At 41.0% G+C, this 72,089-nt stretch overlaps 1 long non-coding RNA gene across 1 annotated transcript; it reads left to right on the top strand.

The window, feature by feature from the left end:
• The first annotated feature begins 34,273 nt into the window (after positions 1 to 34,273).
• Positions 34,274 to 45,217, top strand: LOC122465543. Its single transcript, XR_006290470.1, has 4 exons — positions 34,274 to 34,409; positions 36,465 to 36,524; positions 42,956 to 43,081; positions 44,979 to 45,217. It is a non-coding gene; the product is annotated as an uncharacterized LOC122465543 (long non-coding RNA).
• The last annotated feature ends 26,872 nt before the right edge of the window (positions 45,218 to 72,089 follow it).

Below are 72,089 nucleotides of genomic sequence, written 5' to 3'. Positions count from 1 at the left end.
ACTATTCAGTTTTATCAAAAATCACTGTGCTACTGAAACATGTTTGTCATTTTACATCCTATATCTGAATGCTAAGTAGTAACACTGAGAATTGCCTCCTCTACTTCCCCTCATCACTAATACATGAATTCAATCATTTTTCTTTTTACCTTATTTGAGTCTGTACAAATTACTGGTTATCCAAGGGTCCTGAGGGACAGCAAAGGCATGAATGTCAAAAGGACACCTCACACCTCCTTAATTAACTGCTGAATGAGGGAAAGGGCCATTGCTATGTGAGAGAACTTCTGGCTCCCACAAAATAAGCTCTGCTACTGAGTAGCTATTTTAAGTTGGCTGAGTTGCTGGAACTTCTGACCCAATTCTTACACTTTCTTCTGCTATCACCCCTGTAAGTCTTGTCTAGATGAACTGTTGGTCTGGAAAATATGATAATATAGAAATAATCAATTTCACTGTCTAAGATTACTTGTTCACTGCCTGGGTACTAGGCAAGATGAGTGAGCTTCTCTTTAATAAAACTCTGCTTTATTATTGCATTATTGAAAGTTACCTTTTTACAAATAAGGAATCACATTTTCAAACATTTTTCAGATCAGCATGAGATGACAGGTCAGAATCTTACAAGAATTAGTCAGAGAACATCCTTATCTCTGCGGTTGCATTCCATTTAATCATTCCTTCACTATTCTGGGCAACTGCACATTGACCTCATAGACATCACTGGCTGTCAGCCACAGTACTGTGTAATATATGGGCTACTTTGCATGGAGCTTTACGAAGAAGAAATGCCACTAGCTGTGACAACATCCCTAATTAGATGTTGAAATACTACTGTAAGGATCTGTCACCAGTGATTACTCATCTCTTTAATAGTTCCTTCAAACAGAGCGGTGTTTCAGCTATTTAGAAAATAGCCAATATCATTATCATTCCCTGAGGGCTTTATCCAAGCACTCTGAGGGATTACTGTCCAATTTCACATTTAAGCACAGTTGCAAAAGTCATGAAACAGCCTGTCCCCAGGGGGGGAATAAAGCATCTTTACTACCAGAATTGTAGCTGAAAAAGGGATAGAGAGTTGGTGTTCACCTGGAGGCTATTTGAACAACAATTATAAGGCAAATGTCCTCCACAGGGCTGGGCCAGGGGGCGGGGGGACGGGGACAGACAAGGGAACAAGAGTGGGTGGTGGTGAAAGAAACAAGCACATCATGAGGGTGATGATAGGGAAGATTAAACAGACTGACTTGCTGAATTCCAAAGCTTTGCTGATAGAAGCATTTGCCAAAAATACCAAAACCACAGCAATACCCTGATCCACCTCCTAGAAGTGAAGCAAATGCCTTGCAGTGTTCCGGGTAACTAATGTGTTATAAAGGATAAACCAGGCTTTTAGTTGCATAAGATTTTCAGCTAGATCCAAAGAATTGTGGCAGTTACCAAGCTAGGATAAACCTTTAATAAAAAGTGCCATGAGAGCTTTAGTTTTATTTAAATTATTATTATACAATATGCCTATTACAGCTCTCAAGTGACCATAAAATAAAAACTGCAATATGTAAGTAAACGAAACAACATGACTCTGTCTCCAACCAAAGCACCCTACCCCACTACAACACCCACCTCAGAACCATGGATAAAAAGTCATGCCTTTGTTTACTCTCAAAGTCAACAAACTTAGGCTTTGTTGAACTAAAGAGAGAAAAATTCCAGAGTCTAAAACCTTCTTCTGAAGAAGGCCTTAGCTCCAGCAGCCAGGCATACAAATCTAGGGACTGTCAAACCAAGAGTAATAGATTTATCTCAGCTGCTGAAGTAATGTACAGAGAAGTGATCTTTAGGGTACAAATCCCACAGTAAAAGTGGCTTTTTAGATCTGTCAAGGTTCCTTCCCCACTCTGAACTCTAGGGTACAGATGTGGGGACCTGCATGAAAGACCCCCTTAGCTTATTCTTACCAGATAAGGTTAAAAACTTCCTCAAAGTACAAACTTTGCCTTGTCCTTGAACCCTATGCTGCCACCACCAAGCGTGTTAAACAAAGAACAGGGAAAGAGCCCACTTGGAGACGACTTCCCCCAAAATATGCCCCCAAGCCCTACACCCCCTTTCCTAGGGAAGGCTTGATAAAAATCCTCACCAGTTTGAATAGGTGAGCACAGATCCAAACCCTTGGATCTTAAGAACAAGGAAAAAGCAATCAGGTTCTTAAGAAAAGAATTTTAATTAAAGAAAAAGTAAAAGAATCACCTCTGTAAAATCAGGATGGTAAATACCTTACAGGGTAATCAGATTCAAAACATAGAGAATCCCTCTAGGCAAAACCTTAAGTTACAAAAAGACACAAAAATAGGAATATACGTTCCATTCAGCACAGCTATTTTACCAGCCATTTAACAAAAGGAAATCTAACACATTTCTAGCTAGATTACTTACTAACTTAACAGAAGTTCTGAAGAGCATTCCTGATCTGTTCCCGGCAAAAGCATCACACAGACAGACAGATCCTTTGTTTCCCCGCCCCGCCCCTCCAGCTTTGAAAGTATCTTGTCTTGTCATTGGTCATTTTGGTCAGGTGCCAGCAAGGTTATCTTAGCTTCTTAACCCTTTACAGGTGAAAGGGTTTTGCCTCTGGCCAGGAGGGATTTTATAGTTCTGTATACAGAAAGGTGGTTACCCTTCCCTTTATATTTATGACAAGATCAAATTCAGCAACTGAATTACATCCAAAATGAACTGAAATTCAGAGCAGGTTTTGACACATCGGGGTAACATACTTCCATCAAGAAGACCAGCTAAGTTAACAGGCTACAGTGTGAGCTCTCGTTCACATTTCCAAGTGGTGTTCAAATGTCAGTGCAGGTAGACTGAACTGTGATATTCTCATGTCTGGAAGTATGGATATACCCTAAAGGCAAGACAAAAGAAGGGAAATCTATTGTCTGCCTCAACAGAACAGGAGGTAACCCCACCCCAGAAGCCAAGAAGTTAATTTATACACACAATATAAACTTTCATTCAGTCACTAAGGAGTTGTGCTTACAAGTTGACAGATCCATATAATGGGCCAGACACAGGCCCACCCACTCCACTGCATCCCAGCCTGGGGCCCTAGCAGTGGCAGAAGACCCGCTGCTGTGTCAGTGGGGATCCTGGCCGCAACACACTGACATTGGCTTTGGCAGTGCTGCAGCCAGACAAGGGTCGGCTGCCCCTGGGCCACTTCTGGACTCCCCCCCATAGGGTACCTGGGTCAGGGTGGTGTCCTTGGAGGGTTCCAGCACCATGAATTCCTCTGGGTAGCTGGTGAGGGGTAGGCTTGGCAGCTCCTCTGGGTAGCGGGCGACAGGTAGGCTTGGCCACTCCTCCATGCACCAGTCAGCATTAGGCATTGGCCCGTCCAGCCGGTCCTAGGGTTGTCTGTGGATTGCTGGGGTCTCCCAAGCCGGAGCCAGGCCACAGGCATCTGGCCTCTCCAGCGGCTGCAGCCCAAGTGATCTCTGGGGTTGGGCTTTTATACTTTCTGTCCTGTGCCTTGACCTCTGGGGGGCGGGCACAGATCCACTGGCTCTGCCCACTTTGGTGTCTGGGGAGGTTCTTCCCTCTGCGGGGTGGTGGGGCACCATACCGCCTCGCTACAATGGGTTAACCTGCCTGTAGTAAAAGTTTATTCCCAAACCACATAATTGAAAAATTGGCGTAAGCCTGGAAGATTAAATCTCTTCCAATTTTGTTTAATCCTTATTGTAGCATCATGTTTGTAACACACAATGGAAATACTGCATTTCTCATGAAGTCAGCAATTTGTTTCAAAGTAATTTTATTATCTTAATGGATTTTTTTATTCAAAACAGCTTAGAAACCTGTGTCCCGATCCGCCAATGTCTTTTGTATATGCTCAACTTTCCACTGGGAGTACTCCAAGTAGACTTCCACAAAGCTGCTAACAGTGTATAAAATATATGTGCAAATGTTTGCATGATCAGGGCCCTAAACATTAAAAAATAGTTAAATCATTAGAAAATAATGTACTGAAGATAGTAATTATTATCTGACCAGTTAGTAAATCTGAATTTTTTCTGTCGTTTTGTTGCTTTGCAATTTAGGAAGACAAGGCTTTAACTTTTGTGAAGATTATGATTGAATATAGGCAATGTTAGTTATTTCTAGATCTGTAAAAAGAAAAGGAGTACTTGTGGCACCTTAGAGACTAACCAATTTATTTGAGCATAAGCTTTCGTGAGCTACAGCTCACTTCATCGGATGCAACAGAGATTCTCTCCCTGAGTATTGTATGTGGATCTGTGGTCAGAAAGATGCACAGGGAAACACCTAAAGACCACAGAAAACTATGTTTTTAAAGGAGTTTTAGTTGACCCCATATGGTTTTAAATTGTTGCATGCCATTCATTCCAAGCCAGCCAGATCACACGGTTCATTAATCCAGTCCTCTGTGCACAGAGACACTGAGGCTTTCTAGCTCTGTAGCATTTGTAATTTAGCCATTTGACAGGCAGGGAGAAGTGCTGCAGAATCAGGCTCTTTCTTCTCATAATGCTTTACAGCAAGTGATCAGGGATACGTTAGCATGAAAAGCAAGAAATTTTTAAAATGTCATATCACTCAGAGAGCACACGGAGAGCAGCTCATCTAATGACAACTACAACAAAAGAATAATCCTATAATGGATCTTTGACAGTTTATTTTCAGTGCCTATTACTTAGGCAGTACATAAAGTGTATTTTCTAAGCAGCTTAGCAGATGGGAGGTAAGTAGGATGACGATTACAATTCAATATAAAAATGCATTTAAATAAAGTTGGGGGTCTAACTTAAGCCCTCAAAAGCCAAAATGTACAACTTAAGTCTTCAACAACAGCCTTCCCTCAGTCACTCTGGGTAAGTGTATGGTGCAGCTAGGAGCCAGCCTCCCAGCCCAGATAGACAGAGTCGTGCTAGCTGCACTCGAACTGGTGCATTAAAAATACCTGTGTGGATTTTGCAACATTGGTGGCGGCTCAGGATAGCCACCTGAACTAAGATCCAGGGGGTTGGGTGGGCTTGGACTCGGGTCACTAGCCTGAGCTGCTGCCCATGCCATAGTGTCCACACTGCTAATTTTAGCACACTAATTTTAGCACACCAAGTGGTGCTAGCGTGAGCCTGTCAGCCCAGGCTGTTAAGTATACTCCCAGCTGCGGTGTAAACGTAGTCTCTGTTCTTGAGTTACTAAATTTGTCATGGTCTCTTGTCACAGATTGCCACAAAACCAGACAATGTGAAATTTGTGTCTGTGAGAGGAGACTCAGGGTCAGTATCTCCAGAAGTACAAGAAGAGTTTACATAGCAGCCAAATCTGATACAACTTTCAACAGGGTGCTCCGGTGTTCCTCACATATTATGTTTAACGTCCTGAGATAGTACAACATTTCTGCAATCAAAACATAAGTTTAGGCTTTGGGATGATTTAGTAATATCTATCTATGATACTTATATCATCCCATTGCAATAGTACCTGAGTGCATCACAATCTTTAACATGCTCACAACACTCCATTTTACGGATAGGGAAAAGAGATATTAAGTTACTTGTCCAAGGTCACATAGGAAGTCTGTGGAAGATTAGGAAACTGAACTCAGATCTCTGGAGACTGGAGTCCCACGTTAGCCCCCTTTTATATATATATATATAATTCAGAAACCATTCCCCCAGAAAAAAATTAAATATACGTGCCACAGAGGAGAGGGAGAAAAAGGACAAAATGTGACTTGTTTTCTATAAATGAAGTTGTGATCCACTTATTATTTCATTTATATTAACTTGTAAAAATGAGACATGAGAGTCCCTGAACAAATCAATACCATTGCAGCTATTGCAGAAAAGGAAAGAGGAGCTTCATGGTGGTCCTAAGTGACACTGATGGATGATGATGTGGGGACTGAGAATCTGCCACTGCAAATATTAATTTGCAATTAAAATGACTGAACAAATTGGAGCTACCACCTGCAAAGTGCTGCATGATACCTACTATTAAAATAGGAAAAGGGAAGGCAAAGCAGTTCATTAATGGATTTTTGAATTGGTTGTATATTGTTTGTCTAGTTCACTGAAAGGTAGACTGTGCCTTAAGACACAGCCCTCAATGATGGGGAGAGCAGAATTGCACCCTGGTGCATGCATAGGCTGTTCCAGGTTGATGTCCCAGGAGCGGTGCCTCTCCACCTCTCCCTTCCCCCCCAAAGGAAGATGTGTATTTGTGTGCAGGCACTGCATTTGTCACGGGTCTTTGCATTGGACACAGCACAGTAGGCAGGAGTTGTGCATTTTCTCCCTACCCTGTGCATCCAGGATAAAGCTGATCACATCCCTCCTTAAAATAGTTACTGTCACGCCAATAAATTAGCCATTGTACTTTATCATACCACTAATGCATCTGTTTTCTTGGCATCATAAGTGACACAGACATACAAACTAAAACTAAAACTATTTATGATTGTGCTACTTAGACTCTAAGCTCCTCAGGGAAGGGATTAGCTTTCTATTATGTGTTTGTTCAGTGCCTAGCACAATGGGGCTGGAACTGTTAGGAATAACTGCCATACAAATAAATTATTAATAAATAATAAATCAATGGACTGAGATAGATCTGTGGAGAGAGGTGAAGCTGGGTGGACTGATCCAACCACCTGTCAGTTAACTGAAACATTTTCCTTTGGGTCATTAGTATTTTCTCTACGCACAAAGTGCATCCACAGCAGTTAGTGATTTGTGTGCATGCTTTGATGCTTAGAAACACAGTCCCAGGAAGTCATATTGGGAAGTGGAAAGGTCAAATAAAGAAAAGGAAGCAGTGACAATACAGTCATTGATTTCAGGTTATTGAAAGAAGTGTCAGCTATTGAGATGGTCATCCCAGCTTGTTAAGCAACCAGGTGAGGTTTTGTAACACTAACAAAGCAAGGACCATCGTTACATCTTTTTTTTCTGACTGTCTTTTAAAATCCTAATGCCAAGTATCAGGTTTTAAACCACAACTTATTGCAAAGTCCTTAGAACTCAAGCCCATGTAAATTCTCACTCAGTCAGTCCCCCGAACACTTAAAATTGTGTCTTTACCTTTATTTTGCTGGTTACCGGGAGGTTTACACCTGTCTTAGTCCCAGGGTACGTTGCCCCTTCTGAGACACTTTTCTAGTCCCCCCAAGTAAACTCCTTTCAAGTAACAGGTCTGTGCCTCCATTTCTTTTGGGGATGGGGCACCACCATCTTCACCCCAACTTCACCCCCTTGATTTCCAAATGTGATACCTGGAAGACCCAAGAGCTCCCTTGGGAAGCTGTGGACAATAACAGTATGCAGCAACACAGAAGCAGCCTCTTCAAAACAAAGTATGATTTGTTTTGTCAAAAGATGCCTAGCACAGAGAGAAATGGACTTAAAGCAACAGAGAGACCTATATGTATACTGACTTACCTTGATTAGTACTCCCCTCTTTAGCTGCTAGGTAGACCTTAGCCTTGATGCATCCTTTTCTCTTGGGGACCAAGTTACAGCCTAGTTGCTGAAAACATTGGTTCTCAGTCAGTCTGTGTCAGCCTGCTGCAGCTCTCAGCTCCCCAGGGCTGATCTTTTAACAGATCAGTGTCTTTTGATCTCCCTCAAACAGACCTATCACCCTGATTGGGTCTCAGGAGCCACTTTTTCAAAGCTATAAACTTGACTATTATGTTTGAGTGTTTGGTGGAATGCTTCTTATCTAGGCCATTATTTTACCTTTCCTGACTGGTTTCTTTAACAACCACTTTTGATTTAACTCTTTGCATCCAGGCAGGGTAGTATCAAACAGATACACTGAGGTGTAGATAACAGTTATAAAAACAATACAAATATTTCCCAGTTCTTGACAGCATTGAATTAGTGAAAAATTGTATATAATAAAATCAAGGCTTTGTGAATTCTCTTTAGTGGCATTGTGACACTGACAGACTGGTCAACTGGTCTGTGACCCATAACAACTTAACAGTAGGCACTGAAGTGATAAACAGGGCCATTCCTTGTGGATAGTTTTCAAAGCCATGTTAAGTAAACTCTAATCTTTAACATGTTGGCCTGTATTGTTAGAGAATCAAAGGGTAGATGCTAAGTGTGTTTGTTTGTGTTTACCTATACCTTGTTAGAAGTTAACAATGTAACCAGATTAGCTTGTAGATGCTAATTCCCTTTCATGTCTTAATTGCATGTGGATGTTTCAGTTTAACTTAAGATCAAAGATATAAAATACTGTAGGAAATGATAACATTATTTACATTATCTTCAGCTTAATCGTCTATGCCAGGGGTTCCCAAACTTGTTCCGCCGCTTGTGCAGGGAAAGCCCCTGGCAGGCCGGGCCAGTTTGTTTACCTGCTGCGTCCACAGGTTTGGCCGATCGCGGCTCCCAGTGGCTGCGGTTCGCTGCTCCAGGCCAATGGGAGCTGCTGGAAGTGGCGGCCAGTACATCCCTCGGCCCGCGCCGCTTCCAGCAGCTCCCATAGGCCTGGAGCAGCGAATCACGGCCACTGGGAGCCACAATCAGCTGAACCTGCAGACACGGCAGGTAAACAAACCGGCCTGGCCCGCCAGGGGCTTTCCCTGCACAAGCGGTGGAACAAGTTTGGGAACCCCTGGTCTATGCCATAATGAACTGCCTTGATAGTCTGAATGGTTAATTGATTTGTGTGAGTGAATACAACTAGTTACCTGTGTATACGTAGGAAACAGGAGATTAGCTTCTAAGCAACAATATACATTACCTAGTCTTTTTCTGAGGAAGGCCTTGATCTGATGATTGCTGTAAAGATGCTATCAACCTGCTTAGAGAACTATAAAGAACACTTTTGGCCTGATTCTTTTAATCTCAGATCACTACAACTTTGACAGGGAAAGTCTAAGCCACAAGGTTGTGGTCTCCAGGTTTACTCTGGATTCACCCTGGAATTCACATGACAGAATTTGAACAAATTCTACACCTAGACTGCAACCTTCTAAATTGATTCCAGAAAGACTTTTACAAATCAGCAGCCTCACCATCTCTACTATGAAACTAACCTAAGAAATTTACACACATTTGTATGTTTATTGATCTCTTAACTATATATAACACTCTTTATATTTTTCTTTTTATTAATAAATCTTAGATTTAGTTAATAAGGATTGGCTGTGTGTATTTGGGTGAGATCTGAAATATTCATTGACCTGGTGAGCAATGTGTCTGGTCTTTTGGTATTGGTAGTACTTTAAGTATGGTTTGTAGTTAGATGTTTGGCTATGAGTGTTCCCTCTGTATGCCATACCAGCTCTGCACAGGTAGCTGGCACAGCAGACCTTGAGTAAACCGCCCAATGACCCAATATCCATTAAGGTACGAAGGTACCTTACCAGCTTTACTGTCGACAAAGCACGGCAATAGCACCTGTCAGACTCTACAAGGACACTAAGACGTGTGCCAGTGACAATGGACACAGCTCAGTGAATGGCAGGACCTTCAATTCCCCCCTCGGCTGGCCAAAGATACTCCCGCTGAAACTCCATTTTATACACCAATATAAACAAGTTAAGTATTGCCCCTCTGACATAGTTAGTTACTGCCCCCTGGTGGCAGGATGCTGGTGGAAAAGCACCTAATTAGCCCCTGCCCAGTCAGCTCCAATCGGGGAAACAGATTGGGGCTGATGGAAAAGGCCTGATGCTGGCCTGAGGATTGGCAACACCTTCTGGCCTGACAAGCCAAGGGCTATAAAGGTTGGGAGTGAGTGAGAAGTCAGTCAGGGAATTGGAGACCTCCTAGCTGAAGGCTGACTCTGCCTGTAAAACAGGTTGAATAATCCTGTAAAGCTTGTAAATAGATAAACACTGGTGGTGGGATAACTGCAGGTAAATAAAGACATGGGTGTTGCACAACCCTGAAGCCATTCTGAGCCTTATTGGGGGCAGCAAGCAGGCCCCAGGAAGAGGGGTGGGTCATGGACCCTGTTACACCCTGATGTGGGTTGTTACCACCCATTACCTTGTACATGGTGGTTTGATCAAAACATCTTTATCCATAACACTGTCATCTTGACCTTATCTTTAAAAGAGGTCAGTGTGTTCCTGTTATATATGGGGGTGTTTGTACCATACTTGGTATCCGGGTGTTTTGGTACAATCCTTCTGGAATGTGTTTGCATGAGTGTCCTGTGCCTACCCTTTCTTAGGAATGTTTGTGTTTTTGCAATACCAGCTGTCATAAATGTAAAGGGAAGGGTAAACCCCTTTAAAATCCCTCCTGGCCAGAGGAAAAATCCTCTCACCTGTAAAGGGTTAAGAAGCTAAAGGTAACCTTGCTGGCACCTGACCAAAATGACCAATTAGGAGACAAGATACTTTCAAAAGCTGGGAGGAGGGAGAGAAACAGAGGGTCTGGGTCTGTCTGTATGCTGCTTTTGCTGGAGATAGAACAGGAATGGAGCCTTAGAACTTTTAGTAAGTAATCTAGCTAGGTATGTGTTAGATTATGATTTCTTTAAATGGCTGAGAAAGGAACTGTGCTGAATAGAATGACTATTCCTGTCTGTGTGTCTTTTTTGTAACTTAAGGTTTTGCCTAGAGGGACTCTCTATGTTTTGAATCTAATTACCCTGTAAGGTATCTACCATCCTGATTTTACAGAGGGGATTTCTTTACTTCTATTTACTCCTATTTCTATTAAAAGTCTTCTTGTAAGAAAACTGAATGCTTTTTCATTGTTCTCAGATCCAAGGGTTTGGGTCTGTGGTCACCTATGCAAATTGGTGAGGATTTTTACCAAACCTTTCCCAGGAAATGGGGTGCAAGGGTTGGGAGGATTTTGGGGGGAAAGACGTGTCCAAATGTGTTTACGTTTCCCAGTAAACCCAGTTAGAGTTTGGTGGTAGCAGTGGAGATCCAGGGACAAAGGATAAAATTAATTTGTACCTTGGGGAAGTTTTAACCTAAGCTGGTAAAAGTAAGCTTAGGAGGTTTTCATGCAGGTCCCCACATCTGTACCCTAGAGTTCAGAGTGGGGGAGGAATCTTGACACTAGCCCTGTTCTTGCCAGGCTCTGTGAGTGTGTACTCAGGCAAAGCCTGACTCCTGCTTAGACAGCCTTTGTCTTGCTGACTTTGCTTTATATTAGCAAATCTTTGACCACTACTTTAGCTCAGGTCTCTGATACAAGGCTCAGGCTCTCTTCCTATTACATGGTGAATAAAATTTTCCATAATCTCTCACTATATTAGACTTGGCTGTCTGGATAGGAGCCAAAGGCTGGATTGCTTAAAGGGAACTGTAGTTTGGCTTTTTGATAAGAGTGTGGTATTACAGAAGCTGTTCTGTTACTGGCTTGTTTAATCTAAATATAGAATAAACCACCAGTTTGGGGAATTGTCTGTCCTATTCCTTAGTTTGTCCTGAGTAAGCACTCTCAGTGTGGCCCCTCCAAGCACCACAGTCACACAGATAAATTCTGATACTTACTCCCCCAAATCACCCCTTGCCCTTCTAATCTATGCCATCCCACTGACTTGAATAGGATTGCATGGACAGTAAATCTGCACAGAATTAGATTGTATTAATTTCAGTGCACCTTAAATAAGGAGGAAAAAAATCCCTCCTTTAAATGTTATGGGGTTGATGGAAATACACAATACCAAAAGGGAATTTAGATAGCTTAGTCTGTGGTTTAAATGAAGTGTGTGGGGGGTGGGGAAGTCCACCAATCCACCATGTTCTGTCTCCTTTTATGGCTCCCCCTTCCATGTTCCACCACTGGCTCTCTACCTCCAGTTTTCTTCTTCTGTTCTTCTACCCCTGCTAGCTTTTCTGTATTCCTGTCTCTTCTCTGTTGACGGCTACCACCCTTAGGGTCTCCTATCAGGAAAGATCTGAGGGAGGCATAAGGATAACACCTAAGAATCCATTTAATTTTAAACATATACTTAATTGCTCTCCTGATTAGGGATGAGGTCTTTCTTGTGTTGGGTATTAGAGCTCTCGAGTATAACTAGGAATAAAAGGATCAAACTAAAAAAAAAGAAAAAACAGGATAGGAAAAAAATACAGAAAAAGATAATTGTGATAATAATCTCCCAGGGTAGCTCTAGAAGCTCCTTAGCTTGAAACATTTAACAGTAGACTGGACAAACCACAAAAGTATTTACAAGGAACAATTCCAAAGACACCTCAAGGGATGGATGCAGTGACCTAAACTGGTCTTTTCACAAGAACATAAGAACAGTCATACTGGGTCAGACCGATGGTCCATCTAGACCAGTATCCTGTCTTCCGACAGGGGCCAATGTTAGGTGCCCCAGAGGGAATGAACAGAACAGGTAATCATCAAGTGATCTATCCCCTGTTGCCCATTACCAGCTTCTGGCAAACAGAGGTTAGGGACACAATCCCTGACCATCCTGGCTAATAGCCATTGATGGACCTGTCCTCCAGGAACTTATCTAGTTCTTTTTTGAACCTTTATAGTCTTGGCCTTCACAACATCCTCAAGCAAGGAGTTCCACAGGTTGAGTTTGTGTTGTGTGAAAAATACTTTTTTGTTCATTTTAAACCTCTGCTGCCTATTAATTTCATTTGGTGATCCCTAGTTCTTGTGTTATGAGAAGGAGCAAATAACATTTCCTTATTTACTTTTTCCACACCAGTCACGATTTTATAGACCTTTATCATATCCCCCCCTTAATCATCTCTTTTCCAAGATGAAAAGTCCCAGTCATATTAATATCTCCTCATATGGCAGCCGTTCCATACCCCTGATCATTTTTGTTGCCTTTTTTGGAACCTTTTCCAATTCCAATATATCTTTTTTTCCATGTGTAAGTTTTATTACCATTGAGCAAGGTGCATTAAAAATAAAAACTGGATATTTCTGTTATAATGATCAAAAGTGAAAAAGTATGAACTGTTGTCATTCCAATTGTCATCATTGCAGTGCGTGTGTGTGTGTAAGTTTAATCAGGAAAAATGCATCTACTAGCCAGCTTATTGCTTTTTCCTTACCTAGATGCATACAAAGCTAGGATGGCTGTGTCAGCAGTTGACATGTCTACCACCTGAAATCAATGTCTGCTTTGTCACTGCTTCCTTTTCTTCACTTTGTCCTTTCTACTTCCCAATGTGACTCCCTTTGGACTATCTAATAAGTGTCAAAGCATGGACTTGTGCCACTAACTTCTTTTGGTTGCACTTTGTTTTGTATGTCACAGAGAAGCTAGCAATAGCTTGAAAGAAGGTATTTTAGTTTGCTATCCAGTACTTTTTGCTCCATGGATTTCACTTCTTCACATAAATAAGCACCCCATCTCACATACTCACATACTAAGGTGAGGTGCTGTATGCTCAGTGCTTTTGAAAATCAGGTCTGCCTGCTGCCTTGCCCCATCATTCTGGCATGTATTAGCAGGAGTGTTGTAAGCAAGACAGGATAAGTAATTCTTCCACTCTACTCCACACTGATTAGGCCTCAACTAGAGTATTGTGTCCAGTTCTGGGTGCCGCTTTTCAGGAGAGATGTTGACAAATTGGAGAAAGTTCAGAGAAGAACAAGAAAAAAGATTAAAGGTCTAGAAAACGTGATCTGTGAGGGAAGATTGAAAAAATTGGGTTTGTTTAGTCTGGAAAAGAGAAGATTGAGAGGGGACATGATAGCAGTTTTCAAGTAGATAAAAGGTTGTTACAAGGAGGAGGGAGAAAAATTGTTCTTCTTTACCTCTGAGGATAGGACAAGAAGTCATGAGCTTAAATTGCAGCAAGGGAGGTTTAGGTAGGACATTAGGAAAAAATTCCTTTCAGGGTGGTTAATCATTGGAATAAATTGCCTAGGGAGGTTGTGGTATCTCCATCACTAGATATTTTCAAGAGCACGTGAGACAAACACATGTCAGGGATATTCAAGATAATACTTAGCCCTGCCTTGAGTGCAGGGGACTGGACTAACGACCTCTCGAGGTCCCTTCCAGTCCTATCATTCTATGATTAACTGATTATTTTTAAAGATGTAAAATAGGTAGCTCTTCCTGAAAACACTGTAAGAAACCCTCTAAAGTTCCAGTTCCAGGATGAGAAGTCTTTACCGAAATGAAGGTCTACATCTGAAAACAGTTAGTCAATGGATGGCTGGGTTTTACCTTAATAGCATAACATGTATCACTACACATGAGCAGCCAACCAGTGACATGTATTGAATACCCATGAGCTTTGGTTCAGAAGTGCTACTAACTCAGATAAAAGCTGAAGGGCAAACAGCTTACTAAAAATCAACAAACAACAATGCATGGGTCAGTTTCACTTTCCAACAAATCCAATCACCTTGTTTTTATTTTTTACCTGCAGAAAATCCAAACAACAGAATATTCAAAAGAGGAAAAGACTGTGTGGGGAAACTGTAGGAGTGTCAAGGGAAAATTATTTTCCACAATCTGGGGAAGCTGTGCAGCTCATGATTTATGGTAATTGCTGCAACCCGACTGCATGGTGGTACAAAGCTCTGCAATTAACCTATCAGCCCCTTATTCAGAGCTATCTGGAGACATTTTAATGGAACCATTTTTTCTACTTAGGTTCACATTTATTTAGGAACCTAAATAGAGAAGTGTCAGGTGTTGAACTCGTTTGAATATCTGGCCCTACAACTAGTATACCATGAGTGAGGCAGGGCTGCAACAATGCAAGATCCTCATCTAACAGGAAAGAGTGCATTCTTCTTGCCAAGCACAAGTGATAAAAAGCACTCAACAACTGGTGCTGTTTCACCAACAGTGAAAGAGCCAACAAAACCCCATAGAATTTGTGCCTGTGTAATAACTGGCAAAACACACCCATTCAGTGAGGGATACTGATGTAATTTCTCCCATATATCCTGGTTACTTCCCGCTATTTACTATAAATATCTTTGTCTTGTTTGTTGGTGCCTCAGTTCAGCTTAAACTCATCCATACCCCATTTTCTGCTGGGCAGTTCACTGAGGCCCACTGGTTCAGAGAGTGTAATATAAACCTGGGTGTCATCAACAGGTTGAAGACAGCACAATTCACATGTAAGAGACACTTCTCTATGCTGCTTACACACATATCCATACAATCATCACACCTGTGTGTGTAGATTTTCAGAAAGGAATATTGTGTGCCTTAGTAAGGCATGTCTACACTTCACACTCCTTTGAGAGGCGTGTGGAGTACATCCACTACATCCCCCCTAGCATGGGTATAAACAGCTATGTGGACAGTGAGGTGCTGTTTAGGTGAGTAGAGTAAGGGCATGCCTGAACTCTGTATGTACCCTACTTGCTCAAGCAGTGCCTCCCCAGCCTACACTGCTTTTGAGCAATGTAGTGTACCACTGATGGAGTATTTCCCCACCACACGGGAGGGCTCTGGCAGCAGGAAAAGTCTTTGGCAGAGGAGAGGCAGCAAGGAAAGGCTCTGACATGTAGCTATACATCGGAGTGTGAATACACTCTGCTTTTCACTTCAGTGTGTATCTACACATACCCTATACTCCTCCACCGATGACATGCAGTGTAGACATAGATGTAGAGAAGCAAAATATTCAATATGAGATCATTAGATATATGACATATTAGGTAGGCAGCAGATTGTAATATCATACCACAATCCAAACCCCTTGGCCCCATCCCCACTACATGAAATTTGTTATGTGCACCAATATGAAGGTGATGTGTCACATTTGGGTCACTAACCCTTCTCTGTTTCCCCACAAAGCATAGCAAATATCAGAAACCCCATACAAGCATGAAGATTTTAGAGCACTTACAAGTGTCATCTTTTAAACATGAAGGATAAAGGGACAATGAAGTGAAAGGGCTCTTCCACACATCTGTTTGTAGCATAGGATACTCTGAAAGGTGTGAAGCAGTTCATTCATATCAATGGGATTTCCCAGCTGAATGAGAACACCCCATGGAGATGAATACAGCATGAAGCAATAGCTCTGAGACAGGTGAACTGCTCTATTCATCTCAGGAAGGGGATGGGAACACATGCTGAGTGCTTTAGAAGACTGTAATATGCATCAGGTATGTTTAGTCTCAAGGGGGAAGGATTTCCCCAGATCATGGGGCAGGGAAGGGGGCCTCAGATCCTTCCAAAAGGTCAAGCTTTCCTAGAATCTGGCTCACATGAGAGTAGAGGGGGTGCCAATTCCTCTAGATGGGCATGGGCTCCCCAGATCCCATCACACACATGGGGGGCACAAAGGGACTCAGATACTCACAGAGGAGCAAGGCACTCCATATCCTAGCTCATATAAGAAGGGGGGAAGAGAGGAGGAAGCAGACTCTTCTAGAAAGACACCCCCCACACCCCGAGATCTGGACACACATGCAAGATGGCAGAACATGGGACTGAAAGATTCCCTTCCCCTATTGTGCCCCATCCCCGTGACTCACCCCATCTCCCCTCCCACTGCCCTGCCCCTCCATTCCCCCTAACTTTCAAGCTTCCCTTACTTGACCCCCTAATCTCTCTCCCCTACCACACAAACCCATTGTACCCTCTTCATTCATTGCAACCCCAAACCACTCTCCCCCTAATCAACACTCCCCCGCCCCCCCCGGAAGCACTCATAAGTCTAGTTTATTTCCACAAAGACTTTGGGAGGTGCACTGGCAGAGCTGTTGAATGCACAGTGTTGAGGTGCACTGGCAGAACTGGAGGTAGAGGAGGTTAGGATGAGGTTTGGAATACACCAGGTGATCCTTGGGATCCAGGCAGGTCTGGTGCAAGGTCACTGGGGTGCACTGGCAGAGATGTATTGGTCAGACAGGTTAGGATGCACTTGAAGAGCTGTGAAGCCCCCAAACTCATCTCTCCCTATTCCCTTGGCCCCCTAATATACCTCCCCTCAAAGGCAGAATTCACAAGTTTATCCCCTCTCCTCTTCCCCCCCTGCAAATACTTTGACTACATTCCCGCAAAACTGAAATTGCCACCCAGGACTCACAAATTGTAGCAATCTCCAGGCACTCGTTTCATAAGTCCTTTTATCATTCTTAGGTGGGGGTTCTGATTAATTTATTCTTAGATATGTTAACTGAAGGGTAAAGTTACACCCATCAAGAGGTGTGTGATTCAGCCAATCATTAGTACCTCTCAGTTTAACAGTACAAGAAAGCAAAAGGGAACCAGTTTTTGTTCTTTTTTTCTGGGGGAGACTGTAACTCAGGAACCCCTGGATCAAAGGATCCCAAATTTGGAACAGTAACACTACCCCATGTGCCCACGAGATTCCCAAATTTCAAGACAAACAGATTAACCATTTGGATTTTAGAACACTTACAATAGTTGAGCTATAAAGCATATACAATGGCATGGAATGGAAACTTCTAGCTGTTTTTTTTTTTTCTTTACTGATACATGCATTGTAAAAAATTACATTTTTTAAAAATACTGTTCTTAGTCTGGGTCCCTCAAAGATTTAGTGAGTATCATGCACTACCTTAACTTGACAGATGAAGAGCTGTGGGTCAAAACGGTCTCAAATTGTTTGATCTCTAGAAAACCCATCTAGAAATGTCTTTTAAAATACCATTGTTCTCCCAGGTCTAATATGTAACTAGAAGCCCCAGCTCCAATGACCCCTAATTTGGGTTACTAACCCTACCCTGCCCCCCCCCCGAGACACAGAAAATTTCAAAGAGATCTGACTAACCATTCTGATTTTAGAGGACTTTGAAAGATCAGCCTTTCAACAAATGTCATGACACAACCTTAACTATAGTGTGCTCCCACACCACTATAATTATTCTGCAACTCTATTATAAACCAAAGTATAAACCAGAGGATACAATTATACATAACTATTCCCCCCACCTGTTAGAATGGGGATAATGGTACTCAATTCGTTTGTAAAGTGCTTTGAGATTTACAGAAGAAAAACATTGCATAAGAGCTAGGTATTGTTATATTATTATTGTCAGACTATAAATAATGGACCATTTCTCTTTACACCAGTATGAAGCAGGAGAGATTCCAGCAAAATCAGTGAAGTTGCAATGGTGTAAGTGAGAGGAGAATCAGGACCATTATCCTTTACATCACTTATACATCCAAATGCAATACAGAGGTTATAAATAGAACTGAGAGAAGATTTTTTCCCCCAGTTTGGGGGCTGAACCAAAAAAAAAAAAAATCAGAAAAAATATTCTGTTCAGATCAAACTGAAACTGTGATTTTTCAGGATTCTACTTGAAATGAAAAACCTGAAAAAAATCATTTTGGAAACACTGGACATGGGGTTTCCAAAATTAAAATTTGTTTCCCCAATACCAGATGCTGTTGAGTGAAACTGACAAGAATATCAAGTTCATCCAGCAAGTGTCATAGCTCCCAGGGCAGCCCTGCCATGTGGATTGCAGCAGGGTTGGGGACACCAAGACTTTGACTCGCAGGCCAACCTGGAGTCTGGAAGCTCTGAAATCCCTAGTCCTGGAGCCGTCCATATGGTGGAGCTGCCTCAGAGCCACAAACTCTGAGAACTTGGAAGCCCTGGGAACACTGGTTTGAGTCAGGATTGTCAGGGATTCCAGGTTCCCAGCCCCGGAACCAGGAGCCAAGCCCCAATTAGAATCAGGGCTCTGGAAACCATGGAAGCCCAGGCATGGTAGGTCTGCCCAAGAGCTGTGGACCCTGAAAGCACCGGAGTCTTGACCTTGAGGAAATCCCCATGGTGGATCTGCCCCTGAACTGCAGACCCTAGAAGCACCAAGTCCACAGCAGCCCTGGAGGGCTGGTTTCCAGGAAGGTTTATCTGGGAATCCTGCCTTGGGTTCACCAAAAGTTTATTGAACCCATGGGTTTCAGGTGAAACAGTCTGGGCTCCACAAATCAGCATTTTCTGATAAAACTTGGTTTCACTGAAAAGTTTCTAACCAGCTCTAGTTATAAATGAAAAACATCCCAACTGCTATTCCTTTTAATCTTCAGAATAATATTGCATAGGAAGAAATTAGCTCACAGAAAACACCTAAAATGTGAATGATCAAGTTAACTTGTTGAGCCTCAAGTAATGCCCATTGAAATCAAAATAAATATTACTATTGACTTCAGTGGGCTTTGAATTGGAGCCTTGAGTTGTGTATGGTTTTTTTTGTTTGGTTGTTTTAAATTCAGACAATCAAATCCAGCCCTGCTTCCACTCTACTCGAACAACAAGAATGACTGACTTTCCATTTTGGAATTGCCATTGTTTTCCTTGAATGTTATGCATTTGACTTGGAGAAGATTTTCAAAGGCATAAATGGGAGATAGGAGCCTAACATTGATTGACTTTCAATGAGAGACAGACATCTAACTCCCTCTAAAAATCTATTCATGTATATACAGTGGACAACTTTCCACTCCGGTATAATTCCCTCTTCTTCTTGTTGTTGTTTTGGCTATCAATATTCTAATTGCAGAAATTATACCAGATTTAGCATTGTGTAAGTAGCCTGGTATAAGCTCCAGAGTTTCAGAATTCCACCAGGGCTGATTTTGACCCAGTGTATTTTATTAAACTGGCTGTTTTATTTTCATTTTAAAATACCAAAATCTTACATATTCTATCAAGTTTAAGGAACACTTACGAGCTAAGTAAATACTTTAATATCTCCACAGATTAAATAGTAGGAAACATTCTCCAGGGATAAAGAGTCAATTTCAGCTACCTGTTGTCCTTGCAAAACAGCTGTCCAGATGAAAGGATTTTACAATAAAGCTACAGACAATGGCACACAATATATGTGCTTTCAGTAGTGACACAATAAACGGCAGGTGTCTGAAAAATTAAAATGATGGAACTGGAAGCATCACCATAGCTTTTTTTCTTTGAAAAATAATTATTTTAATTCTGCTCCTGATTACCTTTGCTGAAATATATTTGCTTGACATACGGCCATTTTAAATGCAAATATTAAGGCTATGAAAAGACACAGTCACATGCTTAATTTTGGATGCCATCCAGGACTAAAGTGGTTTGATAATAAGACAAAATCATGTTAGTTGCCCAAGTATAAATCTGCCTTGTCCATCCAAATATCAATATGCATTTGGCAAAATAATGCAAAATACAAAGAGTGGCTGATAAATTGTTGCAATTGTCCCCAGAAGAGGAAAGAGAATGAAGTGAAGTAGCCAGCTGTAGATGAGAAATGCACTTGTACAAAGAAACTACTAATGGTATGTAACACTGATTACTTTTGAACGTAAGAGTTATTAATTTACATATTATTCAGAAAGTTTCTGCAGTCATGAGTAATGCAAAACTATTCTTCTCAATAGGCCTTTTTTCAGTTTAGACAGATTGGGAGAGGGGTGGGGGGAAGGGGAGGGAAACTGACACAGAAAAGGTAATAGAGCACAATATCAAAGTTTCCCTATGGGATTTGATTAATGTCAGAGCAAGAGAATCTAAACAAATAATGGAATGGTGACAAGAAACAAGGCCTGAAAACAATCACAAAACAGCAGCTAAGGATGATTGCTCTGATTCAAGGAGAATTTAACACAAAATTTTAGTGGAAAAAAATGTGAAAAAAGGTAAACTGTAAAAGGTGGGTAGAAGAGTTGATTTCTTAAAATAACATATTTCTATCTGTGAAAAAACTCTTGAAAGAGGTAAGATCTAGAAGGTTAGACAGTCCCCAGAAGATTGACAGCAACCATTTAAAAGGTAGTGTACAGTGCTGAAGATGAGGACATATCCTTGGGTTGGAATGAAAAACCTATGAGAATATAACCCATGTAAATTTAGAGTCATATCTAGAAACCTATGGGGCAGAGCATCTGGATGTAGTGGGGAAAGCAAGGTTTACATCCATCATAATTCCACCATATTAAATTAGCTGTAAGCCCCACACAAATGGCTGTATAATTTTTTCCCTACCCCCAAAGTTGAACATTAGAGGTCTGAGTCTGCACAGTTAAAGTCAATGGTAACCTTGCCATTGAATTCAATGGTCATAGAATCAGGCATTATGATTTGATCCTGATCCATTTCAATGAGAGCTGAAGGCACTCAGTACTGTGTAGGACTGAGCCCTTGATGCTGTGTTGGTTGCTGTGTTGGGCAATGAGGAGGTATCTATATTAGGCCTTGTCTATATTGCAGGGTAAGTCAATGTAAGTTACACAGCTTAAGCTACATAGTTTACATTGCCTTACCTAAGTGTCTGCACCATGCTATATCGGCGGGAGATGCTCTCCCATCAACATAGCTTCTGCCTCTTGTTAAGGTGGAGTACTGAAATTGACAGGAGAATGCTCTCCCATTGACTTATCACACCTTCACCAGACTCGCTAAATCAAAGCCACTGAATCGACTGCAGCAGCGCTGATTTAGCCCAAAATGAAGACAAGCCCTTAGGTATTTATAAGGCCCCACCTAGTATCTGTGTTCCTCATGATATTTTATCTGTTATAAACTAGGCAAATACTATTATCTACTATTAAAATCCTCATTTTACAGATGGGGAAATGAGGCACAGAGAAACTAAGTGACTTGGCCAATGTCACACACAAAGTCTGTGACCAACTAGGGAATTGAACCTGGGTCTCCCACAGCTCAGTTTACTGCCTTAACCAATGGATGATCTTTCCTCTCTGGGACAGAGAAACAGTGGAGCAGATAGGAGCCAAATGGACCTGGAACTCTGGGCAAGTAGAACAAGATGATTGTGTCATAACTCAACAGTAAAGTAAGGCTACATCTACACTATCACTAATGTCAGTATACCTTATGTCACAGAGGAGTGTGATAAAAACAGCTCCACCCCCACTTGTTTTCTTATCCCTGAAATATATTGTTTGTATCTTGTCTCTTTATTTTTAATTTTGACAATTGTTTCAGCAGTAGGTGGGTGAAAAAAAAAATCTGCTTTGTTGAGTTATTTCCAATTTTCTAGGAATGCTTATTTCCATCTTTCATTCTTCACTGATTTTTTTCTTTCCATAAGAAAACTTTACTTCGACTTTTATGCTTTTGCCTAAAGTTTAATTTTTGGTTACTAGTTTCATATATTTTCACATTAAAGTTCCTACGAGGATTCGACCATGATATTCGGTGACTTTTCTTGTGAAGCCCTGAAGGCTATGCTTTTTTCTGGATTGTCCTGGATTTGGGTCTGGTCAAGAAGGATTACTTTACAAATTAAGATGGCACAGAAGGGCATAGTTCAGCATTACACATTGTTCTCCACAAGGATCTGGCAATTCTTTGGGTTCCAAAGTCACACTTAGCAGAGGCGTAGCCATGTTAGTTTGTATCCAGGAACAATGAGGAGTCCGGTGGCATCTTAAAGACTAACAGATTTATTTGGGCATAAGCTTTCATGGGTAAAAAAACCCACTTCTGCAGATGCATGTAGTTAAAATTACAAATGAGGCAGTGTCAATATCAAGACAGAGATAAACACCTACAAGATCTCTATCAAGCATTCTTAAAACTACAATACCCACATGGGGAAGTGATGAAACAGATTGACAAAGCGAGATGGGTACCCAGAAGTCACCTACTACAGGACAGGCCCAACAAGGAAAATAACAGAACACCACTGGCCATCATGTACAGCCCCAGCTACAATCTCTCCAGCGCATCATCAACGATCTACAGCCTATCTTGGAATATGATCCCCCACTCTCACAGGCCAGGCCAATCCTTGCTTACTGACAGCCCCCCAACCTGAAGCAAATACTCACCAGCAACTACACACCACACCACAGAAACACTAACCCAGGAACCAATCCCTGTACAAACCCTGTTGCCTTCTCTGTTCCCATATCTACTTTAGTGACACCATCAGAGGACCCAACCACACCAGCCACTCCAATAGAGGCTCATTCACCTGCATACCTACTAATGTGATATATGCCATCATGTGCCAGCAATGTCTCTCTGCCCTGTACATTGGCCAAACCAGACAGTGTCTACGTAAAAGGATAAATGGACACAAATCAGACATCAGGAACAGTAACATACAAAAGCCATAGGAGAACACTTCAATCTCCCTGGACATTCAATAACAGATTTAAAAGTAGCCATTCTTCAACAAAAAAACTTTCAAAAACAGACTTCAAAGAGAAACTGCTGAGCTACAATTCATTTGCAAATTTAACACCATCAATTTGGGCTTGACTAGGGACTGGGAGTGGCTGGCTCACGACAAAAGCAATTTTTACTCTCTTGGTATTGACACCTCCTCATCAATTATTGGGAGTGGACCACGTCCACCCTGACTGAACTGGCCTTGTCAACGCTGGTTCTCCACTTGTAAGGTAACTCCTTTCTCTTCATGTGCCAGTATATATTTATGCCTGTATTTGTAATTTTCACTCCATGCATCTGAAGAAGTGGAAAGCTTATGCCAAAATGAATTTGTTAGTCTTTAAGGTGCCACCAAAGTTACACTTATGCTAAATAAAATAAGAGGTTTTTTGTTTTGTTTTTCCTCTTTCATATACTATCTTTCACCTGAAAGGACCAGAAAACAAGTACACAGCTCAACTGAAAAGCCACCTCTTGGGTGGAAATCAGTATCAATGCTGCAAACTCCAAATGCTCTCAAATCATGTGCCAATTCCCTCCAAAATATCAGGGGATTAGCTTTAAACCCATGAGATTTTAAAAATAATATTTTTTTCCTTTGCCTTCCGAAGACTGGAAAAGGGCAAATATAAGCTTTGTATAAATGCCCATCTATAAAAAGGGAAATAAGAACAACCCGGGGAATTACAGACCAAACAGCTTAACTTCTGTACCCAGAAAGATAATGGAGCAAATAATTAAGCAATCAATTTGCAAATACCTAGAAGATAATAAGGTCATAAGCAACAGTCAGCATGGATTTCTTAAGAACAAATCATGTCAACAACATAATAGCTTTCTTTGACAGGGTAACAAGCCTTGTGGATGGGGGGGAGTGGTAGATGTGGTATATCTTGACTTTAGTAAGGCTTTTGACACTGTCTCGCATGACCTTCTCATAAACAAACTAGGGAAATACAACCTAGATGGAGCTACTATAAGGTGGGTGCATAATTGGTTGGAAAATCATTCCCAGAGAGTAGTTATCAATGGTTCACAATCATGCTGGAAGAGCATAATGAGTGGGGTCCCGGAGGGGTTAGTTCTGCGTCCGGTTCTGTTCCATATCTTCATCAATGATTTAGATAATGGCATAGGCAGTACACTTATAAAGTTTGCAGACGATATTAAGCTGGGAGGGTTTGCAAGTGCTTTGGAAGATATGATTAAAATTCAAAATGATCTGGACAAACTGGAGAAATGGTCTGAAGTAAATAGGATGAAATTCAATAAGGACAAATGCAAAGTACTCCACTTAGGAAGGAACAATCAGTTGCACTCATACAAAATGGGAAATGACTGCCTAGAAAGGAGTACTTTGGAAAGGGATCTGGGGGTCATAGTGGATCACAAGCTAAATATGAGTCAACAGTGTAACGCTGTTGTAAAAAAAGCAAACATCATTCTGGGATGTATTAGCAGGAGTATTGTAAGCAAGACACGAGAAGTAATTCTTCCGCTCTACTCAACGCTGATTAGGCCTCAACTGGAGTATTGTGTCCAGTTCTGGGTGCCACATTTCAGGAAAGATGTGGACAAGTTGGAGAAAGTCCAGAGAAGAGCAACAAAAATTATTAAAGGTCTAGAAAACGTATCCTATGAGGGAAGATTGAAAAAAATGGGTTTGTTTAGTCTGGAGAAGAGAAGACTAAGAGGGTGTCACACCCCAATAGCCCCTTCCCTCAGGGAGTCCCCGCAGAAGGCAGATCAGCATTGTATGTGGCTAACATTGTTGCAAGCATCACAAACCATTTTGGGGAGGGTCAAAGGTGTGTGAGTGAAGAGTGGAAGTTTCCTTTGCATACTACGAGAGGCCAGGGGGGAGAAAGAAGAAGAGCAGAGAATGGGTTAACTCAACACTTCAGCTGGCCCCGGCCCAAGGTCATGGGCTCGAAGAGAAATCAGCAGCTACCCAGCCATAAGAAGAGGAGAACTAAGTTAAGCAGAGCTGCAAAGATAGCAGCGAGAACAGTGAGAGCAAATAAGACTGCAACAGTGAAGGCCAATAGAAGGGAAAACAAAGTCTCTGGAGCCAAGGAGGCCACAGCAAGCCGGTTTGGACTGGCACAAAGAGCACCAGGAGCAGAGGTCCCTGAACGGAACATTTCCCCCCCCCCTCTCCCCCCCCCCCCCCCCCCGCAAGGAGCCCAGGACTTAAAACCCTCCTGAGAGCTGGAGCAACTCGGAGATCGACGGCAGATCCTCAGACCACCAGGGCCCAGGACACCACTCCCATCCACCCTTCTCCCCCACCCCCTTCTTCTGACGTTACACCCAGGCGTGGCCAGTCTCGGGCAGTGTGTGTGTGTGAGTATGAAAGTGGGTTAGGGCTTGGGACGTTAATGCTTTCTTTCTTCCCCCGAAGGACAAGGGAGCATTCCCAGCACTCTCTGCTGTTATTTTATTATTTTATCAATAAAGCTTTTAAATTTAGACACTTGGTGTGTTCCAGTACCTCCTCCCCAAATGATCCTGTGGCATCAGCCTGCTCAACTGATGCCCCAGGCAGATTGGTAACAAAAATCTGTCACAAGGGGACATGATAACAGTTTTAAAACACATAAAAGGTTGTTACAGAGAGGAGGGAGAAAAATTGTTCTTCTTAACCTCTAAGGATAGGACAAGAAGCAATGGGCTTAAATTGCAGCAAGGGCGGTTTAGGTTGGACATTAGGAAAAACTTCCTAACTGGTTAAGCACTGGGATAAATTGCCTAGGGAGGTGGTGGAATCTCCATCATTGGGGATTTTTAAGAGCAGGTTGGAAAAACACCTGTCAGGGATGGTCTAGATAATACTTAGTCCTGCCTTGAGTGCCTGCCTCGCGAGGTCCCTTCCAGTTCTATGATAGAACTCCGTGGTTTGAGTATTGGCCTGCTAAACCCAGCATTGTAAATTCAATCCTTGAGGGGACCATTTAGGGATCTGGGGCAAAAATTGGGGATTGGTCCTGTTTTGTGCAGGGGGTTGGACTAGATGACCTCCTGAGGTCCCTTCCAACCCTGATATTCTATGATTCTCAAGCATTTAGGGTACACTTGGGTCATGTTTTTTAAGATTTTCTGCACAATCATGAGGGCTAGAATCTTACTATTCTTTTTAATGAAACTTGAGATTCTTGTGTAATCACAATTCTCTGGGAGCTGAGGCTTCAGGAAGAAGACCAAATATTGAAAGAATTGCTATAAAATTACAAGAACTGGCAAAACTGGCTGGCACATTCCCTCATAGTGGTATGGAAATGGAGGAAGGGAAATTTTCTCCCTTAGCCTTTCATTGCTCAGTACATAAGGAAAAAGCCATTGGAACCTGGACTCTGATCTACACTGCATGATAGCTGACTGCACTTGTTGACAAGGGGTTGGTTGTGACTTTGTTATGTTTTAGCATCTGCTATTATTCAGTGGCTTTATGTTTCTGGTGCCTGTTTCACTCTGACCCTCACTGAGGCCTGTCAGATTGGTTTTCCTTTCTCGCTTGTCTTCCTGGTTGTCTTTGATGTAACAACATGATGTGACATGCAGTAGTCTAGCACATTTGCTGTGAGCTGAAATGGATTGGCACTGAGTTATTCTGATGGGAGTGGACTGTCAGCCCCCTTCCATTCCTGTCAGTATTGTGAAGTTCAGCACTAACATGTCTCGTTTTAACTCAATACCTCTAAATTTATATATATTTTTACTGCCTCCTTTAGTGTGTTATATCATATAACAATATCTATTGTTGAACTGGACCCTGGCTATGCCCGATCTATCTGAAGGAGTACTTAAATCTAAATTGATAGTTGCTAGGTAGCCACATGCAGTGTTCTGCCACCCTCTATGCACTGAGTTTGACAGATTTGTTCCTTGTAGAGTCATGTGGCTCTAGAGATCAACACATTCTTAGTATCTGTCTCTGCAGCTCCCTGCATGGTGTCAAACAGGGAGCACAAGGCTATAGCGCTCCAGTGAATGCGAGAACATATGTGGGCAAAGTAAGGGCAAGCCCTGAACACATATAGTCCTTCTGACTGAGTGGAAGTTAGCGGCTAGCCTGTTACATGGTAGCTGCTTTACCCTAAAGAGCACAGGATAATAGGGTGAAACTGAAGGCTAAGAATAGACAAGTTTTAGGGAAAAAATTATCTTAAACTAGGATCCTAGGTGATTTAAGACCATTTGAAAATCCCAGCCTGAAGTGTAATGTTACTGAGCCACTTAACTGTGTGCTTGCTCTTAGACCTTATTACTGCTACAAGAGAGTAATAAGGCTTGGCCACTAAGCAGGGATGTCACAAATGCAGGATGAAGTTCCCATGTGCTCCATGCCCTACTCATCACTTTTTGCCTGATTACAAGGACGATGGGTTAGTGTTTAGGGCACTCACTTGAGACTTGGATTCAGTTCCCCGCTATACCACAGATTCCCTGAGTGAACCTGTCATACAGTTAGTCTCTCTGTGACTCAGATCCCCACTTTCAAAAAGAGGACGGTAGTACTTCTTTAATCATACCTGTGTTGTTAGAATAAATACAGTAAAGACTATAAGGTGCTCAGACACTACAGAAATGGAGGGACATATAAAAACTATACATAAATTATACATGAAACACTACACACCTGACTCAAGACTTTCTGCTGAGGGAATGTCTATTTTTTGAGACAAACTTTTTTTTAAATTATGGAGAGGTGTCCCTTCCCCTTTCCCTCTTACTGTATACTATTAGCAAAAAGAAAAGGAGTACTTGTGGCACCTTAGAGACTAACCAATTTATTTGAGCATGAGCTTTCATGAGCTACAGCTCACTTAAGTTCATGCTCAAATAAATTGGTTAGTCTCTAAGGTGCCACAAGTACTCCTTTTCTTTTTGTGAATACAGACTAACACGGCTATTACTCTGAAACCTGTATACTATTAGGTAAGGTGTGCAACATTTTTATTTATGTTAGTCCCTCTATGAGCCAAAATCCAGCTTAGTAAAACTTTTAGCAGCTGATTCAAAATATACAAACTAGATGGAATCCCATCTCTGTGTAATGTCAGTTAAAGAGCTGGCCCAATATGTATACACACACATACACAGACATGCAAAGTGTATGAAGCAGTGGCACTAGGACAGTTTTTAGCATGGGGGTGCTGAGCTGCGTCCCTCCTTACCCCCTCCCTTACCCCAGGAGTAGGGCCATGGATTTGAGAGGGGGGAATGCAGACAGGGGTAAGGCAGCCAAGGCTGGGGCCACAGCTGGGGGCAGGTGTGGAGCTCTGGGTGAGAGGCTGGTGGCTAGGATCCCTGGACAGCAGCAGAGCCCCTGGGCATGGGGCCGGAGGCTGGGACCCTGGGTGCGGTGCCAGCGGCTGGGACCCTGGGCCTGCAACAGAGCCCCCAGGCATGGGGCCAGCAGAGGAGCCCCCTGGAGCAAAACCTGGGGGGTACTGCAGGACCCCCAACACCCTAGTTCCCATGCCTATGTATGCAAGAGAGTGGGACAGGAGATTTAGCAACTGAAAGCTAGCTAAGAGTAGTGAGTTTTAGGAGGAACTTGAAAGAAGAACTTGAAAGAGTGTAAGGTGGATAGGCTCACTGTGAATGGAGACTGTTGTTGACATGGGGCACGCGGGAAATAGAAAAAAGACAAATCTGAATGGAAGGAGTTGGTGAAGGGTTGATTCAGATCACATTTGCACCAGTTTACCTCTCTGACTTCAGCAGATTTATATTGAGGTATGTAAGATCAGATTCAGGTCCATAATATTCAGGGATGCTAAAAAAGGTTGGCACACTATTAGGGGCATAATAGAAAAGGCATCAGAGATGAATATATGACTGCATGCATTAGAGCCTTGAAGGTACATTGTCAGGGAAAATATTGCTCTACCTTGAAGCCCAATGAAGCATGCTGGAACACTTATGTTATACGAGGAACTAAATTATCTGTCTGCTGAAGAAGCTAGTGATATTTTTTCAATATTAAGTCAAGTTTTCTCACTTTTCAACATGTTTGAAGGCAACAAAGGAAAACTAGATGACATGAAAGGAAATGGACTCCTCTGACAACTGCCTTCCATTTAGAACTTTGTTGATGCACTTTTTAGCTGATAAACCCCGAGTCAGGGAATAAAGAGACTCCATGATAGCTATTCCTTTCGACGTTCACTTGGGGGAAGACGTCCAACAACAGACACAGATAAAGATGACAATTAGGCAATTTTAAAATAATTAATGCAAATACTGATATTTCAATAAACTAGCTTTCACTTTCTTCAGCTACACTCATGCCCGGCCAGCTGAGAAGTCTCGCCCAGCTAGATCTTCTTCCGCACTTACCTCCCCACAGACAAATCAACAGACTTTGTGAATGTAAATGGTATCACAAAGATCATTTAACTGAAACTAATGTATCAAAATGAGTAAGACTGCTGTAGTGTTCTTTAACTACCATCATGGCCAGTCACTTAGCAGAAATGAATAACGGTGCCCTTTGCCATGCTATATGGATAAAAGCACTTAGTACTCTAAGTTATGGCCACCAAACATTCTGGCTACTCACCCAGCAATATCTGTTCTGAAAATATCTGCAATTCTAAAGAAAATGTGATCAATGATCAAAAGGATCAAATAGAACTGCCACTTCTTAAGGACCTGTTAATCCTTAAGAAAATGTTGAGAAACTAACAGATCCTTAAGAAGTGGCAGTTCTGTTATTAGGCCAATCCCAACACTTTGAAGCATTAAAAAAAACAACACTACTTCTTTCATTCAATATTTGTGCATAACTTCATAATTGATTTAACACTTACCTTTCATCTGGAAAACTGAAGCAAGTTCATTAGCATGTTGATCTAAGTAATGCATACTGCAGTAGGGGGCTTCAAAATATCTGGAAGAATTCAGGGAGAAGGCCTCGAGATCAGTGAAAAGTATAGCAGCCATAGAATCGTAGAACTGGAAGGGACCTCGAGAGGTCATTGAGTCCAGTCCCCTGCGCTCAAGGCAGGACTAAGTATTATCTAGACCATCCCTGACAGATGTTTGTCCAACCTGCTCTTAAAAATCCCCAATGATGGAGGCATTTTATTCCAGTGCTTAAACACTCTGACACTTAGGAAGTTTTTCCTAATGTCCAACCTAAACTGCCCTTGCTGCAGATTAAGCCCATTGCTTCTTGTCCTATCCTCAGAGGTTAAGAAGAACAATTTTTCTCCCTCCTCTCTGTAGCAACCTTTTATGTACTTGAAAACTGTTTTCATGTCCCGTATCAGTCTTTTCTTCTCCAGACTAAAGAAACCCAATATTTTCAATCTTCCCTCATAGGTCATGTTTTCTAGACCTTTAATCATTTGTGTTGCTCTTCTCTGGACTTTCTCCAATTTGTCCACATCTTTCCTGAAATGTGGCACCCAGAACTGGACACACTATTCCAGTTGAGGCCTAATCAGTGCAGAGTAGAGCGGAAGAATTACTGCTCATGACTTGCTTACAATACTCCTGCTAATACATCCAGAATGATGTTTGCTTTTTTTGCAACAGCATTACACTGTTGACTCGTATTTAGCTTTCCGCAGCACCCCTTCCTAAGCAGTCATTTCCCATTTTGTATGTGTACAACTGATTGTTCCTTCCTAAGTGGAGTACTTTGCATTTGTCCTTACTGAATTTCATCCTTTTTACTTCAGACCATTTCTCCAGTTTGTCCAGATCATATGTGACTATGGACTAGGGAACAGTTTCAACAATGATCTGAGGGTCCAAGCCAAACACCATTGAAGATAATGGTAAAACTGCTCGGCCTAGAATTTTAATTTACAGTAGAGGTTCTGTTCTTGAGATAATCAGCTTATTTTGCCTCTATATCTTTTCAGAAATAGGTATATACAAATCCACCTGCCTTCTCTTCAACCTAGTGTTGACAATGTTTTAATTTCCTTTCCCTCTTCCCTACACACTAGAAATCTGCTTAAGTTTCAAATATTTGAATATTTCCAGAAAAGCAGCCAAAAATTAGATGTTAATCTAAACCAAAGCACAACTCCGAACCTTTTCAAAATCTCCTATTATTAACTAGTAATACTAGAAATGTAGTTTTGACCAGCAATAAATATCTGCTGTTCCACCAGTAAAAACTGAGCACTTATTCCGTTTACATTTAATGTAGCCAGTGAAAATGGAAAAGGACAGAATATTACCCAGGTAAGCATGAGATAGTGGGCTGATAATCAGGCATTCTAGTAAATTGATCAGAAATATATTTGGCATCTGTGCCTTCACAATTTTGAAATTATCTCAAAATATTGATTCTTGGTGAAGTTATTTGAGCTCAAATAATTTACAAAGTTATGGAGTGCTGCTTAACAATAATTTCTTTTTTAAAGTGGTCACAACAACAACAAAAAGCAGGACGTTGGTCTGATCTAACAGAAAATTACTTTCCTTGCCATTAGGACAAATGCTGAATGCTGAACCATGGGTGGTTCTTTTCTGCACTGGGAGGACTGTCTTGCATTTGAATGCTGTTTTTCAAAGTGTCCAGCTCCATGTCAGTAGACCAAAAATCTGGTACATATAGAGCTTGATTATTATTATTATTTGCAGAACCTGCACTGTGGATCCATAATGATGAAAAGTTCAAATGAAGGTGGAAATTGCAATCCCACAGAAAGTCACCATATCCCAGCTCTGCCACAGGGCCTGTTTCACACAGCATATACCCAAAAGCAGCATTGGCAGTGACTAAATTCCCAGTAGCTGTGCTTGGTATTCTCCATCAGCAGTGATCCTACAAAGACCCAACTATCTGTTTAGAAGTCCCTTACCTTAACAGAACCCTTGACAAAGGGCAATGGGTTAAACTATGGGTTAAACTCTTCTCAGGAAGTTCATTACCTCGAAGGTGCAGCCTTACTCAAATACCACAGAATCATTTTTTTTTCAGCCTTCCCACAGCACATATTGCTCATAATTGTAAAATTTTAAGTGTGTAAAAGTTTCACTAATTTTGAGTTATTTTCTCCCAACTCCCTCCTCCCCTGCAAATTGTCAATGGGAGTTTTGGATGCTTAGCAACTCCCAGGAGTTGTCCTAATTACTTGAGCTAGTGTGGGCCCAATCCTTTTATAGAAGGTACTGAGGTTGTTGCCATTGACTTTAAAGCAGGGACTAGTAGGCCCTTTGCGATTTGAACTAAATATAGAAAGATTTTTTTTTTCTTTGACAAGAAATGTAACAGGAGCTTCATCAACCTTTGGAACTGCCAGATAGCAGAATTCACTCCATAGTAGAGGTCAGAACTTTGATACTGTGCTTCTTCTCTTGATTTTGCATTTTTTCCAAGCACACTTTTAATTGATCACAAAGGATTATTAGTTGCCATTGCAAAATATTCAGACCACACAGCAGCCTATTGATGAAAATATTATGTTCATGTGGCTGTAGAGCTTAGTTTTGTTTAATTGTTATTGCCATGGTTTATTAGACTATTATGTCATATTATGCCAACTTTATGAAGTAATTTTTGCCTTTTTCAAATTACTATCAAATCATTCTGTTCAGTTCAAATAAAAAAAACACCACATATTGTATATTACATGTATATTACAAAATCGTAAGGCAGAATATGTGCATGTCCTTACCCTGAATATAAGTTTAGTTATTATTGTAGTTATCTCTTTCAAAGCTCACTTATTTTAACAATACTTTACGCAGCCCACGCCTAGGTACTAGCCAAATTCCGATAACCTCATTCATGATGAATAATACTTTCCTTCAGAAGTACTCCTATTGATTTAATTGCTCTAAATAAGGTGTTATTCAATATGAGTAAAGGTATCACAACCTAGAACTACATTTCCAAAGCACAGTAGAAAGAATCTTCCTATGGTTATTACACATTCCCTCTTTCTACCTTTGGGTCTTTTTTGCTTCCTGCCCCGCTTCATTCTTCATTTAATCCATTGTCACCCATTTCCCTAGCACAGATTAAGTCTTCAATTCTGCAAAGACTTATATAAATGGCTAACTGGGGTCTTACATAAATGGCACTGGGAACCTGATCCAAAATCTACTGAAGTCGCTGGGATTGGTTTATAGGCTCTTCAAACACTTCCACTGAAATAAATGCTCAGAGTGTGAAGTTAGGCATGAGTAAATAAACAGTAATTAGGGCAAGATAGTTTAATGATCACAAAATTAGCACATGCCATAGAAGATATGTGAATCTGTGAAAGAGATAAACTTTTAAAAGAAAGCATGGACTACTCACTTGCAAATAATTAACTAGAATATGTGAACATGTACTGTAAAAGAAACAAAGTAGTGGTCCTTACTGGGATGTTCACGTTGTCATCATTATTAGATTACATTATTTAAAATACATAAAATATGGGTGGTCTGGTAAATAAAAAGGTGCAGATAAGATCTGGGCTAAAATGATGCCATTAAAAAAAGTAACATCAAAAGATAAATGGGAAAAATATTAGTGAAAAATTTCTGTATATATAGGAATCTGAGGAGGTGTTCCAAAAAAAGGAGCTGTTGAACTTTGGAGGGAATTGTTTTTGTTTGGACTGTAAAAAAAAAATATATATATATATTTGTATTGCTATTGTTAAATTTAGAAATAAACCTCTTGGAATGGTGAAATCCAACAAGTTTAGGGAAAGAGTAAGAAAGGTAGAAGTGGCTAGGGATGGTTGTACTGGTTTGAGAGCATGAAAGGGAAAAAAGTCAGTCTAAATATTTGTTCAGCCCTCAAAACAAATCTGAAACTTTAAAGCTCAGGATTATTTCTAGTGATAGTGGAATTGAGCTTTATCTTATCAACAGTATTTGATACCCTGTAGAATCCATGTTGACATAGTTTATATACCAATGCCAACTCTATCACTTTCTCATCTCCCAGTTTTAAACACACATCTCAGGCGATTCCAAAGTCGCCTAATAACTTTGATTGTCATACATCAAAGTAATTCAAGTCAATACAGTTGAAAATTACTGTGTAATGAGGCTGAGTGGCCTCCTTCCAAGCTGGAGAGCAAGGGACGATTACAGTCTCCTTGGAGGGTGGAGCCTAGATTGTTCTGCCCCCCTCGCCAGAAGTACCTGGGCATGGCTGGAAGTATAACAAGCAGGCCCTGCAGCACAGTTGGGGCAGAGCCTGCGGAGGAGAAGGACACTATGCCTGTTCTGCAGCATCCCAGGGGGACCTACGCCTGACTGTTCCTGATCCCCAGTCACTGATAAGGACTGGCCCAGAGTGCCTGCCATTGTGTACCTCGAGGAGCCAGAAGAGGCCTGGAGACCACAGGTACCAAACCCTGGGGAGACAGGAAGTGGCCCAGGGGCAGCCATGGAGCAGCCGGCTGGAGAGCCAGGTGTGGCTCTGTTGGTATGTTGCGGCTGGATCCTTGCTGATGCAGGGGCAGCCAATCCTGCCCCGGGCTGGGGGTGGGGCTGGGACACAGTGGAGTAGGGTGGGCCCGCGTCCCCCTGCCACACCACTCCAGGGTGGCTGACTCCCTACACTGTGCAGGGAAGCTCTAGCCCTGAAGAAGGGCCTCCCTTACCAGCTCACCTGTAGACTATTTGCTTTGCTGGCTGCCTGAGCCCCGCCCAGCCTAAAGCCAGCTCTCGGACTGTTTTGCTTGCTGGCCACCTGAGCCTCCTCAAGCCCAGGCCCCAGCCCACTGATAGACTGTTGCTGGCTGCCTGAGCCTTCTCAAGCCCAGGCCCCCGCTCAGCTATAGACTCTGGTTAAGGCCTGACGGCTTGAGCCACCCAAAACCAGGTTAAAGCCTGACTGATTATTGGTCGCCCAGCCTTATTGTGGGTTCTTGGCTGCCCTGCGAACTCTGGTCCTGGAGGGAGCAAGGGACTATTACATACTGCCCTTCTATTTCTTTTAGAAGGAGGAATTGCTGAGGTGAAAAGAATGTCAAAATCCCTTTAAGACTCTATTATAGATAAGTCCAATGCCCTTAGTACTGCCACATTAAGCAAAAGAACTGAATCCATAGGGGGGAAATTTAAACAGTAAATTAACATGGCAACTATGTATTATGGTCTGTTAGCCTCCCATCCTCTTCTCTACCATCTTCATGTCCTCCATTGTTTGACTAATCAATTGTATGAGTAACAGGAGAAGAAGATGAAGCCAAATGAATGAAAGATCATTGGTTTAACAGAGCTGCCAAAGTTCAGGCAGATTTGTCAAAAAAAGAAAAAAAACCTTTTTCGTATCTGAGGGTTGTTCATCTTTCATGTTTTAACAAGATATAAGCATTTATTATTCGGTTACTAAAAACTGAAACTGACAATATCAAGAGCTTTCCAAAATAATTGGACTTGAATTTGATCAGCAAAACATTAACACTTGAGATGAAAAACACACAGGATGGACATTTGCAGCATTTGGAGACATCATTGTGTTCTGGTTTTGTATAACAGAAACAAATAAATATTTAAGATACTGTTCATGATCAGCCCACTGGTATTATGCTAGAATAATTTTAATTCCTTATAAATGCACAGCACAATGGATATCCCCAGGGAGAATACAAGGCTATGAGTTCACTAATGCTGAAACAATCTATGCAATTCAGCTTTGCCAGAATTTCATATAATGAATTCTTCCGTAACTCAGGGCACTTCACCAAAGGTCTGAGCCTATGGCATTTAAAATTTCGATCATTTGCTTAATCCTGGCTTTCTACCAAACTACTTTATTAATTGGATTTATGTGATGAATTTAGCCCCTTTCTTTTCTCACAAAACATCTGCAAGATAATGATTTCTTCACAGTTATTCATTATTTGGAAGTATTTTGAAGATTTTCTTTCCCCTTGACTTGTTTTAACTCTATTCACTGAGCATTTACAGTTTGCTGCAAGTACTTGGTATACAAGCAATGGTCATTAGTTATAACTAGTCAGATAACATGTAGCCTGTTTCAGTTCCCTGATGGGATAAGTGAGAATAATCCAGTGCTGATTTTTGCATATTTAATTTAATATTTGGTTGAATATGCAATTTTGATATTACCTGTAAATAAAACTCAGTCATGCTGATGTTCATGGAAAGCAAACACAAAATGGGAGTGAGCATTGCTGAAATGAATGCATTTAAATTTGCGTGACTATTTGACAATTTATTTATATTTCTGTGCAGTATTCCCCAGCTCTACCTATTAATGGTGTTCTGATCCAAATCATCTTGGGTTCTATATTGTGAGTGTGATCACAAATTTAAACCTCCTTGGTAGCTACTCTACCTTAGCTACTTTACTCACAGGAGAGAGAGTGAAATAACAAATATTTAAATATGCTTGTACTGACCAATTTGTTCTCTATCTCCTTTTGAGCAGATGCAGTTGCCCTCTTCCACTCTGAAGTCTGGCCAGTTGTTTGAAGAACATATGCTCATGGTAAGTGATTTAGCTGATGAATATAAATATTGGAGCTGGCTGGCAAAACTTCAATGAAAAATGGTTAGCTGGAAATTACCAGTTCCCAAAATCAAAATAGGTTTGTGGAGACAGGTTGATTTTGCTGAAGTTTCTCTGGAAAGCAGGCTGGTTACAAATGGAACAGGAAACCTGGTTTCCTGTCAGCTTGCCTGCCTGCCTCCTCAGTATCTCACCATGAAGACTGCCATGGAATCAGAGACCCCAGAGCTTCCAGGGTATGCTGCTCTGGGGCAACCTCTATTCACTTTGAAAGAGAATTTTGAAATTCGGGGGTTTTGGTTCACATCAGACTGAAACCTCATTTTGAAATATCAAAATCACCTGTGAAACAGAATTATTTTCTCTGCACAACTTTAGTAAATAGTTTGTCCATTTGTGATATCTTGAAAGTTAGAGTGGTGACCTTTGAGAGTAGAGGATCAAAGCTGAAATGTAAACTTTGTTATCTGGTTAATTTAGTTCTCCAAACTATGATTGAAAGAATTTGAAAGAGGCTAAAAGTAGATTGGTAATGGTACTCTGAACATAGCTAAATTCTAACATGATTCAAGGAATTACTGTAAGTGCGTATTAACTCCAGAGGCCTCATTCAGTTCTCCCTTACACCAGTTTTACTGATATTTCAGTGGAGTCATTTCTGACTAACCATAAGTGAAAGGAGAATCAAGCCTATGAACTCAATAGATTAAAAACACAGGAATGGCTATATGGGTTCAGACCAATGGTCCATCTAGTACAGTATCCTGTCTTCCAACAGTGACTTGTTCCAGATGCTTCAGGGGGAATGAGCAGAAGCAGAACAGAACACTTATCAAGTGAGCCATCCCTGTTGTCTGGTCCCAGCTTCTGGCACCTGGAGGTTTAGGGGCACCTATACAATGGGGTTGCATCCCTGCCCATTTTGGCTAATAGCCACTGATGGACGTACCCTCATGAACTTATCAAGTTCTTTTTTGAACCCAGTTATATATTTGGACTTCACAGCATCCCCTGACAACAAGTTCTACAGGATGACTGTGCATTGTATGAAGAAATACTTCCTTAATTTTGTTTTAAACCTGCTGCCTATTTATTTCATTGAGTGACCCTTGGTTCTTGTGTTAGATGAAGGGGTAAATAAAATTTCCTTATTCCCTTTCTCCACACCATACATGATTTTATAGACCTCTATTATATTCCTCCTTAGTCATCTCTTTCTTAAGTAGAACAGTCCCACTCTTTTAAATCAGCTTCCTGTGGAAGATGTTCCACACCCCTAATCATTTTTGTTGCCATTCTCTTTACTCCCCCCGCCCCCATTCTAAAATATCTTTTTTTTGAGATGGGGCAATCAGAACAGCATGCAGTATTCAAGCTGTGGGCATACCATGACTTTATATAGTGGCTTTATGATATTTTCTGTTTTATTATCTATGCCTTTCCTAATCATTCCTAATATTCTGTTAACTTTTTTTGACTGCTGTTGCACATTGAGCAGATGTTTTCAGAGGACTACCCACAGTGATTCCCAGATCTCTTTCTTGAGTAATGACAGCTAATTTTGATACCATCATTTTGTATGTACAGTTGGGATTATGTTTTCCAGTATGCATTACATTGTATTCATCAACATTGAATTTCATCTGCCATTTTGTTGCCTCGTCATCCAATTTAGTGAGACCCCTTTGTACTGTTTGCAGTCAGCTACGGTTTTAACTACCTTGAGTAATTCTGTATTGTCTGCAAATTTTGCCACCTCACTGTTCACCCCCTTTTCCAGATCATTTATTAGTATGTTGAACTGCACCAGTCCCAGTACAGATAATTAGGAACTCCACTATTTATCTCTCCACTTTGAAAACTGACCATTTATTCGTACCCTTTGTTTCCTATCTTTTATCCAGTTACTGATCTGTGAGAGGACCTTCCCTCTTATCCTATGAATGCTTTCTTTGCATAAGAGCCTTTGTGGTGGGACCTTGTCAAAGGCTTTCTGAAAGTCCAAGTACACTATATGCACTGGATCACCCTTGTCCACGTGATTGTTGACACCCTCAACAAATCCTAATAGATGAAATATGATTTCCCTTTATAAAAGCTGAATTGTCTCTTCCCCAACATATCATGTGTATCTGTGTGTCTGCTTATTTTAGCCTTTAATATAGTTTCCATGAGGAAGAACACATAATTATTGTCCAAGTGTGAACATTCTGGTTTAAGTAACTTGCCCAGAAACACGCAGGAACTCTATGGTAGACCCAGGAATACAATCCAGTTTTCCAGGGAACTCTTCAATTGCCTTAATTGTGAGACTGGCCTTTCTTTTCTTGAAAACCTTTGCCTCTTTCAATACATGCTTTCCAACTCCTGAAGCAAATGAGGCAGTGTCCTACAGGAAACACAGTTCTTCACTAAACAACGCTTATTCATTCCTAGTTTAGGTTCCTCCTGTTTACTCAACGGACAGTAGTCCTGTGGAAAACATAGTAAGTGATCACCTAATTAAAGATCATCACACACACACACACACACACACACACACACACAAGCAGGGTGGGGGGAATGAATTAAGGTTGCATAGGCAACCTTATATCTATCATTTCCTAAGTTTTGAATGTTTGACTTTGCAACTTTAATGTTCATTTAATGTAGGGACTGTGTTTTTGTATGCACATGCACAAGAGAGATAATGATTCTAAGGGTCCCAGAAGGGAAAAAGTATGTATCTATAGTACAGACAATGATTGCCACTAACCAGAAAGTTACTTAAACAGTATTTCCTATATTTAAAATAGGAGTGTTTTAGTGCAGGCCATCCCAGAGTGCCCCCTTGTGCCCAGGTATGACACCACAGATGACCCCTGCCTTGATTTCCCCTCACCTGGAGTTTAAACAAGCTCGGGCAGACCTTTAGATACAAAGAGGGCCCCCTTTTGGAGGGTCTTTTTTATTAACAGAAAAGGCCAATACAAGTACCTTCATCCCACCATCCATATCTTCTCATGTGATCCTAAAAATCCCATTACTCACACTGAGTCTGATTGTTTATGGAATCTGTACTAGCAGCATGAACATCAGCATGGCTAAAATATTAATATGCATATAATTCAAAATTTGCACTGGAGAGTTTGTGAGTGACTGGCTAGAGGGGGGTTCTGGAAAGAGTAAGAGCAAAAAACTTTGGCTTCCAGCTGCTGGGTCCATTGGGGTCTACTGCAATTAATCTTGATGATCAATAATTAAGTTTTAAGGTAATTGTGTATTTTATTCAAAAATTGTCTCTCTAGGGCAGAGGTGGGCAAACTATGGCCCGTGGGCCACATCCAGCCCACGGGAGCCTCCTACCTGGCCCCTGAGCTCCTGGCCCGGGAGATTAGTCCGCGGCCCCTCCCGCACTGTTCCCCCTCCTCCACAGCCTCAGCTCATGGTGCCACCGGCACAACGCTCTGGGAGGCCGGGCTGCACAGTTGCAGAGCCGGGGCCTGACCTGGTGCTCTGGGTGGTGCGGCTGTAGCACCGACAGCCACCGGTGCTCCAGGCAGCGCGGAAAGGGGGCAGGGGGGATTGGATAGAGGGCAGGGGAGTTTGGGGTGGTTTGGGGTGGTGGGGGTGTGGGTAGGGGTCGGGGTGGTCAGAGGGAATCAGTGGCTACTGATCTATGTCTTGTGACTGGAGCCATGAAATAAAGATCAGCCACTTAACAGCACTAGGGTGTGTCACTTATTATAATTGCTATCCACTTCTCCCTCCTCCATCAGCTGCAGTTCATCTGCTGCAGGGTCAATGGAGAAGAGGGGGAGAAAACTTGGTGGGAACTCTCATCCCACAGTGTCTGGGACCATCTTCCTCCCCTATCCCTAACATTGTACCAGCTGCACTAGCAGAGAAGAGAACGAGAGCACTGTAAAGTTCAAGGAATGGGGATATCTCTAGGTGGACAGTCCCTTGCCCTTATGTATCTGTGGGTGATGGGAGCACGATCTAGCATTTCACATATATTTTCCTTGTCTTGTCATAAATAAAAAATTTTAGCAGCATAGTACACATTATGAATAATTTACTGCATAAAAAGTAGCTGAGTTAGTCACTAACTGTCTAGTTGTCAACTTAAAATGGCATAAGTACCAAAATAAGTCACAAGTCCCAGTAAGGTTTTACTTTACACAAAGGCTCTCAAAGCAATATATCTATCTCTATAGAGAGATAGATAGATAGATACTTGCCCTGTTGCCATAAAATAACTGTTTCATCCCTATACTAAAATACAACATAAGACCACCACAAAATAGTAATATTCTGTTAAGCGAGCTGTCAACTAAAGACATAGGAGGCACCAAACACCTAAGAACCCAGCTATAAATAATCAACCACCACCACACCTGCTGTGCACATGGTGAGGATGCCCAGCCATAAATCCTGATGACTTTTTTTATAGGACTTTATGTACTTAGGTTATAATCTTTTTTCCTCATCTGTGGTGTATTCAGCTGCACAACTCAATAATGTTGACAAATCCAATTTTCTAAAAGGCTTCAGGCTGGTTTTGGTGGAGTAATGACAGGAATTTGTTAGTGAGGGTCTAATTCCAATGTGTCTTGTATTATTAGCAAACAGGTAGCAGACAGAATGAAGGACAAACTGACTAAACTTCTCCCTATGGTATTACTCAGGGTGATTTAATAAGGGTAAATATAGTTCCAAATCTTATTGATTTGCCTGATTCATGTATTATAAGTTGAGCTTTTAATAGCTTACTCCAAGTTTGAAACCTCTTAGGTGTAAAGCACTAAGCACTGGACTATTTAATGGTACATTTAGGACTAGAGATAGACATTTCCAAATGTCACTAAATTGATAGCATGTTTAGAAGATGAAAACCAGAAGTTTCTCTTAAAGCAAAAATAATGTAAAGATTTCCCAAAGGAAAGGTCTTTGGAAACAGCTGCAGTTTTTTTCTGTTATTTGAAACAAACCCCGAAACCTTTGGAGATCTGGGATTACGAATACCAACATTATAAACATTTTTATCATATGAAAGAAAGTAGGTGGTTTGACAGTTTGGAATAAAGACTGTTATTAGCTTTCCTTAAGGTCATGTCTCTCCCATAAGTCTCACTTTTAGGGAAAAAATTTGCACATATAAGGGTTGAACTAGACACCATAGTCAGCCTTTTCTAACTGTAGCATCTGAATTCAAAGGAATTTATCTCACCCTTTAAAGGTATTTAGGTCTTGTTCTGTTCAGTGTTGCAATATTATGTGACTTTGGTCTTGTCTAATCTAGAAGCGCCACAGTGGCACAATGGGGTCTACAGAGCTCTCCCATCTGCATAATTAAACCACCTCCTGAAAGGCGGTAGCTAGGACTGTGGGAGAAGCTTTCCCACTGACATAACACTGTCCACACAGCACTTATATCTGTGTAACTTATGTCACTTGGGGGGTGTGGCTTATTCACATCCTTGAGCGACATAATTATGCCGATATAAGCTGTAGTATAGACATACCCATCTAAGGCTAAGTCCCACTTTCAAAATTGACTTGGGAACTTAGGAGCCTAAGGGTCCATGAAAGTCAATGGGACTTAGGTTCCGAAGTTCCCGAGTCAATTTTGAAAATGGCACTTAGGCCTTGAGAAGAGCACTACCTAAAATATATTAAAATATAAGCCTTTAGTCTAACAGATATCTGTTAAATCCAAAGGGCATTTTACAAACATTAGTGAGCTAACCTTACATAAGGCAGGTAATCTTATTATGACATTTCAAAGATGTTGAACCTGAGATTCCAAAAAGCACATTTGAAATCAGACTGAAGATCTCTTAAGATTAACACTTACGGTCAGTGGCAACTTTTGAAAATGTTGGCCAAAGAGGCCTCCTTAGAGCAACACAAGAAGTCTGTGGCTGAACTGAGAACAGAACCCAGGTTTTCTGACTATAGCTAAAGGAACATTTTACAACAAATAATTTACCTGCTGAATTTAGCTTCTCTTATTCTCATGAAGTATCCATGGCAGCCAGCATACTATTGCTTGAAATGTATTTGTTATTTGAAATTATTTCATGAACCGTTTTGTCTGTGATTATTTTTAACTCTGTGGATTGTCTGTGATCATTTCTTAATGAGTTTTCAACATTTGCTAGTCAAGCTGTGTTAATTGTGATTTGTCACATGGTATTGCTTCTGTTCCCTAATTGAATTAGTGTACAAACACATCTGGTGCTAATTTAAGTCAGTTTCTGCTGTTTTTCAAATTGCATATCTGACCTAACTGAATATATGTTCACTAAATGGAATAGAAAAGGGTTGTGAGCATGGCCAAAGCATATTATTTTTGAACTAGAGTGATGTCCATGGATGTATTATTTGCCAGTCTATTCCTAACTCACATCCCTATGTTTTGTTAGGCCATATATATGTGTAACATGGGCAGCCGCCCGCTGAGCTCACCCCTCATGGCCAGAGTTCCTTTTTGCAAAGGCCTCCCTCTGTTATTCCTCTTCAGGGCCACTGAAGAACTCCACAGTCCACAGGTAATTCAAACTATCCCCACATGGGCTCCCATTCATGTAGTGGTTTGGGTACACACTGGCGCTCCAGCTCCAGGGCCAACCCTAGTTCAGTCTCATCTGCTAATGCAAAATAACACAAAGTCTTTGAAAATAGAACATAAACTTTCAGTCTTCATCCCACTTTGAGCAGGGCACAGGCCCTCCTCCCCAAGGGTCTGTCGGCTTCTCAGTACCTCCTGCCTTGAGTTTATCCTTCTCCACAGCTCTCTCAGGGGGTGCCTTCCCCCTGGAGCTTTCATACTACTCCCTGTAGTGCCCTGCAGGCATAGTTGCAGTTTCCTATGCTTACCCCCTTCACTTTAAAGGTCCTGTTCCTTTTATACTGGAATCACCTGATTCCTCATAGATGGGGCTTATTCTGTAGTCAGGGTTGGATTTGCCTCAGGCTCTTCAAGCCACAGGGAAAGCCACTCTGTCACAACTATCCTTATGCCATTTGCGGTATTGGGAAGACTTAATATATGTACGCTGTATTTATATTTACAGTTCAGTGTTATCCAGACATTTGCTACCACTGGTACCAGGATTTATCCTGATGTGGAAACCTATTGAGGAGATCGATTTACAAAAGTGATTTTCAGGTTCACATGAGATGAATGGCAAAATATACAGACACCTGTCTTTACAAATACTACCTTATACACACAAACACCACAACACTAAGCCATTTGGGATGTTATATGTCAGTGGTGTGCAACCTGCGGCTCACGGACCACACGTGGCCCATCAGGGTAATCCGCTGACAGGCCACGAGATAGTTTGTTTACATTGACCGTCCGCAGGCACAGCTGCCTGGAGCTCCCAGTGGCCGCAGTTCGCTATTCCCAGCCAATGGCATCTGTGGGAAGAGGTGCAGGCAAGTGCTGGTTGCCGCTTCCCACAGCTCTCATTGGCCAGGAATGGTGAACTGTGGCCACTGGGACATGTGGGCGGCTGTGCCTGTGGATTGTTAATGTAAACAAACTGTCTCGCGGCCCACCAAGGGATTACGCTGATGGGCCACATGCAGCCCACGGGCCTCAGGTTGCCCACCACCTTTATATGTATTGCAGTGAACTTTACACACAGAATTTGTGCAATGTGTATCAGTATAACAATTTGATCCTTGGGTAAGGAAAATATTGAACAGCTTTAAAACAATCCTTATAGTTTAAGCAACACACATTTTGCATTCACAGTTTAAGAAGCTTTGGAACTGATATTCATTTACACCAAGCCCTCTTCAAAGGGAAGAGGAAATTTAAAGGGACCTAAGTATTAATGGGAACCAATCCATTTGTTTTTCTGACTGGAATAGCACATCATGTAGAAGAATATAAAAATTCAGATTTAGACGAATGCATCATTTAATGCTCATTGGGGTGCAAAAACTACTGAAGGAAAGCTTAAGAAAATTAAAATGTGCAAACACTGGTGTAATATTTCCTTTCAGCAATACAGTTTTTGGCACTGTGGCTCAATCATTTCCCCCCTCTTTCAGACAAACTGTAAAAAAAAAGAAGAAGGAAATAAGGTCTCAGCCATAACCTTAGCGGCAGGAATTTTAAAGAATCTGGCAGCAGAGACGGGGACAGACAGTCAAAACATGGTAGTGATTTGTATTTCCTCAGTCCCCATCTGTATAGTTATCATTCACAGGGTCAGACTTATATGTGGATAACTAAGACAAACATCCAGTACGTCAAAATTCATGGGCCATCATTGAAGTTAAAGTTAATATTTAACCACTGCTGATTATTTGTGGGAGGAAGGTTGGGCACTGAATTCTAGCTCCATGGCTTTGTTTGATCAAAGACTTTAAGAATGCAGGTCAGATTTTCAAAATACTAGTACTATTTATGACTCTTTCCTCCTTTAGATTACATTCTATGCTGGATACTGGAGCTATTGCTTCTGTTCAAGAAATTGAACAGAAACATAGAAGTCTGGAGTGCCCAGGTCTACCTTGGACTTCTCCTTGCAAATACAGGAAAATAAGTTTTTCCAATGAAAAATTAGAGTTGGACAAAACTTTTCAGCAAAAAACACAGAGTTGGGGACACCAAAATGTTTCACAAATTCTTGTCACCCCAAACCAAATTGTTTCAGTTGAAAAAATAAATAAAAAAAAAACCCTGAAACTTTCCAAACAATTCATTTCAACATTTTCAAACTGAAACGTTTTTGGACGAGCACAAGTCCATGGGGCCAGATGTGCTGCATCCAAGAGTGCTAAAGGAGTTGGCAGATGTGATTGCAGAGCCATTGGCCATTATCTTTGAAAACTTGTGGCGATCGGGGGAGGTCCCGGACAACTGGAAAAAGGCTAATGTAGTGCCCATCTTTAAAAAGAGGGAGGCCAGTCAGCCTCACCTCAGTCCCTGGAAAAATCATGGAGCAGGTCCTCAAGGAATCAATTCTGAAGCACTTAGAGGAGAGGAAAGTGATCAGGAACAGTCAGCATGGATTCAACAAGGGCAAGTGATGCCTGACTAATCTAATTGCCTTCTACGATGAGATAACTGGCTCTGTGGATGAGGGGAAAGCAGTGGACATGTTATTCCTTGACTTTAGCAAAGCTTTTGACACAGTCTCCCACAGTATTCTTGCCAGCAAGTTAACGAAGTATGTGCTGGATGAATGGACTGTAAGGTGGATAGAAAGCTGGCTAGATTGTCAGATTCAACGGGTAGTGATCAATGGCTCCATGTCTAGTTGGCAGCCGGTATCAAGAGGAGTGCCCCAAGGGTCGGTCCTGGGGCCGGTTTTGTTCAATATCTTCATTAATGATCTGGAGGTTGGCGTGGATTGCACCCTCAGCAAGTTTGCAGATGACACTAAACTGGGAGGAGAGATAGATACACTGGAGGGTAGGGATAGGATACAGAGGGACCTGGACAAATTAGAGGATTGGGCCAAAAGAAATCTGATGAGGTTCAAGAAGGACAAGTGCAGAGTCCTGCACTTAGGACGGAAGAATCCCATGCATCACTAAAGACTAGGGACCAAATGGCTAGGCAGCAGTTCTGCAGAAAAGGACCCTAGGGGTTACAGTGGACAAGAAGCTGGATATGAGTCAACAGTGTGCTATTGTTGCCAAGAAGGCCAATGGCATTTTGGGATGTATAAGTAGGGGCATTGCCAGCAGATCAAGGGATGTGATCATTCCCCTCTATTCGACATTGGTGAGGCCTCATTTGGAGTACTGTGTCTAGTTTTGGGCCCCAGACTACAAGAAGAATGTGAAAAAATTGGAAAGAGTCCAGCCGAGGGCAACAAAAATGATTAGGGAACTTGAACACATGACTTATGAGAAGAGGTTGAGGGAACTGGGATTGTTTAGTCTGCGGAAGAGAAGAGTGAGGGGGGATTTGATAGCTGCTATCAACTACCTGAAAGGGGGTTCCAAAGAAGATGGATCTAGACTGTTCAGTGGTAGCAGATGACAGAACAAGGAGTAATGGTCTCAAGTCACAGTGGAGGAGGTTTAGGTTGGATATTAGGAAAAACATTTTCACTATGAGGGTAGTGAAGCACTGGAATGCGTTACCTAGGGAGGTGGTGGAATCTCCTTCCTTTGAGGTTTTTAAGATCAGGCTTGACAAAGCCCTGGCTGGGATGATTTAGTTGGGGATTGGTCCTGCTTTGAGTAGGCGGTTGGACTAGATGACCTCCTGAGGTCCCTTCCAACCCTGATATTCTATGATTTGATTTTTCAGTTAAAGCACTTGGTTTTGAAATCTCTTTGAATTTTATTTAAAAACAAAACAAAACATGTAAACATGGTTATGGTCAAAATGAAGCATTTTGATTTTGTTGAAATGAAACATTCAGTTTAACCCTAAATGATGATTTTTTTTACTTTTCATATCACCAAAAAAAATTATTTTCATGTCAACCAGAATTTCTTTCCCCCCCCCCCACCCCCATACCCACAAATTGCCAGTCAACCAAAGAGATTCATTAGCCACACAATTTGACAGATAATTCCTTTTCAATTATTCAAAAGAAAGTGGTGGAGTTGGTGGGAACAAGCCCCCTGATAATATTCCCCTTGTGTAAAATGCATCCCCAACTCCAGAATTCATGATCAGTTTAACTATGTATATGGAAAAATAATCATAAATAAGCGACTAATCACATTGCCAGATGAGTCAATAATCAAATCCAAGTGACACTCCATTAAAAAAAAATCCTACTAAAGTAAATTCTGCCAGTATTTCTGGTGAAGATAACTGTAAATCCTGATAATTTTCAGGGTTGGAGAGGTTTGGGACATATTATGCAATATATTTAACATACTATATATTTAACAAACTCTTCTTAAAACGTCTAGAACTTTCTATGTGTTTTCATGTTGTCATTAGCACCAGCTGATCTTCAGTTTAAATCTTGGTTTCAGAGTAACAGCCGTGTTAGTCTGTATTCACAAAAAGAAAAGGAGTACTTGTGGCACCTTAGAGACTAACCAATTTATTTGAGCATAAGCTTTCGTGAGCTACAGCTCACTTTGAATGCATCCGATGAAGTGAGCTGTAACTCACGAAAGCTTATGCCCAAATAAATGTGTTAGTCTCTAAGGTGCCACAAGTACTCCTTTTCTTTTAGTTTAAATGTTTGTGACCACCCTTCAACCATCCTTTATCAAAAGAGAACAGTTTTAACCTTCTCACTCTGTCATCATAGTTTAGCTCATTTAGTATGAATTTAGTATGCCGTCTCTTGAACTTCTTTAGAATTTAGTAAGTTTCTACAGAGATAATGGGTCTAAAATGGGGGCTGGTGTTTGAGTGCATGTGTGTGTTACAACCTGTTAGAAAGTTCTGGCCTGAGGCCAAGCAAGGTCACTAAAAGTTATATGATGCAGCCGGTGGGTGGCACTTCCTATAAGAAAGAGGCTGCTCAAAGAGAAGAAACAGAGTTAGGGGAAGGAGTGGTGAGAGATACATGCAGGGAATCAGTGTAGAATGTTTAATGGGAAAAGGTTTAGGAAAGGCCAAGCAGCAAGATCTGGTTTCAAGAAGATACTAAAGAATCTGGGAAAGGTTTGTTTTTTGGAGTTGAGTTGACATTGAACTGTGGTGTTATTTTAATAAACCATCCCCACACAAGGAATGTTACTTGACTCTGTAGAGTCTATGTGAAGTTACTCTGGAGCCCAATAAGAGGAAACTGAGGCAGCAGATACAAGTCTCAGAAAACCCTGACACAGCAGAGCAGCCATAGCATACTTTCAGAAGTGTCATAGTGTTGCTCTGTCCTGGATTTCAGGTGTTGGGGTGATGCTCCAGACTGTTTCAGCAGCACTACACAACTGCTCAGTTTTGGGTGAGCCCGAGTGCTAACTGGGTGGCCTGTGGCCAACCCAGGACCACCTATGGCTATGCCCTTGATATATACTCCATTTAGAGCACATACTTGTGCCACCCAAACTTTTCTGTCTCTGATATATGGCACAGGCATTTTTAACTAGAAAAGCATATGAAGTTGCTTTTAAATCAAATCATCATTGGAAATAAAATGTTTTAAATCATTGGGCAGGGGAGGGGGCAGTACTCATACTCCAATCTAACAAACCTAAAATATAGTTCATGAGGTCCACAACACCTCAAACTTCACAACTTTTACCAGTCCCTGTTCCAACCATAACAAATTGTATGTCAATTAATGATGGGTTACCCAGTCTGGATTAAATAACTTATCCTCTCTGTAAAGAAGATAGTGCATTCCCAGTTGCACGGAATATCTGATTCACCAGCCTGCTCACCACTTTGGACAACTGCAGGGGATGTGACTTTTGTAAAAAGCTTCCCCCACCTCTGCTACAATGTAGGACTTTAAAACACTCTGTGCCATGCCTGATCATATTCTCTCTGATCATATTCTCAATGTGATTTCCATCATTCTAACTCTAATGTATGCCCTATGTATTTCATTCATCACAAATCCGTTGTAAACCAAGACACCCTATAAGGATGACATATGGTTAGCAAAGGTTTAAGAGCCACCATTTTGATGGTGTGACAAGATCAGAGTTTCCTGCCAGAGCATCAGTGGAGGACATATCCTCAACTTACCCCCTGAAGTTTCAACCACTTTCAAATTTAACTAAGAATTTACAATAACATTATTTTGTTGATATTTCCTGCTGCCCTGCTAAAAGACCTTGGGCTTTCCAGTGCTTGACAGCCTAGGATGCTTTTTCCAAAGTCTGGGTTACCACTTTTATTTCCCTATTTTCTTTTTTCCGTTACTTGCCTGTTATGGCATGTTGTTTAAGCCATCTCACTGCCATGGCCATTAATTGAAAGATTCTACATATTTTACTTTTGTTATTAGTTTTCAAAGCTTCAGTTTCTGCCATTACTTTACATATTCCAGCCCCTGTTTCCCCACTTTCTTTTTTAAATTTATATGCCCTCCCCCGCCTTTGCTGGCAATCCAGTAGGTCCAAATTCCATCAAACTCTGTGGGGATTTGCAGGGAGGGCATAAGGGGGTTCCCTAGCCTGTGGTTTTCTGTCATGTTAGATTGGGATTCCTACAGAGGACTGCTCGCTTATTTACCAGATCAGTGGTTGTGGGTCACCAGTGTGGTTAGATGTCTGGCTGCGTGTCTGTTCTTTTTGTGTGCTGCCCCAGCTCTGTGCAAACAGCTGGCACAGTGGACCTCGAGTGAACTGCCCAAAGATCGAAAGATCCGTGAAGGTACCAGGCCAGGTTTATTGTCAGCAAACCACGGTAATAGCACCTGGCAGACTCTACGAGAATACTAAGACATGTATGCCCATGACAATGAACGCAGCTCAGTGAATGGCGGGACTTTCCATTCCCCCCTCTGCTGGACAAAGATACTCCCTCTGAAATACATTTTAATACCCTAATACAAACAAGTTAGTACTGCCTCTGATAGTTAGTCAGTACCCCCTGACATGGCTAGTTATCACCTTGTACATGTTGGTTTAATAAAAGCATTTTTATTATGTAATGTCATCCTCACGTTATATGTTAGGAGGGTTCAGTGTGTTCCTGTTATCCTTGGGAAATGTTTTTGTACCATCCTTGATATCAGGGTGTTCTGGTACCACTTCATATCGGGGTGGGTTTGCATAAGTACTTTGTGCTTAGCACTTCTTAGGAATGTGTATTTTTGCAATATCAACCTGTTCTTGCCAGATTTTGTGAGCAGGTCCTGCCTCATACCAGGCCTTTGATACAAGAGCTTATGTCTCAGGCTCTCTTCCTACTGCAGTAGGTGTGGTTAGTTGTTTCCCACTATTATTACTGAATATCTTCACAGAGTTTCTTATACAGACCTTTCTGTCTTTCCTGATCTCCTCTGCATCCAAACCCTTGACTAAATGTGGGAAATTATGTATTCTCTTAATGGATCATCTGCCATTCATGACAAGATCAAACACCTTAAACTGTTGTAGTCAGGCTTTCTGACTGTTTTCTAATTGATTTCCCCTTTGCTGTCACAGACTGTCAAAACTATTCTAGCAGATATTTAACTGTTGCTTAATAACTATCAGCAGCTAGTTAAATAATTCAAGTAACGGAGAAGGATATGGGATTTTTTTCCTTAGAGAGCTAGCACAGTGAATAATCATAAAACACAGATAACTTATTATCAGAACAGTTTGCTTTGGCATAATTATTTTCCTACCTGAATCACTCTATTATTATTAAATATTATACAGAACAACTAATAGCATTGATCTGCTCTACCATTCAAATGATGAACATATATTATAGCCATGTAAAACCTCATGTCAGCAGTCTACCCTTATCAGACCAACATAATATTGTGCTCCAAAATCCTTTCAAGGAACAAATAAATCATTACAAGTGTCCAGGCATTCTCACTTTATCTTCAGAACTGTCTGCTACCTTTTTAAGCTTCAGTCTTTCAGATATCAATTACAGAAAGTGGTAAGTGCATTTGCAGGTTTAAAACAATGACCCGGTCCAGAAGTGAAAAATGAAAGAAAAGGTCTTCATCCTAGATTTGTAATATAATGACAATGTGGTGTCCTTTATGGTCCTATATATTTGTATATTGTCTCTAAGGCATGTCAATCTCTCAGCAGCAACATTCTGTCTCATAGTATTAGCATCCACAATCTTAGCAACAAACATCTGAGTTACTTTACATTTTAAGTATCTGGCTGAAAGAGTGCCAGAACTTGTCTTTTCTTTCTTTTTAAGTAAATGGTTACAAAACAAACTCCAAACATGGTACTAGATAATACCTTTCTTTAAGAACTCACTAGCTCTCTTTCTGCGGTTCTCACTGAGACAAAATTATCAACAAACCCAACTGGAATTCTTGACTAGAACGGAGTGCAGGGCTGGGGCCTCATTTGCTGTCTTCTACCTCAGCTTTTTAACCTTAGTGTCAGTGAAACGATGCTGTTAGTGGTAATGAAACAAATGTTGAATCCACTTAAAAAAATGTATATTCTACTGTAAGGTTAAACACAGCAACACAGATGCTCTGTGCTGCTAGAAGTACAAAGTCCCCAGTCATTGCTCTACAGTAGCAGTGCTCAACAAGGAGTCTGGGGCTACCTAAGGGGCCACAGGCAGGTTTCAGGGGGGACCATCAAGCAGGACCAGCATTAGGGCAGAAAAGCTGAAGCTCATGGGGCTGAAGCCCAGAGCCCCACTATTTTTTTTTTTTTTTTTGGAAGCAGAAAAGAATTTTATTTGTGTAACACTTACAAGGAATCACCAAAAAGGATAAAGCAAAACTATGCAACAAAAGCAAACACAAGGTATAACACAGCAGCCTTCAGGAGGGAGAAGTGTTCAGGCTAGCCTGGGCCCAGAGCGGGGAGGGGGGGCTTCCTCGACACTCGTGGTCTTCCACCCTCCTGAGTTACCTGGTGGCTTAGAGCGGGGGGGCTTCCTCGACACTCATGGTCTTCCACCCCCTCGAGTTACCTAGTGCCATGCCCAGTGTCACCGATTATCCCTCTCCTGAGAGTGCCCGACAAGATGGGCACGGCGGTGGGGTGGGTGGTTTGGAGGTGCGGGGGGGGGATGTACACCACGTGTGATAGGACCCCTCCTAGGTGACAGTAATGATGGTATCCACAGCGGCAACGGCTGGGGCTGGGGTCTCTCGCTCTTCCCCTCAATCAAAGGGTCAGACGGAGGGAACCAGACGGGGTCACCGAGCAGAGAACCTCGGACACCACTATGCAGGGCTTAAGCCTAAGCAATTTAAGCAGGGCCCCCTATGCTGTGGGACCACAGGTAAGTACCCTGTTTGCTACTCACTAATGATTGCTCTGGCTTTAAATGCAGAAAAACACTTGTGGCACAAGTGGGCTGTGGAGTTTTTACTAGCATGTTGGGGAAGGGGAGGCTCAGAAAGAAAAAGACTGAGAACCCCTGCTCTAGAGCCAGATGTGACTCTGTTATGCCTTCTCTAGCCTCTGAGCTATTCTCTAGTGGGGTATCTTTCCCTAAGTGTCCTTATTAGTTATGCACACTTACTGCATTGCCTGCAGCCAGGAAAACAGTGTCATCAGATGGAGCTGCAGAGAACTAGGAAATAATCATAGCACGCTGGTCAGATGTTATTCTGCAATGCCCAAGTCATGATGTTTCTTCAGTTTGTATTAATGAGTTGTTGAGTAAACATTGCAAGAAAATGTCAGATGTGATAAACTCAGGACAGACAGCTGCAGGGGGCGGGGTAGAAAACAGCCCTAGAAGGTTAAAAGGCCCTCCTTCCTATCAACTGAGGAGGGGTAACTGCAGGTCAATCAGGTTCAGCTGAGAAGGGGTTACCAGAGAATTCAATTAGGATTAGCTGAGAGGGAGTTACTTGAGGTCAATTAAGATCAGCTGATTCCAATTAAGGGCTGCCTGTGACCTTTTTAAACCCCTCCCCTGTTGGGAGAAGAGGGAGAAGGAGTCAAGCTGCTAGTGGGCTAGGAACAGCAAGATAATGAGTCTTACTAGGTGGGGAGGCTGTATTCCTTCCTATAAGGGAAGAAAAACAAGCCTAAAAGACTGGCTGAGAGAAGGAATGGACTGCCCCTGTGCATCCTGGAAGGACTGTTTTACCCAAGCCTGCCTCACCAAGGTTAAAAACATCTGAGGCTGGTGAGACCAAAAATGTACTTTGCCAGACAGGATGTTACATTGTTTGTCCATGCTGGCCTGTGATGCTGAAGTCTCTCTCTCTCTCTAGTGTCTCAAGGTTGAATACCTCTTTTGTACAGTATTGTATCTACACATGAATGCAACTTCCACAATTATGAAATAAAAATACATTCATTATATCTTCAGTACTTGAAACTAGCTATTGATTTGTGCTTGCTGGACTGCATTTAAGATTTGTATGAATCTCTGCTCTGCTAAACAAAAGTCATTTCCTGTCTTTCCTCTTTAGATGTCTTTGGTTTGCCACTTCTGCTTGTGCTCTTCTGAACTTGATTCAAAGTAATGTCACAGGCAGAGTTCTCCTGAATCTTGCTGAAGTCTTTTAAAATGAAATATGTTTTCTTTTGTTTATGTTCAAGTTTTTCTTTGCAAAAATGATTAATTTACTAGCTGGCTAGTCACAGTTTTTCTCTTTGAGTCTAATAAATGCACAGGGTGTTTGCAGATTAGATAAATGGTGTCATTTAATTGCACCAATGGAAATTTTATGTGGTGATGGATACATAGCTATTAAATTGTTAATTAGGACACCATGGGAATAGATAACAGTTTTTGGAAGGCTTATGTGTATTTCCACTCATACGCTATGGCACAGTCCTGGCCATATTTTTATATAGTTTGTGTGTGTTGTTTAAATGAATACACAACCTATAGGAACATAAAAATACAGAGATATTCAGGTTAACTAGAAACCTGTGGTTATCTGGTATCTCCAGCAGCTAACAGAGGTTATGTTTAAGTTTAAGTTGTAGCGTTTCATAATCCTACTTAAAAATTAGACACTCTGCTAAAAGTTAAGGGTGTGGTGGTGGAAGGTAATGGTGGAATTATCAGGATTTCTTAATGTGATTGTTTTAATCTGACTGCAGATTAAAAATATATAATGGTTTTCCTTTTAGTATTGGATTTTCTCTTCACAGCCTGAAGAGCTTGAAATGTAATTTTTTTAAATAAAAACTTAGATTGGGATTTTCAAAAAGCAATCCCCAGGAAGATACTAATTCCATGACCTCTATGGCTCATTCATGCTTGCAGATCAGTTGTATTAGTGTTACGATATATACCTGAGGCAAATCTCATAAAAGGCAGATCATCAACGTGGGAGCCTATTGCAGCAAAAGTTCTGGGGAAATATTTATTTGTCACAATTTGCACATCTTGTAGAACCAGTACTCCGAATCAGGTGTAAACTGCAGCATTAAGATAGCTGCGGAAGTAGTACAGAGACGCAGTAATAATGTAAATGAGCTTTAGGCCTGATTCTACAACACTGAAGTCAGGGAGAGTTTTGCTAGTGATGTCAATGGACGCATGATCAGGGCTCATATTCTGACAGCCTAACTGAGAACATGCAACTCTGGCATTCAATGAGAGCTGTATGTTCTCAAAGTATCCAATGCCGATTGGTATTTGGGCATTAGATTTTTAATGAAGACTTTATTCAAGCAAATTACCCATTCCCTTCAATGAGATTTTGTCTAGGTACAAAGTAAGTACTTTGGGATTTGACAACCTATCTTGTCTGAATAACTAAATGCATTTTTTTTCAATGTTTTCAAAAACAATGAACCACATTCTCTGTACACTTACACCCTGTAAATCAAAGCAAAAGTGGGCCAACTGCATTTAAATTATCTCTGCACATTCACAATGTGTGTGTTAATCATGGCTAAAGGGCACAGCATACTAAAATGAACAACAGATTGTAGAAATAGATAATCCACATTGTCCTTTGTAAAGAAAAATGGTTGATACAGGAATTCCTCTCTGATGACTTAAAGTACAGCAGCATTTTTTCTTTTCATTTCTTGACTTTGTACTAGACTACAAAGATGACATCTTTCCAAAACCATGTTAGGTTTATTATATTTTCCCCTCAGAGTCCATATTCCAGGCTCGTAATAAAGCCTACTTGTCTGAAGGATGATACTTTCAAATTCTCTTATCTCGTCTCAAACATATAGACTTCCACCACTACCTAGTACATAGCCTGAGTGCTGAATTACTCATGACTTTTATAGAGTTGAACATGACCATTTTATTTATAACAGACGGTCCATTCACAGATTTTCAGTTAATAATTCCTTACCGTGGTGTAATAATTTCTGACAACTAATAATTGATTGATTTATTATTCAGCACAATTTAGCATTTAGAGCATAGAATTACTGAAGAGTGGATTAACTCACTCCAGCTTGATGAGCTCCATTATATCTCAAAGAATGCTTCATGTTGCCAAAAATGAGTATGAAGGATTTAGGTTTCAAAAGGAATTTGGCTTCTATTTCTTTCCTCAATCCTCCCAATGCAAGAACACAGATAAAAATATCCGTGGGTTAGTATTCTGTACTACGTTGCAAGTCTTACAGACACCATTTTCCTGAAAATTATAGAAAATGCATTGCCATGCTCAGAGGAAAAGAGATTGATATTTCAGCTGTGTCATCCAGGACTTTAAGAAAAATACAAAGGGACTGAATTCAAGAACAAAAGATAAATTGTAATGGTTCCACTGCAATAGGTAATATACTGAAATTGCTATATCCTTATAACAAATTTTAAAAATATACTTTTTGAAAACTAAATTGAGATAACATGAAATAGTGAAAATGAAGTGTGTGTGTGTGTGTAAATCCTCATGTTGTGCTCATGTTGCTCTCATTGTGTTGTTGGATATAGTAAACTGTGTGCATATAAACTAATAGTTACTACAAAGTTCACCTAAACTTTTCACTCTCAACACAAACTTAAAATGAGAGCAACCTGTGAAAATAACATATGCCACAGGTTGCACATGGCACATAATAGATTGGTACAGAACCTTCTCATAGGTACAAATTCATCCCAGGTCCAACTCCACTGCGTGTTGTGTTTATATAACCAACCTGGAAAAGTTTGCTTGCATTTTCCATATGAATTTCAAGAAAAAATAAAATGACTGTAGCTAATTAAAATGACATTCAAATCACTATATTAAATTATATTGGCTTGAACTATAATTACAATAATCTCACCACAATAATTTACCTATTGCTTTACTGAAAGTTAATAAATATTCTTAGGTTGATATTCATCCACAGCATTTTTATAACAGCTTGCACAAACATATTTCAGGTGATTAGCCAAAAGTAACCTCCAAAAACTCACCAGTTCTGTTTTAAAAATCTCCATGCTCAGTTTTCCCAAATGTTAATTTTCCAATTATAAATCGTGTATTAACGCTCAAGGAGGCTAGTGATCAGTGCCCTGAGTGACTATTCAGGAAGGTACTAGTAGGAATATAAGCCCCCATTAGAACGGAGAAAAATCCAAACTCAATTTAAAACCATAGTTTTTAACATGAGAGAGAGAGAGGCCTGAAGCATATGACCAAAATGAATGAGATCATGAGAAAGAGGGAATGTTTGTGTTAAAATTGTAGTGACCCTGGAAATACCACAGCCTCAACCTCTGTTGGCTGGCTATTTCATTGGTCATTTTACCATGGTATCATACAGCTAATATTAGATGGGGTATCCCAGAAAGATGGTGCATTGAGGCCCAGAACAGATATCACTGAGCCACTCCATAAACAGGAAGAATGTCACCATGACAGCAGTGCAGCAGCACCAGAGCCCAAGAGATGCAAATAGGCCTACATTGGGCAGGTATATAAACAGAATGGCTGGAAAAGAGGACAGAAAGTAAGGTGGTGGGCTGAGGCAAGGAGGTGGACAGCAAGTAGCTGTCTGGGGTGGAAAAGTGGGATATGAGGAGAAGATTAGGCACATTTACTCCTTGCTTTCCCTTACATGTTATGGACTAAACCCATTGTACATACAAAATTACCAGGACCCACAGGAATCATTTGCTCATCATAGATTTACACGACATGTAACAGAGATAAACAGGCTTTTACTGAACTCCTTTTGTTTGATTTCATACAAACTTTCCTTCTGAAGAATTTGGTGATCAATACAGCAAGAAAAAATGCCATAGAGCAGGAGGGACCAAACTTACTGACCCTCCAAGCAGGGCCGGCTCTACAGGTTTTGCCGCCCCAAGCAGTGAAAAAAATTGCCGCTGCCGACGGCAAAAGGGAGAAGCTGCCGCCGATTTGCCCCTGCGGCCGGTGGAACGGAGAAGCTGCCGCCAAATTGCCACCACAGCGGAAACTCTGCCGCTCCTTTCTAACTGCCGCCCCAAGCGCCTGCTTGGAACGCTGGTGCCTGGAGCCGGCCCTGCCTCCGAGCCACGTACGATAATTCTCAGACATCTGAGAGCCAGACATGCCTGCCGGGGCTTGGAGCTTCAGCCCCTCGGGAAGCACCTGGGGGGGCTGAAGCCCCGAGCCCCTGCAGGCGTGCCCTGTGGTGTTGAAGCCCCACCACCCCACCGCAGGGTAGAAGCCCTGTGCTCTCCCTCCACCACTCCAGTAGGCGAAGAATGTGGGGAGGGGAGTGAGGGGCTCTGCAAGCTGCACTGTAACTGTAAAATAGCCTCATGCGGCTCATGAGCCGCAGTTTGGCCACCCCTGCCATAGAGCTAAAGTAGTGCATTAATACACACACTGCAAATGGACCTGAGTATTCTTAAGTGTAGTACTTACTATCACAGACTATTCAAATCAATTCACATGGATATAGCAAACCAGTCTGGATTTGTATTTAGCATTATCGGTGCCACTGGGTCATACAGATTCGTAGATGGTAGGGCCAGAAAAGACCATTAGATCATTTAGATCAGTTGTTCTCAACCAGGTACTATAAGCTGAAATGTAAGTATAATATTTATATTCCAATTGATTAATTTTATAATTATATGGTAGAAATGAGGCAGGAAGCAATTTTTAAGTAACAATGTGCTGAGACACATTTGTATTTTATGTCTGATTTTGTAAGCAAGTAATTTTTAAGTGAGGTGTAACTTGGGTATGGAAGACAAATCAGACTGCTGAAAGAAGTCTGGAAATGTTGAGAGCCACTGATCTAGACTGACTTTCTGCGTAAGACAGGCCATCAAATGTCACCCCATTATCCCTGTACAGAGCCCAATAACTTGTATGTGATTAAAGCATATCTTCCAGAAAGGTTCAGTCTGATCGCTACAATATAGTTGTAGTTTTACTTGCTTATATTTCAGTTCCATTTTAAGGGCGTTTTATAGTTATTTTCATTGCTGCCTTTTAATATTACACATCTTTGAAGTAAATGTCACGTCAAGGTCATTTGTGTCTTTAATTGTAGCCCCTAGGTGTGTGCCTAGTGGAACTGAAAAAATTGTTCAGACTTTAGCTATGCTGAGGGTTTGACTGATGCTCATTTTATTTGTATATCTTCCCTCTGGGTTCTCTTCTGGCTAATATTGCTGTGTGTCATGACTAAAAAAATTGAAATAACTTGGTAAGAAATGGCTTGGTATGAAATTTGACTTAAATACCATCCTGTGAGGTGCTGAACACCTGCTCTAAAGTACTGAGTGCCTCCAGCTCCCACTGAAGCCAACAGGAGTTATGGATTCTCATGACCTTGCAAGAATTACTGCTGAAATTGGAATTGAATAGTAAAAGCACTGTAAGTACACTGTGAATGGTGCTTACAACATAAGACACATGTAACAAGGTCCCTGCCTTAAGGAGCTTACAGTCTAACTCAGACAGAGCATGTAGGACAACAGTTCAAACCACAAAACACATGGCGGCAGAATACCAGGTACCTACTAGGGAAATCTCTCTCAAAATATTAAATGCAAGATTGCTCTAGTCCTTTCTAAAGTCACCCTGGCAACATTTGTTACAGCACACATAAAATAAATAATTGTTTTTCACATGTACATTACTAACAGCAATAAAGCAAAGACTTCTAATGTATCAGAGGCTCTGAAGCTGTACAACAATAAATACATTTGGTGATGGTGAAGGAAGCTTTTATCAATTTTTGAAAATGTTGTTATATGATGCCACAAAGACCTCTAATACTTTAGATTAACTGTTCCTTTGACGAGAATTATGAAGTCTTATTGAGATGGAGCCAGTGGTTTAAAATATGACAAGGAAATGATTTTCTTGTGTGATTTAAAAAAATATCAGGGTATGAATGAGATTTGGTTGCTGAACCTCTTTTCCAGTTTCACTTTCAGAGCAATTGTTTTCTGTGCATGATAATCTCCCGCCCCCAAACTGCTGGCATAGAAATTGTATTGAACAAAATTATCTTTGTAAGTTGTATTTCTTCAAATACCATCTATTTAAACAACACACAGAAATATGTTGTTTTTTAAAATATTACCAGCATGTTCATGTACATTCTTCAGAGACTATTCTTGTTCTTATTCACATCCGATGAAGTGAGCTGTAGCTCACGAAAGCTTATGCTCAAATAAATTGGTTAGTCTCTAGGGTGCCACAAGTACTCCTTTTCTTTTTGCGAATACAGACTAACACGGCTGTTACTCTGAAACCTATTCTTGTGTGTAAATCCATAAGAAGTGGGCATATTCCTGAACTATTTCAAATACATTTTGCAACCTCTGTTTTCTTGTTTGACTACACTGGTTTATTCATTTCTCTCAAATGTTTTGATTTAGAAAGTCAAGTATGGGAAAACTACAGTCTCTAATATATTTATTACTAAAATGAAGCAATCATATATTTTCTGATGTAATATATAAACTGTCAACGTCATTTGTGTTAAGCCCACATAAATTATATATGAAATATAATTTGACATGAGGCTTTTTTAGAGTGTTGTGTTTGTTGGTATTTAAAATCTTTGAGGGAAAAACCAAGAAGCCTCTGCTATGCAAAGTTGTTGTCTTCTTACAACTGCAATTAACCGAGAGGTGAGGAATTCCTAACTCATAAAAAGCAATCAAAAAAACCCATCCAAGGAAGTTGCCTTGGACTATAAAGGAGAAGTGGGAGGAGATGAGGAATGGTCTTAGCTTGGGAAAAAGACTAGATATATCAGGATTTGAAGAAGGAATGCACAGAAATGAAAAAAACAAAACAGGATAAAAGTCAACATTTCATAATTGCAAGATCAGTGACAGAGGATGTGAAAATAGGAGATGGTAACCTCCAGAAAATGGCAGAATGTATAAAGCAACGTGTTGGTGATGTACAAAGAGCTAAAAAAGTGCAGGGTGGAGGTCTACTGATAGAATGTACACATAAGGAGCAAGCTGAAGTGCAGTAAATATGGAGGAAATCATTCATATGAGATCAGTGCAGAAGGAACAGAATCTAAAAATGAAACAATTTCTGGGGAACGCAATGTGCAGCATACAGAGAACATGCAGTAGCAGCATGAGTTAGAGAAATACAGGAAATTAAAATAATTCAAAAATTGTCTTGTGCAGAAACTACCAAAAGGTACTCACTGCAGAAAATAGAAACAGATTAATATTCAAGCAAGAGAACATGTACGGGGGCAGCAGAACACATCTCTGATCAGGGAGGAAAATATGAGTGGAATAGGAAATGATATATTGCGTGTAGGTAAAGAGAAGTTTATAGTGTTCTTTACAGAAGTAATTAACTGCACCTTGCAGATGGGGAAAAAACTAAAAGGATTAATATCATTGCAAAAGCAGCACAAAAAAAATATCTAATGATTGAAAAGAGCTCATTAGACCCCATTCATGTGGTTTTTAAATGAAAGCAATAATACAGTTTAAATAACATAGTTTTAACAATCCTTAGCTGGATTGCACATAGTTTAATAATGCATAGACAGGAATTTAAGAAAGCCACCTTGGAAATGGGAGAAAAGCCTAATGTAATGTGTGCGCAAGAAACATGGCTAATTGGTAAACTTGTGTTCAATAGGCCAGGATATGATTTACTCCACAGGGACAGCAAGACTTCTGGAGGTCTGCATATTTATAAAAGAGGGACTTAGTTTAGTTAGAAATGGATGTGCAGAAATTAAGTTTTGAATATAATGCTATTGAGATTCCCATTCAGAACAAAAACACAACTACAGATTTATAATCCATGTAAAATATTTTTTTATAATTAAAAAAACTAATGAATGTCAAAAATCCATTCATAATTTGTGCAGAGTTTAATAGTCAAAATGAGCTATTGAGAGGAACGAAAACTGACCTAAACGGTAAATGTGCCAAACAATTCATTTATATACATAACCTGGTAATACTGATTACAGGGGAACCTATTAGATTTTATTCACTGAATGGATCCTTTTTTTTTTTTTTTAATTTGGAAATTGCAACAAATAATATGGCAAAAAAAGATGACAGATTGGGAGGTGATCACTTCCCTATACTTATTAAGTGCCACGGAAATGTTGAAAACACAAAAAGGGTTCCTAACTGGAATTTTCAAAAATCTCATTGGGGCCTTTTCAAGATTAAATGTGATGACTATTTATATAGTAACACTATAAGTGCTATGTAGAAGAATTCTGTAATAATGGAATAAAAGGAATTACAGGAGCAGTTGATCTGGCCATCTACAGAACATCAAATTGCCTCCAATTTAGAAAGTTGATTCCCTGGTGGAATGAAGATTTCAAATTAGCAATCAAGGAAAGAAACAGGGCATACAAACAAGCACAACACACAATGGATAGTAAAGAAAAGGAATTATAAAAGATGTAAGGCAGTGGCACAAAGGATTGTCGAAAGACAAAAAAAAGAAAGTTGGAGAAATGTTTGTGAGAACTTGAACAAAGATCCAAAGCTTTTGGAAATATAGAAGTAAATTCAAAGTAAATGTATACCCGGCATTGTCATAAACAATGAAACTGAGGTCTCCAACTTAGGAAAGGCAGACATTTTAGCAAACAAATTCCACAAGGTGAATAGTGACAGGAATCAAAGCAATGAGTTTTGTGAGGAAAAAAGGAGGTTTCTTGAGGACAACTGTGACCTATTAAATGGCTGGAGAAAATATACTGATGATGTGTTAAACAAAACTTTTAGGATGCAGGAGCTTATGGCAGCCATGAGAAAAAAAGGAAAAATACAATTCCAAGTAAAGATACTATAAGTAATAAAATTCTGCAACAGTTGTCGGGGAGGAAATCTAAAGATTCTATTGTAGGTATGTAATGACATGTGGGAAAAAAAGGACTGCTGTCAATAGAATGGAAACAAGCATTGGTTATACCAATTAGGAAACCAGGCAAGGTTCATACAAGACTTGATTTTATAGGCCTAATGCCCTCACATCATGTGTGGGGAAAATCATGGATAAAATGATAAATGTAGTAGTAATAGTAGGCATCCTTCAGTCTCCAGAGGCCATGGGTACGCACCCCTGAGAGGTAAAGAATTTACTCAGTTGGTTTTATGGCATCTGCGGCTGTGGCTGAAGAGACCCACTCAAGACAGACAATCTCTGCCACATTTCTCACATTTAAGGGTGATGTTTCGACCCTTTGGGCTCTGCCTTCTGGGAGCTCGTTTCTCCTCTGCTAAGCTGGACTGCTTCCTCTCTTAACTTCGGAGACCTTTGTTAAGCTCTTGTTTCCAAAGGCTGAAGTCTGGAGTGTGACCTTCCCATTTGTCCACATCCATGTCCATTTCTTTGAGGTCTCGCTTGCACACATCCTTGAAACGCAATTTTGTGCATTCTTTGGGTCTTTTTTCAGATACAAATTTGCCATAGAGGATGTCCTTTGGGATGCACCTATCATTCATTCGGCACACATGCCCAAGCCAGTGGAGGCATCTGTGTGTGAGGATGCTGGGTATGCTGGCCTGCTTGAGCGCCTCAGTGTTGGTGACTGTCGCTTAAGAAGATTGCAAAGATTCGATGAAGACAATGCATATGAAAGCTGTTGAGCCTCTTTTCCTGATGAGCATATAAGGGCCATGTCTTGCTCTCATACAAAAGTGTGCTGATAACACATGCACGATCTTGTGTGTTCTGTCAGTTTGTTGTTTTGCCATACCCTCTTGTTCAGTGGCACTGGAACACTTTTACTAGTGGGAATGCTCAAAGCCAGACACCTGTCTGCGTCCTCCCACCAGAGCTGGTGCTGAGAGCAGGGCTCTCTTTACGGAAGCGGGGACCCCATGTGCGGGGCCAGGAGCAGAGCCCCGGGTGCGAGGCAAAAGCCAGGATCCTTCATGAGGGACCAAGAGGGGAGACCCAGATGTGGGGCCCGCAGCCGGGATCCCATGTGTGGGGCGAGGAGTGGAGTCCTGGGTGCGGGGTGGCAGCCGGGCTCCCACGTGGGGGGCCAGAAGCAGAACACCAGGCATGGTGCCCAGACCCTGCATGCGGAGCTGGGAGTGGAGCTGGGGTGGCAGCCAAGACCCGCATGCAGGGCCAGGAACAGAGCCCTGGGCTTGGGGCCAGCAGCCAGGATCCCATGTGCAGAGGCAGGAGTGGCGCTCTGGATGCAGGGTGGCAGCTGGGCCCCCATATTGGGGGCCAGAAGCAGAACTCCAGGCACAGTGCCTGTACCCCGTTTGTGGGGCCGGGAGCGGAGCCCTGGGCTAGGGGCTGGCAGCTGGGACCCTGCATTAGGGGCCAGAAGCAGAGCCCTAAGTAAAACCTGGGAGTGCTGCAGTACCCCCTGCTTCCCTAGTTCCCGCACCTATGCTCTTGTTCAATCTAGACATTGTTGTGGCGGCTTTTCCAATGCGGATGTTAAGTTCCTTTTCAAGTGAAAGATTGACTGCGATAGTGGACCCCAGGTATGTGAACTTGTTCACCACTTGAAGTTCAAATAAATGTAAGATTGGTGGAATACTTAGAGAAAAATGATATTATACCTGAGGTACAAAGTGGTTTCAGAAAAGATGCACAGTTGACCAAAAAGTGAGACCGGAATTAAAGTACCAAAAAACATAATGACCAAGAACATTATGATAATGCTATTCCTGGACATTGAAAAAGCATATAACATGTTATGGAGAGAAGGCCTCCTATATAAACTAGCCAAATCAAAGTGGGAACTGCTTTATCAAAAACCTACAACTTACAAATGGCACTCCGTAAGGGAATATTATCAGACATACTTTTTTTCCTTATGATAAATGACTTCCTGAAAAGTGTGCAGATGGGAATAGGTATTTCCCTTTTCACAGACCACTGTGCTATATGGACTAACCACAAAAGACTTAAAGTAGCTCTGGAGACAACAAATTAGGCACTCCAGAGAATTTCCAAGTGGGAAAATAATTGGTGATTTAAAGTCTCCCTTGGGACAAAAAAACAAAAACAAAGGGAATGCTTGTGATGCATGAATGGGATGACTGGGTCTTATTTCTTTATGGTGAAAAGATTCAGATAGGAACACAAATTTTTGTGCTAGGAGTAGTGTTTGATGATAAATTAACTTGGAAAGGTCACATCGATAATATCATGCAAAACCTTAAATATAGGATGGACTTACTGAAAAGTGTAGCTGGAAACAAATGGGGCTGCAGATAAGAACATATTGATAATGATGTATAGAACTTTATGACCAATTTTAGACTACAGATGCCAATCTTTTGCATCAGCCTCAAAACAACTTATAGAAACTTGAAACTATTCCAGATCCAATCTCTCCAATGGGCACATGGCACTATGATAACACCACCCATGTGCATGCTGCCAATAGCCACTGAAGGACTTATAAATCTGAGGATGAAACTATTAGATCTAAACTTTTGGGCAAAGGTAAAAGGGATCATGAAAATAGAAGTACTTAATAGATCAGGGGTTCTGAAACTTGGTTCGCAGCTTGTTCAGGGTTAGCCCCTGGAGGGCCATGAGATGCTTTGTTTACCTGAGCGTCTGCAGGTACTGCCTCTTGCAGCTCCCAGTAGCTGTGGTTCGCTGTTCCCGGCCAATGGGAGCTGTGGGAATTGGTGGCCCAGCCTGCGCCGCTTCCCGCAGCTCCCATTGGCTGGGAACGATGAACCGTGGCCACTGGGAGCTGCAGGCGGCTGTACCTGCAGACACTCAGGTAAACATAGCATCTTGCAGCCCACCAAGGGCTTACCGTGAACAAGCCGTGAACCAAGTCTAGGAACCCCTTTCATAGATTTATGAGGAACTTGGTATACAAAATTATATGGGTTGCCACAGACTTCCTCATAACGTCAGCATCAAAAATTCAAAAAGGAGACATGTAAAAAGAAAAATTGAGACAACGAAGAATGTTTAGTCATGGACAATGAAATTACAGCTGGACAGTTATTCCCCCATTTGTGGATTTGGAAAGGTATGAAAAAATGCAGGGAAGGAAAAAAACAACACACATGATGATCAACAAAATTTCTGAAACTATGAAGAATGGGGCCACTTTGCTAAGTCTATATAGACAGATCAAAGATGGCAGCACAGATAGAGTGGGAACAGCTCTCTATATTTCTAGCCTTGGAATCCAGAAACCTAAAAGGCTATCGAATTATGTGACCATTCTGGCAGCTGAACTAATGGGGATAATGTTAGAACTAGCCTGGGTAAGGTATGTGCAACCAGCTGCAGCTGTAATTTTATCTGATTCCTTGCCTGGGATAATCACAATCAGAACAGGGACTTTGGAAAGCAGAAATGACATAAGTGAAATAATGTTCCTATCAATGGAAATAATGCAAGCAGGTATCTGTGTAACAATTGCATGGATGCTGGTGCATATCAGAATACCCAGAAATGAGTTGGCTAACAAGGCAGCAAAACAAACTCTAAAATATGAGGATGTGGATATTAAGATAACCTTAAGCAGAGAAGAATTTAAAAGTGTGGTCCCAAAGGAGCTTTCAAAGGAATGGGAAGAACTATGGATTAAAGAAACAAAAGGAAGAAGGTTTTATGATGTATGCTTAAAAACTGAAGATAATGCTATACTCCACAGTCAAGACAGAAAAGGGGAAGTAGTAATTTTTACAGTGTTAACAGGTCATTGTGCCTTAAATGATAAATTAAAACTTATTAAAAAGACATAAAAATAGGCTGTGTGATGTGTGCAAAACCACAGAAACTGTTGATCATATTCTATGGCATTATGGGCAATATTCTATGGAAAGAAAGTTTCTTTATGAAAAATTGAGTCAGCTTGGAATCAAAGATTTTTCCCTAAAGGGACTAGTGAGAATGTCAGGGAAATAGAATAGTGTAAAAATAGGCATGTTGTATTTCATTACGGACGCTAGACTGAGAGAAAGGATATTAAAATAAAATAAAAAAATCAACCATACCGTGGCTAAAAATGAAGAAAAGTGGCAGCCATAACCTTTGATGATGAAGCTGCTGCACCAAAGAAACAAAGACAAAGGAAAGAAGGAGAGAATCCATTTCCTGGAGGAGCACTGCCCTGCAACAGGAGAAGCAGCTCCTACTGAGGAAGTCTGGCTCTGAGTCTTCCTTCACCTCCTTTCAGACATCACCTGAGAGGCAGGGAGAACCATGTGCATCTCCTGCCTCAGCCCCAAGACTCTGGGGTTTGAAGCAAGGGTCTATAACTAAACAGCAGCCACACCTCAAACTGAGGCATCAGCTGTGGCCCCCAGGAAGATGAGCAGGAGGTAGGCTGAACATAGGCCATCCTATGCTATCACACTTTTAGGTCCCTGGGTACTGACAATGAAGCTGATTCTGCTGAACGCCATTCAGGAGGTTCAGTACACATTGAACTAAAAGAGAGACTGGAGCTGCAGGCCCCGACCGCTAGACTTGCTGACTGAACACCACTGCCATCCACTGTAATCTTGTTCGAATGGGATGTGCCCTGGGTGAGAGAAAAAGAACATACAAGAATCAAGCAAAGCTCTTGTGTGTTCTTGGTTGTACAAAACTTGATGAAGCAACAGAAGAAGATTAGAATACATGAAATAGAGGCACTGACTGAGCTACCAATGGCCAAAACATGCCCTCAATAACACCCACATCATATTGTGGTGGTACACAAGTAAGGAGAGCACAGAGACACATGTGGTTTCTACAATGGTATCAGTTTTATTGAAGATAAAATTTGGGGCTTTTCCAGCTTTTTAAGTCCCCTGTACAATACATACTGACCCTTTGCCCTTTGTCAAATGTACAGACAGCATTTTGGAACTTTTATTTTTCCATGGATTCATAGATTATAAAGCCAGGAGGGAGATCAGTGTGAACATCTAGTCTGATCTCCTGAATAACACAAGCACAGCTCTGTCCTCAGTTAGTTCATGTTTGAACTAGAGTATATCTTTCAGAAAAAACATCCAAATCTTGACTTAAAAATTGCCAATGATGGAGAATCCCTCACAACCCTCAATAAATTGTTCCAAAGGTTAATTACCCTCACCTTTAAAAATGTGCACCTTATTTCTAATCTAAATTTGTTAGATGTTTTGATCCAAGATGGTTCCTAATGATATTCAGGTGCATGCACCAGTCAAAATAGCCTGAATATTAGCCTCTAGATCTCTCAACATCTGCAGAAAGGACAGGACCACTGACTCAAATCCAACCTCAACATCATCTTCATTCCCTCGTGCCAGGTATGGTTGGAAGGGAGGCAATGATAACATTCTATCTGGAAGGTGGAGAATCCTTCACTATACCCAGAGATGCACAGGTTACAACAAGGCAAGCAGGAACACATTATCCAGAAACTCACTATTTTCAAAACACAACCTCTCTGCCTTCCACACTTTTTAGATTGCTACATCCCACAAAGATTCAAAGATATCCAAATCTCTGCTGGTTCGTCTCTATTTCTCCTCTATTTCTATTTCCAAGCCAGAAATATATCTCATTAAAATATTTTCTTTAGCAGAATCTGAGAGGCTTCCAGAATGGAAATATTTAATGTTGATCCCACTAGCAGATCCTAAATGAGAGATATTCTAAGATTTAATTATCACTGTCTGCAGTTTTAAAATACAATACTTGCCTCATAATCATTTGACCTATTTCTACCAAATAAGGAGAAAAAAACATTTGCAAGTTTGTGTCATATCATATTACTTTGGGTTTGCTTCACATTATTAGGATATATAACATTGCAACCTAATGGGATACACTTTCAAAGCAATGAGAAGAGAGTTACATGAAGTCTCTTTGGGAAATAATTGAATACAGCAGTTTTCCAAATTTCCTGTCCTTAATTGGGTATTCTAATGAATGCTATTTTGTTTCTTTGTGCCCGGAGGCCTGCTGCACATAGAGATGACATTGTAAATATTTCTCAAGGATAAACAAGTCAATTCTTAGGACTGCAGGCTGATCCAGCTTCATTTGCCCCTTTCCTAATAACTCCTGGGTACAGATGTGCCAAGTTACCCAAAAATAATCTCTGTAGTTATAGTTTATCCTCTACCTGCCAGCTCATGGATAGTTCACTAGCTACTAGCCAAATACATGCATCATAAATTATCCCATTAGAGTCAATTTTCAAAGCAGTATCTGGGGAGTTGCGTGCATAAGTCCATTGTTGTTACAGCTCTTTCTCTTGTTAATGCAGTATTATTTATCATGTCAACTCCATGTACATTAGTCCTTCAAGTAAAAGGAAAATTGAAGACAGTCTGGGGTTTTTAGAATTCCTAATTAAAGAGAACAATCTTGAGAAATAAGAAAAGGAGTACTTGTGGCACCTTAGAGACTAACCAGTTTATTTGAGCATAAACTTTCGTGAAGCTCACGAAAGCTTATGCTCAAATAAATTGGTTAGTCTCTAAGGTGCCACAAGTACTCCTTTTCTTTTTGCGAATACAGACTAACACGGCTGTTACTCTGAATCTTGAGAAATGCAATCTTTCTAGGACTCTGTAACCCTGAGGCTATTTATGCAGCAGAATCTTTATCCAGGACCAGTAAGAATTTAAGAGCCTGATCCAGTTCCCATTAAATTCTAAGTGAAAACTCCCATTAACTTTTAGGTGAGTTGGAATTAGAGTAAAAGAGAGTGCGCACTGACATTTCACTTGTTTGCTACACTCTGATCCATGAATGTAGGGAACAGATCAAGATAAGAGTACAGGGGACATGTTTAATGAGGGTATTGCTGAAGAGGTCTAACAGTAGATTCAGACACTAGAGAATAACAGAGATACAAGAGACTAAATTCAGCCTTTATGTATGGTAAAGGGAATTGCACCCGCGCTCAGCAGGACAAAGTTTGGGCCATTAAAATCTATTAATAGTGTTGTCATAAATATAAAGGGAAGGGTAAACCCCTTTAAAATCCCTCCTGGCCAGAGGAAAAATCCTCTCACCTGTAAAGGGTTAAGAAGCTAAAGGTAAACTCCCTGGCACCTGACCAAAATGACCAATGAGGAGACAAGATATTTTCAAAAGCTGGGAGGAGGGAGAGAAACAAAGGGTCTGTGTCTGTCTATATGCTGCTTTTGCCGGGGATAGAACAGGAATGGAGTCTTAGAACTTTTAGTAAGTAATCTAGCTAGGTATGCGTTAGATTATGATTTCTTTAAATGACTGAGAAAAGAACTGTGCTCAATAGAATGACTATTTCTGTCTGTGTGTCTTTTTTGTAACTTAAGGTTTTGCCTAGAGGGATTCTCTATGTTTTGAATCTAATTACCCTGTAAGGTATCTACTATCCTGATTTTACAGAGGTGATTTCTTTACTTCTATTTCTATTAAAAGTCTTCTTGTAAGAAAACTGAATGCTTTTTCATTATTCTCAGATCCAAGGGTTTGGGTCTGTGGTCACCTATGCAAATTGGTGAGGATTTTTACCAAACCTTTCCCAGGAAGTGGGGTGCAAGGGTTGGGAGGATTTTGGGGGGAAAGACGTGTCCAAACTACGTTTCCCAGTAAACCCAGTTAGTGTTTGGTGGTTGCAGTGGATATTCCAAGGACAAAGGATAAAATTAATTTGTACCTTGGGGAAGTTTTAACCTAAGCTGGTAAAAGTAAGCTTAGGAGGTTTTCATGCAGGTCCCCACATCTGTACCCTAGAGTTCAGAGTGGGGGAGGAACCTTAACCAGTGTTGATTCAGTTCAGTATGTTTGTAGACCATGGTTCCTCTTCACTATATATGTAGCCTCAAAAACACCTCTCTTTGACTTTCATGGGTGTTCTGCATGCTGAACATGGGAAGTACCCAACACAGCCTTACATTTGTTGTGTTTTAGAAACAAAAACTACTTACATGACTAAAGCAAGAAAGCACAGACAATGTTTGCGTGTTTGTTTGTTTTAACTCTGTTCCCCTATGAGAAAACTATATTTTTCACTTCCATCATTAGTTAGGTTTGGCCTTTTCTAGTTTACTTTAGAATAAAAGATTATTGTTTAAAATTGAGTGTTTGCCTGCTGTTCACATTAAAAGCAGTACTTAGATATCCCTGCAGATGGCCAATTTAAGTCTCCAGTGCAAATGCCTATGCAGCCTCAAGGGAGTTCCAGAATTCCCAGTGATGAAAGCTCAAACCTTTGCTTGTTCTTCAATCAGGCTGACAAACAGGGGACAAAGAGCGTCATATGCTCAGGCAGAACACAAATGTATGCCACTGAGGCTGAAGGCAAAATAAGGCCTCAAAACATGCCATGGACCATATAATACGATACTTGTTATTTGACAATTTTTTGAAATCCTAACTGCATTCTTAAAAACATTTTCTGATGGAAATTGCAGAGCTAGATTTTGTTTAAAAAAAAAAAAAAAAAAAAAAAAAAGCCTGTTCCGTTTTCATTCCCCCAACCGCCAGAGTCAACAGAAAGCTTGGAAAATAAAGAAACTGTTTTAAAGTGATAACAGGAGAAGAAGTAGGTGAGACAGTAAATAAATTGCTGAGAGATTTTCCTTATGTGGCAGATCCTTTACTTTATCCAGACATATGGCACCCGAACTATGAATAACTCTCTCTTAAGAGATTACATACAGTATGAACATGCAAAGGAAACTACTATTATAATTTATTATGCTGCCTTTATTTTATCTTCTTAATGAAGCCCCTGGGACTATCACAGAGAATAAAGCAGGATCAGGCTCCATAGTTGAAACTGTAAAGCTTTTTTACAGTGAAAACGATACATTTGAACCAATGCTCATAACAATGCCAAAAAAAATTTAAAAAAAACCAATCCGAAAGTAAGTGAGGAAAATATAACTGACAAGAAATTAGGAATTCAGAGCATATTGATTCATGCTTTTGTTGTGTAGAATACCTTACAGAGCACAATATCATGTTGGAATCCATATGCTTTATGTTGTTTCCCGAAATACAACTTTTAAGCAACGAATGAACATATGCTTTCAGTAAATTGCACATTATTGAAAAAAAAAAAATCTTACATTTTAAATACCCTTCCTTTATTATGTTTTAAAATAAATTAGAATTGGTTTCTTAATGTGACATCCAAACCAGACAGTTTGTATGCAGCTACACACTCCAATTACAATTATACTCTCAACAGTTTTGACTGGACTGTCTCTGCCCTGTGCTGACTGGCTGTTGGCTCCAACCCTTTCCCTCCTAACCCCCCTCCACCTTCTTCAGTCTCTTCACCTCAGGTTCACTGTACACCTCTTATCCTCTTCTCCCTCTTCCCTGTCCCCTTTGCCCCCTTCCTTTCAATGTCCTCTCTCCCTTTACTTTTCTTTCCATTTAATTTATCACACACCCTGCTAATCCCACACTGCCCCCGACCCCAAAACACTCATATTTGGTTTTAAAATGTCCACCCTCTAATTAGGTAGCATTGGAAACTGCTCCCTTCATACTGATAGAAAAATTAGTCTGCATGTATTTTAAACTTTGCATGACACGAAAAGTGAAGTGAGAGACTTTCAGATCACTGGCGTTAAGAATGAACAGTACTGAAATACAGCAACAACATATGTTCACAGTAGCTTTCATGATAGGGAAAGAAAAAAAATAAGGCACAGAAAGAGACTTTTGATATCATGTG

Source organism: Chelonia mydas, chromosome 4, assembly GCF_015237465.2.
Source record: "Chelonia mydas isolate rCheMyd1 chromosome 4, rCheMyd1.pri.v2, whole genome shotgun sequence".
NCBI lineage: Eukaryota > Metazoa > Chordata > Testudines > Cheloniidae > Chelonia > Chelonia mydas.
This window is presented reverse-complemented; position numbering and strand designations above follow the sequence as displayed.